The following is a 61,396-nucleotide window of genomic DNA, read 5'->3' as shown; positions in this document are numbered from 1 at the left end:
AGACCGGGCTCTTTGATGGTAGAGTTGTATTTTATATAGTTCTCATTGCCTGGCACATGTTAGGTGCTTAATGTCTGATGAATGAATGAGTGAAAGATGAAGGAGGGAATGTTGCTTCAATGAGAAGAAGGGAAGGGACACTCCTGTGTCTGAGGAGAGCCTGTTGTTTCCACAGTGGCTTCTCAAACTGCCTCTGCTTCAAAGGAAGAGGCCTAATGAAGAATAGGTTGGGTTAGAAAGTCCCACTCTGGAGCTGAAGGAGAGAGAAGAGAGGGATCTCTAGGTGGGGAGAAATATTTAAAATGCTCTTTTAATCACATGGATAAGGAATTAAACGAGCCGGTCCTCAAATCCATCTCCCTTCCGGTGCTGACTGGGGATAAAGAGGGGAGATCTGTCCACATCACATCAGAAAGAGTATGCTCCATCAAGTGCTAGCTTATATGAAGTGCACTGAGGTGTCACCATGGCCTCCTTCTGCCACAACAACTCATCAGTTTGCCACAGAACGGTTGTCCTGGCCTACTGGCCAGACCGGCCACCATTTTTGGAGTTAGGCAACAGAGAGAAAGAGACAGGGTCTTATTTCTAAGGCTGTTGCTTAAGTGCACATGTTCCTTGAGGGCACTGGAAGAACACTGGATGTCTAAAAAAAATCAAATAGACTTGATTTCTACCATTAGAACCTTCTAATTATTGCCTTAGTGGGCATGAGGGCTTATTTCAAAGGGGCTGAGGCATGGGATAAGATTTGGTGGCAGGAGACAATAGCACATAGGGGAAACAAATCTTCAGGGCCTGTGTAAAGGGGAGGTGGGCCACCAGATTGGGAGCACCACCTGGTGCTTTGATATACCTTCTGACTTAATCCTCACGATATACAGGAAGATAGATTATTTCATTTTATTGTATTTTGTAATTTTTTATTGTTATGTTAATCACCATACATTACATCATTAGTTTTTGATGCAGTGTTCCATGATTCATTGTTTGCGCATAACACCCAGTTCTCCACGAAGATCGATTATTTTATGACAAAATATTTTTATAACAATAGTTAACCTTTATTGAGTATCACTTTACTTGAATTATCTCATTGGTCCTCACAACCCTAGTAAGTTTAAAGACAAGAAAGCCAAGACTTAAAGAAATTAAATCTGCGCAAGGTCAAAAGTGGCATAGCTGAGATTTAAACCCGAGTCTGTCTTCATTCTTAACCACTGTACCACACAGCCTCTTACTGTTATCTCAGGCTCAGGGTAGTTATGACTTGCCCAAGGCCACACAGCTAATACATGGCAGACCTGGGGTTTCAATCTAGGCTTAATGCGCTTTCCAAACCTACACGGTTTATACTCTGTAGTCACTTAAGTAGGTGAGGATTGCAGGAAGCTAGAAGACGTCTCCAGTGGGAGAGTCATGGAAAACATTTCGAATATCTTATAACTTTGCCTTCCAGGAACTCAACTGTAGAGGTCTCAGGTGGTCCAAGAATCTCCCGCTCACCATTCCTGAGTGGTCCATATCCTAGGGAACTCAAAGAGAGCCAGAAGTCATTTGACACTGAACTTTATTTGTGCTGACCATCTGATATCCTGTCCACCCTGCTAGGAAACAGAGACAATGTTCTGTGCAAAAGACCAGAGACAAGTCAAGATAAACATTGTGGTCAGGCCTCAAGAACAAGTTCTGTGGCTGCTGGTCAACTGCCCAGTCAGGTCTCCTCTCTTCTCAGCACGAAAGAGGTGCGGATTCTTCAAATGGCCGTCAGAGCCACACCTTGGAGACCAATAACGGACTTTGGTATCCAAAGGCTTGATTACAAAGAAATATAAGTTACCTGGTCATTGGTGAGAAGGTAATTCGCTCTCCTACTGGCGAGGACCACAAAATGGGAGGAGAGGTGGTGAGGTGACCCAGAGATAGAAATTGGAACTTTCCAGTAAATATCAGGCAAGGGCTGGCAAACTGATTCCACCCTACCAGGAATAACTGCAGTTGCCCCAGAAACATTTTGCCAGGAGCTTTTTGTGCCACACAACCAATGCTAAGCAAGTAAGGGCTTGCTCCCCAGGGACCTCCTGCCACCCACTTTGGCTTCTTCGTCAAGGCAGACCTGACTAGTTTAGACCCTACGGAGCTGCTGCTTCCCAAAGCCGGTGAAGGGGTTTCCCACCGTCAAGAAGAAATCATCTCCCTTCTCTCTAGTTTCTATAATAGCCCCAAGGAGGGCTCATGAGTGTGTGAGGCCCGAGAGAGGAGAAAACACCGCCCAGGGTACCCAACTCTCTCCACTGGCCAAGACCGAAACACTGGCACCCTTCTCTGCTATCCCAGCTCTAGCCACCTGGGGGCCCCTGGCTCCGGAGCATCAGGCACCCGGCCCTGGCTTCACTCCCAGGGAAGGCGCTAGGCCTGGGGCAGCTCGGTTTCCCAGGCACCTGAGGGCGGGCTAGCGCACCACGAAGTCTCAGGTTTCAGGGGGATGGCAGTTGCCCGTCTAAAGGCTTCTCTGTTCCTTGGAATTGTACAGAATGTCTCTTGTGGCTTTTCTTCCTCCCTCCTTGTTTCCTGTTGACTCTCCCCAGCCGGCTCTCTGAATCACCGGACTCCACAGGAAAGCAGCAGATGTTGACTTTACTTTTCGAAGCCAACATCAGCTCCCTTCTGTGGAGTGGGGAGCAGGCAGGAAGGTGAGAGGCAGGGAATGGAGGAAGCTCGCCTTCATCCTTTCCAAATTTGAGGGAGGATGTCGGGGGGAATCTAAAAGGAGTCAGGGAACCTAGGCAAAAAATTCTTGATTCCTGGGGATAAGGAAAAAGGGGGCCCCCAACCAAGGCGCCAGTGTTGGCTGTGGCAGCAGGATCATGAGGAGGGAAGCACAGGGGGAGAGTGTTTCCGGTTTGGGCGCCAGCCCTTCTCGTCTGAGGTAAGGCCTCATCTCTTGCCAGCAGCATGCTCATGACGCAAAAGTCAAGTCAGGCTGCCGGTCTGGGGAGACAGTCCAGAGGCTCTGCTTGTCCATCTGAGCCCTCAGACCACGGCTCTTACGCAAGTCTTTTGGAGAAGCTGCCAAGAGGACTTTCTAGGGCTTAATTCTACATTCATTGCTCCTATTTCTCTTCTCTTTTTTCTTCCTCGGGGATTTTCTTTCGGGCAAAGAAGTCAAGCTGTAGAGGAAGAGATAAGAGTCATCGCCAAATGTCCTGCCTGGGGACCTTGCCAACAGCCCTCAGATATGTCTGAAATCTTCACTTTTGTTCTGCTTCCAAAAATGAGATTCTAGTTTATTTTATTTGGCTTAGTTTAACTCAACCAACATTTGTAGAGTAGAGTGAAAGCGGTCCGGGCAGGACACCCACAGCCTACTCAGCTGCCCAGCACAAATCCAGTTCTCCCTGCTATCCTCGAGGAGCCCTCAGCTCATGGGCATCATGCCCCATACTTCCCACCAAAGCAGCGCTTACCTTCCAAAGACAGAAGACAAGGAGAGCGAGTAGGAGCAGCCCTCCCAGGACGCTGCCGGTGAGAATCCACAGGGAGATGAGGACCGGGCGGGTCTGAATCACCTCCAGCAGGCTCTGTATGGGGAGGAGAGCTGTTCGGTACTTGCACCCGTTCTCCCAGCTCGCCTCACCGCACGTTGTCGGGGTGAAATAGAAGCCTCGAAGTAGAAGAATAAAAAGAAAGCAACCGAGGCAGGAATAAAGGCAGTGGGACCGCAGCATCCTGATTTATCGCTTCTGACTCTCCAGCTGCCTGCCTAATGAGGATGCCTCTGCTCTAAAAAAGCCCCCAGGTGCCCTTGCCCTATTCCCACCCTCACTCTTTCTGGGGCTGTCAAACCCAGGCTTCGGTCCCACCTCACTCCAACGAGAGGCTTCTGTCAGCTGTAGGACACTGCCCTCCTTAGCTCCCAGCTCAAAGGTGCTGACCACTGTCAGAGACTTGAATTTGGCCTGTGGAAGACATTGAAAATGAGCCATCATCAGGTGGTGTGGTCTTAGAACCCCAACAGTAAAGATGAGGCTGGTAGGCACAACTTCCAGCATCTTCCAGACCAGAAGAAAAGGTTGGAGATCAGAGGAGAAAGAGCGGAAGGGTAACAGAGGGAAAGCCTCTGGCCCTTCATATGTGCTGTTTGCTCTACCCAGTATTATTTAACTCCCAGTTCTTTGGCTAACCCCTACCCTTCCTTCAGGCTGAAGTTTAGACATCATCCCCTCTGGGAATTAGGGAAGTGTTTCCTCCTAACCCCCATCACCCTGGATTAGGTCATAATATTCTGTTTACTTCTCTTTCACCACTGGACTAGAAGATCCTTGAGGTCAAGAGCTGTGTCTTATAAACATATGTGTCTCTAGGGCCTAGTGCCTAGCACAGTGCCAAGTACACACTGGTTTCTCCATAAGGCTTTACTGAAAAAATAAATGAACGAATTTGAAAAAAGGATACCGAGGAGAGAGAAAGAGAGAACCAGACTTAGAGAAGGATGGTGTCTCAGACTTAAGCTTCCCATAAAATATGCCTACATCCCAGGGAGCTTGTGCTATTCAAAGTAAATTGCCCCTAGTCACTGTTATAGCCGTTATAATTAAGATGTCGTTTCCCTGCTCAGAAACTCACACTGACTCCTGACTGCCCATCACATGGAGTTCAATCTCACCTCCCTAGCTTTGGAGAACTTTCATAACCTAGATCCCTTTCAGCTATACAATCTGGCCTCCCATTACCCTCCAATACCTATCATGCGTGTAATATCGACTATTTATTCATTCATTTAAGAGAAATGTATTGAGTCACTATAATGAGTTCGGCATGGTGCTGAGTGTTGGGGATATTCTCCTCAGTGTCTACCTACTACAGGTCCTTTTTCTATAGTAGGCACTTGATAGATCATTAATTGGCTGAATTTAGGTATCCTATAAATGTTGATTATTGATACAGCACCAAGGGATGATAAACAGAGGAAAATACAAGGAATCCATCTCGTTATTCATTTATTCTTTTTTTTTCTTTAAAGATTTTATTTATTTATTTGAGAGAGAGAATGAGAGATAGAGAGCACGAGAGGGAAGAGGGTCAGAGGGAGAAGCAGACTCCCTGCTGAGCAGGAAGCCCGATGTGGGACTCGATCCCGGGACTCCAGGATCATGACCTGAGCCGAAGGCAGTCGCTTAACCAACTGAGCCACCCAGGCGCCCTTCATTTATTCTTTACAACCCCACGAAGTAGGTATTATCTTCCCCACTTTAGAGATAAAGAGAAAGAATCAGAGAGACATTAAATTACTTGCTCAAGGTCCAACAGCTCGTGGGAGGCAAAGCTGGAACTTGAACCTGAGTCTTTTCCAAAGACTATGCCGAAGTTCCCGGTAGGAGCAGAAGAGGAGAATAGAAGAAAAGATTTACCCTCCGGAAAAATTCATTGTGAAGCAGCCTCAGTAGTCCGACAGAGACCTCGGTCCCCTTTGCCAGTCGCCCAAGATGACACCTCACAACCTGACACCGAGTGTTACTCCCGTTCTGCCAGAAAAGACAGACAGATCAGGATCTTGGGGTGGAAAAATCGCCTACTCCCCACTCCTGCCCCAAGGCTCCAAAATCTACTGCTCCCCGCTGCATTCCCACTCTGGATATCTCCTTCACCTTCTTGCAACTCATACCAGTCTGTTTGTGTGCTGAAACTCCTCTGGGTGCACAGGGCGCCTTGGGGGCTCGGTCAGGTTCTCTACTGCGCAGCTTGCCTAGAGGAAGGTGCACCTTGAGCGACCCTCTTGATGGTGAGAGGCCAGCCACTTCAGGCTGAGCAGGAGCATGCTATCCACGCATGCTCTGTGGTTCTTCCCTGCGCAATCCCTTTCTTTCTCCCCAAAGAAGCCACATGTATAAAAGAAAGGTCTCCCAGAGGGAGGAGCCCTGAGAGCAGTGACCCAGCAGATAGGGGGCTGGGTAAGTTCACCAGATCGAGGTGGCAGGGTTCCCTACGCCCTTAGCCCAGACTCACATTGTCAGTGATAACTTGAGACAATGACAGGAAGTAATTGCCCCCATGGGCTACAGCTGGAAGGAGGGCCGAGATGATGAGGCCATTGACCACATAGCAGCCAAGGTTCTGAACCTAAGAGCAGGATTGGAAATGGGAAGAAGTGGGAGACAGAAGATCCTTCCTTATCTGTTCCCCTTCACCCTAGACGCCCCCGGACATCTAAGAGAGACTCGTCCCCTCCTTTGCCCAGGACTCCTCCCCCTCCCCCTGCTCATGCCAAGGACCCTCCAGCTTCTCACCCTAAGAGTGGTTTTGAATTCGGGACCCACTGGGAGGGTCCCGTATGGGTGGACCTCATAGCGGTTCAGAGTGGACTCACTGCGTGGACACCAAGTCAGGAAGTACATGGTCACAGCCATGACACAGACACAGGGGCACATGATCAGCACACAGACATGGATTCAGGGAAGGCAGAGCCAGCACATGGATAAAGAGATGGGGATACATAAAGAAGATCGAAATGGGACATGACGTAGACTTGGTACAAACTTTACAGTCACATCCCATACCCGCCACCCCAGCTTCAATCCCCAAGGCCTACAGCAAAGCCCTATACCTAGGACGCATAGGTATACTTATACCTAGGAAAGTAAGATGCTTAAAAGGTTCAACTTGAGTGGGATTGAGGGCAAAAAGATGGAGCAGCCCCAAGGGTTTGGGGAAAACACGTGGAAGGAAAGGGAGGAAACACAGAGTATGAGTCTGGGGTCAGAACGGGGTCCTAGCAGGGAGCTGAGCCATACCTGGAGAATAGGAGGTGGGGCTCATATTGAATGTAGGCTGAGGTCTGGGCTGTGTTATCTTGAAGGGTCCCATTTCTCTCCAGGCTATTGCTGTAGGGTCAGGGGGAGAGGCTCACGTCCCAGCCCCTCTCAGACAACCCTTCCCCGATAAGACCCAACGGGAGAGGCCTGGGGGGGAGGCTCCCTTTGTTCTCACCTGGTGGCAGTGAGCCTCACAAGGACCTGGCTCAGGAGGGAAGAGCAGCTAAACTCAAACTCCAGCAGGAAGGTCACCTGGGGTCATATGGGGTCATGGAATCTTCCTCTTCAGGAGCCGTTGTGTGCCTCCTTCCCTAAACTCCCAGGCCCTGCAGTTTCCAGTCCCTGCTCTCTCAGAGCCGCTTTCTCATTCTGGGCCCCCACTCACCTGGGCTCCGGTCCGAAAGACAGGGTGCCCCACACTGCAGAGCCGGCCATGAGGGGAAGGGGCGGTGCATTCCACCTTCACTGGGCTGTCCCTCTGAGAGCAGAGGAACGGGGGTGAGGGCTGGAGCTGAAGCTGCAAGCAACCCAAACCTCCACCCCCACCCCGCCCCCCAGGCACCTGAGCCGTGAAACTGGCCAGGTGGAGGTTTCTAGAGAAGCTGAGACTCAGGCTAGTGTTGTAGGCATTTTCCTTCCTGTTCTCCAGAGTTGCTGACACCAACACTTTCTGCCGACCTCCTCGAACCACGAACGGGTCCTTCCTAGGAGTGGCGGATAAGGGAGAGCTCAGAAGTTGAAAAAGCTCCCAGAAGCATCACTTCTGCTTTCCTGGGCAAGAAACAACCCTCCAGCTCCCTTCAAGTTCCTTCCAGTTGGTCTCAGGTGACCCTGGTTTGGCCAGTTCATGTCTGTCCCACCTGGAGCCTTTGATGTCCATATTAGCTCGAAGCACCAGGTCTGTGACACATTCATTGTCAGGGCCACAATCCTTCGAGAAGGGGACCTAGAGGGGAAAGAAGGGGCTGAGGGCCCAATAGGAAGGCAAGGAGGAAGGAAAGGAATTAGGGGAAAAGTGAAAAGAGAAGAGTGGATGCCCAGGTCAGATTTCGCTGTGATATCAGGTGTCCACCCTCCATGTCTCTCAAATTCACTGAGGACAGTGTTGGAACCCAGGGGCAGGGCAGGGCTTGGCACCGCTGACCAGCTTTTGTATGGAGGTGGGTGAGCCCTCATCCAGCACAGGCCCTGGCTTCGTGGTGTTGTCCAATGCAAAGGTCACAGTCAAGGCCAGGGGCCGGAGGTAATCTGAAGTATCCTGAGGAAAACCAGAGTCAAGGATCATGGGGAGCCTGGGTTAGGGGTACAGCCCAGGCCCCTGGCAGAATGGGACGATTATAGTGATCATGTACTGGGCACCTTCTATGTGCTGGGTACTGTCCAAAGGTTTTCTCAATACCATTACATTGAATTCTAACACAACTCCCACAATGTAGGTATTATTAGTATCTCCTCCTTTTAGGCAAGGAACCTGAGGCGTGCAGGTTGTGTGGCTTGCCAGAGTTGACAAGCGGCAAACGGTGGAGCTAGGCTTCAAACCCAGATCAGCCTGCCCCCAGACGCTGACCTTCCTGGTTTTCCCACCTTCGGCTTTGGCTTTTTTGCCAATCCAGCGGGAATTCGTCCTCCAATCCGCCTTCCCCTTGCTCCCAGGCCCTGATGCAAAGCACTTACTGCCCCTCCTCACCAGCACATGGAAGCGTAGTGCCTCGCAAGTGACGTTCCCGGCGCTGAGCCGGAGCCTCCGAGGGGACAGCCTCTGGCCAGAGCCATCAAATGCAGCACGTGCCCCCGCCGTCCACTCATCCAGGGATGCTGTAAACCGCAAATCTGGACGGGGCAGGCAGGAGCGAGGGTGAAGGGCGGTCCAGAGACCGAGGCCGGCGGGGTTGAGAGTTGCTTAGGCCGCTCCGGTCACTCACAGAATCGGCGATCCCAGCGGCCAGGGGTGCGCGAGGTCACTTGGAAGCAAAGGGCGGCAGATAGGCAGGCTGCCTCCTGGCCTCGCCGGCTGCAGTCCCTCTGAACCACACTGATGGCTGGCGGGGTCACCTCCAGTGAGGGGGCCAGGTGGACAATGGGCCGGGAGCTGGGAGCAGGGTGGGAAAGAAATTCTAGCAGTGAGAGGAAAGCCCTTTGAAGAAGGCAGTCCCCGGTGTTGGCCTCCCAGAGGTCAAGGCAAGAACGAGGAGCTAGATGTACGCGTGTCACCCTCCCCGGAACCTTCCGGCAGAAAGATGATAGCTGACATTGAAGAAGTACTTGCCATGTGCTAGGCACTGCGTCAAGATCTTTACCCGATTGTGGCACTGAATCCTCACAACAAGCCTATGAGGCAGGCACTATGATTATTCCCATTTCTAAAAACTAGGAAATGGAGGAACAGAGCAAGTTGGTCAAGAAATCCAAATCTAGGGGCGCCTGGGCGGTTCAGTCAGTTAAGCATCTGCCTTCAGCTCAGGTCATGATCCCAGCAGGAGCCTGCTCCTCTCTCTCCCTCTGCCCCTCCCCCGGCTAGTGCTCTCTCTTGCTCTCTCAAATAAATAAAATCCTAAAAAAGAAAGAAAGAAAGAAAGAAATCCAAATCTAAGTCTGTGACTCCCAAGCCCTTGCTTTTCACAGCTGCACCACGCTGCCCACCGCCTTCTGAGCTGGTGCGGCTCACCTGAGCAGGACGGCTGCCCCCTGGGCACCCACAGCCACATCTACCAGGTCATCTCCATCCAGATCCAGCCGGCCATCCACACTCCGGCCAAAGTAGCTGAGGGCCTGTGGCATGGAGATGGCAGCAATCCTCTGAGTGGAAGAGAGGGGAGACTGAGCTGGGACTCTCACGCCCGGTGACCCAGGCCGCCCACCTGGCACACTCACAATAAGGAGTAAGAGAATAAGAAGGTGGGCGCCTGGGTGGCTCAGTCGGTTAAGCGTCTGCCTTCGGCTCAGGTCATGATCCCAGGGTCCTGGGATCAAGCCCCACATTGGGCTCCCTGCTCAGGGGGGAGTCTGCTTCTCCCTCTGCCTCTCCCCCTGGCTCGTGCACTCTCTGTCTCAAATAAATAAAATCTTAAAAAAGAGAGAGAGAATAAGTAATAAAAGAAACTAGCCTGTGTCCAGGAGTCCCTAGTACAACAACCTGTATCCTGCCCTACCACCTCACCTTTTTGACTACTGATAAAAGAGCACTTGTCCAGTTTGGGTCTCCAGGTCAGGGAAACAATGACGAAAAAGGAGCACATCCCGCTTCCCCTTCCTCCCACCCGTGCCCCTGCTTTATCCGGACACTCCTGACCTGGGCGGGCCGGGGCCTGAGCCCACTCCGGGTGCCATGATACAGGTACAGCGCTCCGTGGTGCCCATCCTCCAGGGGTGCCCCCACGGCCACATCAGCAAAACCATCTTGGTTCAGATCAGGAAGGGCACCCATGGCAAAGCCAAACCGAGCATCCTGGGGGGGTTCCGGCTGAAGTGTTCCCTGGAGTGTCAGCAAGGACTGCTGGTGGAGGGAGAAGACAGAAGACGCTGAGCCGGCAGTCCCAACCTCTCAGCCAGCCCGTGAATGGGTGAATGGATGCGCCTTCCCTTCCTTCTTCCCTCCACCCCCCACAGACAAGTTCAAGGGGAGCCAGCGAGTCTCACCTGGCCCACCAGATACACATAAACCCGCCCTGTCTCCTTGTTCTGGGGCCCCAGGAACATGGGGGCGGCCACAAGTAAGACATCCGTTATTCCGTCCCCATCCGTATCCAATGGGCAGAGCTCACTGCCAAAGTAGGAGCCAATCTGGGGAGTGGTGGGGAGTGGGACCCCAAAGAAAAGACAAGGTGATCGTGGACAAGTGCGAAGTACCCACCAGCCTGCCGGTCTGGTCCTCACACCCCTGACGGACTCCGCCAGCCAGAATTCAGCAAAGACTTTCCAGGCTCCTCTCTTGGCTCTTCCCTTTCCTCCCCCACAGCCTGGAGGTCCCTCAGGATCCAAGGTCCCACCCTCCCTTGCACACCCTACCTGCTCCCCCTGGAGGCTCTGGGCAACCCTCACAGCCCCATCTTTCTTAAGCTGGAAGGCGATGACCTTTCCTCTATGTCTAAACCGAGGAGCCCCTGAGAGAAAGAGGCGGCGTCCACCCCGCAAAAGCATGGAGGAAACAGAGTAACCTAGAAGTGGGCAGGGAATCAGGGGTGAAAGGGAAAAAAGATGGGGTCAGAGTAGGAGGGTTCCCTAAAGGCACAGGAGCAGGTCCCAAGGAAAGTAGCAGATCAGTGAGAAACTGCTCTCACACCCTCCACTGGTGAAACATTTCCTCCTCACCCCCTCATCCCCTGCAACCCTCTGTTACTCACCCAAGTAGGCTGCGTGGTTCTGCAAAGCAGGGGGGAACTCGTCTTCCAAGGCTGTCCGTGGGGGGAAAAGGTGGTGACCTTCTTCAAGCCATAACACGGAGCCCCCCCAGTCATAGGCCCCCACCATTCCAAAGAGAATCCCATCCTGTTTGGCAGAAACAGATGGGGTCACTTGAGAAGACAACAGGAAATGAGGAGTAAAAACCCCAGGAGTGAGAAGGTCACTAAGAGTATGCTGGGGTCAGTTGGAAAGGCATGGGAAGGTCAGCATGGGCACTGGTTAAAGGAGGAAGCTAGAAGAGCCCTGGGTTGAAGTTGCCTGAGTCTCAGGTTGGGAGGAGTCAGACGTTGAGGGGGGGTCACAGAGGGGTCAGAGTCTGTCCAACCTTTAGTCGATGAGTAGAGAAACCAATCTGAGACATTTCCAGCCCAAAAGAGCTTTCATTTTCTCCATGGGACCCTGAGCACGAGAAAATATCAAAGCAGAATCAGGGAAGACATTTCCTTTGACATACTGAACTCCCCACAGAACCCCACCTACACCCTGAACCCCCCCTTTCCTGTCCTCCATTTCTTCAGGTAGTCATTACCCTCAAGGCCAAAGATCCGGTCTCCTAGGGCATCCACAATGTCAGTCAGCGCAGCTTCATCTGTGACATTGAAGAAGAATCTCTCATCTGGATCACTGGCAATCGTCCTGATTTCCCGCAGGAAAGAGGTGGGGTCTCGCTGCCTCCGGAGGTAGTGGCCAAGGACCTGGGATCAGGAGACCCAGGTGGGGTCAGTTAGCTATGCGGAGTGGGATGTTACAGCAGGCCAACTAAGGTGAAGGAAGGGAGATACGGCCGATCTTTGGGAAGTGGTTAATGCCCATTCTCTTCAAGTTCCCAGTCCTCAATGTCACCATCCCCCCTCCATCCTGCCAGACCCAGAGGAGATTCTCACCGCGATCCCATAGCGGGTCACTCTTCCAGCCTCACAGGCCTTGAGTGCTGCTGGAAGCTCCTCTCCATCGTGCGATTCTCCGTCAGTGACAACCACCAGCAGCCTGGCAGCCTCTGGTCGGCCCCCATGGGACGGACTGAATCCTTCTGTGCTGAGAAGAGAGAGAAAGGAGTGAGGTGTGATCACGTGTATGCAGATACACACACACACACACACACAATGGAGTGAGGTGTGATCACATGTATGCAGATACACACACACACACACACACACACACAACCCACTGTCGCAGTTCACTGAGGTCAGGCACCTCCCCTTTTACTCCATTTCCCTGTCAGTGTCTGGCACGGAGACTGGCACACAGTGAGGGCTAAAATGTTTGAATGACATAGAACATATAAAGCAGCATATACTCCAGGCAAATAAGTATAAAATCCATTCGCTCGTAGATTCATTCAGCAAATATCGCACTGGGGAAAGGACACATACTCAGAGAAGTGTAAAATCAAGGACGGGGGCGGGACAGGGGAGTCTTCCCAGAGACGAGTTCTGAATCACGTCTGGCAAGCGGGCTAGGACTTGAGTGGTGAAGAACCTGAAGGCCAGGATCGAAGTGAGAGTGCAGGGCTAGAGAGAGTTCCGTCTACGGAGATAAATCAGTCGGAAACGTGGAAAGACGCAGACATAGACACTTTGAAGAATGTGGTGAGATGTGCAAAGACAGCCAGCTTAGCCTTCCCCAACCACCAGTGTGCACACAAAGGAAAGCATAACAGACATCTTGGGGTGGACGCTCTGTACTTCAGACCCTCCCAAACCCTTCTAGGCCCTCCTCACTCTGGCCTCCCAGGCTTCCCTTCCCAATGCCTCACCAGGCCACCAGGATTGCTTGGGCAGTCTTTGTTTCTCGTCCCTCGCGCCGACTCAGGTTCCTCGCAGCCCTCACCACTTCTTCCTTTGTTCGGAAATCTCCCAGGGACCACTCATGCACAGGGCTCTCCCCATACTGTACCAGTCCCACCTGAGAACAAAGTGTGCGCTCACATGGAAAGCGTGCACTGAGGGACGTGAGGGCAGGGCTACTACCGAAGACACGACCTACATTTACCTCCTCACCACCCTGCCCCTGCTCTCTCTCCCCCTACAAGCCCCGCCATATTGCCTTCTCTTACCTGTATCTGCTCTGGGTCAATGAACAGTCTCCCTACCAGTCTTCGTAGGAAAGTCTGAACTTCAGACCAGGGGTAGATGCTATTGGAGCCATCCAAGACGATGACAACATCCATGTAGGTGGGACAGCCTAGGAGGAGGGGGATGCTGATGAGGAACAGAGGGGTAGAAGGATATTGGACATGGGGACAACAAGGGAGGAGGTCGGAGGAGGGTCCATTCCATTCAAACACGTTTTAGGCCCTTCTGAACATGCAAGGACGGTAGTATGCCAGGCCCTGGGTCAATGTAGAAATGAGTAAAAGAGGAGATGGGCATGCATATAATTTACAAGAAGAAGAAAGAGAAGAAGGAGAAGAAGAGAGAAGGAGGAGAGGAGGAGGAGGAGGAGGAGGAGGAGGAGGAGTTGGAATCGAGTGCTAGGGAGAAACAAAGCACTGCTCTGTGCTATAGGACAACAGAGGGTCCATTCTGATAGTAGGGAATCAAAGGAGGAGGCAACGGAAGAGGTTTGAGGAGAGGAGAATATAAGAAAAGACACTTGCGTGGAGAACACTTTAAATAAAAGGACAAAGAGGTATAAAAATAGATGACAAAGAGGAGAATGGGGAGGGAAAGGCCATGGCCAAGGCACAGCGCATGGAGGGGTAGAGTGAGAGTTGAGTTTTTGAAGTTGGTTAGATCAGTTCATGGAGTCTTGATGCCCTGGCAAAGAGTCTGAATTCTAATCTGTTAGGAAACATGGAACTTTTGCAGGCACATTCGGTAACAATGAGGAAAGCTATGCAGGCCCCCTGTCCAGCATCATACCCTGTTGCCCCATCTTTTTCCCACCCTGCACCCAGCTCTGGGGACTGAGTCCTCAGGCCCTTCTTGTGGCTCACGTTGTGCAGTGGGTGCCAGGCTTCCCTGGGGCCGGAATGAAGCATCTACATGGGCACATATCCCAGAACTGAAGACAGATGAGCCACAAGCACGAGACCAGAGAGGGGCACAAGCCTAGGGAGGGGCAGGAGAAGGATTACCCCCGGGGCTTGGGAGCGCACTCTCAACACTTGCCCCTAGTCCAAGAGGCACTGAAACCTGGGATTCCCCTCTTTGCTTTCTAGGGTTTTAAGCTTCTTGACCTTGACCCCTTCACATAGACCAGTTTCCCTTACCATACTGCTCTTTTCTCTGCCAAAATCCCTCAGAGACCCCGTCACCACCCTTTCCTTAGCTCACCATGAATCCCCCATCATTATCTGTCTCTAGTAGAGACATTCCCAGGTGCATATTCACAGCAGGATGAGATGAATTTCCCAGTGGATAGTCACCTGGTTGGAAGGGGGTGGGAAAGAATGAGATCATGGGGTCACACATGAGCTTCTTGAATTTAGGGTGATTTTGAAAGAGGATGAGATCAGGATCAAGTCAACAACAAGGGAGTATGTAGGATACGGGGGTGAAGGTGAGGTGGCTACTAGCATATCAGGTTAGGGGGTAGGAGTGGAAGAGTGAGGCATCTTCTTACCCAAGTGGCCTTTGGCACACGGAGCACTGTGGGAACCCCCTACAGGGCAGCGATAAACGTCCCCTCTTCTGTCACCTGAAGGCCCATCCCAGGGGGCACCCACCAGCATCCTGGGAGAAGGACATGAGTATAAGCATTGTGTGCACATGACCTTTGAGATAGGCCAGAGGGAAAATGCATGGGGGTAGCAAGTCCCGAATCCCAGCCACTTCCAAAAAGACCAGATTCATTTAGATTCCCGTCTGCCTTGCCTCCCCTTTAAGAGCTCCACCACAGTCCCAATCCCATGTCCCTCTGGTTTCCGCCTCACCATCGACGTCCACCCCCGACATGTTGTAAGACACTATATCCAAATTCAGCCTCGGGTGGCCCTGGGAATAGGCGTGGGCGATGCACATCCAGATTAAAGGGGGAGCACAGACCTGGGGGGCAGGGTCATAAGAATAGGAGGCAGTGGTCAGAGAGGCTACTGAACGCCCAGAGCGGTACAACCAGGGAGGAAGCATGAAGGGAACATTTTGATCTCAGTCAATCTCCCTGTTTCTTTACCCATGTCCTCAGAGCTCCAAGCGAGGATGGTCTTCTTCCTGTGTTTCAGGCCAGCTGTCCAACCTGTGGCCCTCTGCCGTGCCGGGGCACCGGCTCTATTTCCATACCCACCCCTGCAGTCTCACTCACAGACATGGCTGGAAGGGTCACGTTCTTGGTGTCCACATCATTCCTCCTACACATCCTCCCCCAGAAGCTGCAAGACTCAAAGAGGGAGAGGGCCTTTCCGCAGCTCAGAACAACTGTTCCTTCCAGATTCTCCCCAAATGCAGGACCTCAGGGAGGACAAGAGGCTAGTGAGTACTGCCTGGTCTCTCCTCTTTCTGTCTCTTCACGACTCCCAGTGTCACGGTCACACTCTCAGTCTCCTTCTCCACTGTCTAAGTCCCTGCATGATTCCAACCCTGAAAACCTCAGTGGTAATTAACTGGGTGGGGCCACTCGCCTGCCCACACACATGGTTTGCCAACCATCCTTACCAAGGGTACCATCACCCCAAGGTTTCCCACAACCCACTTCTTTTCTAACTCATCCACCCTCCCAACTGCCCCCCTGCTTACCTGCCTTTCTTCCTTAACTTTCAGCCCACTCTAAAGACACCCCCCTACTCTTGTCCTGGCTGAGTCTCACCCCCACCCCCACCAACCCCAAGCCCTTTATTTTTTTTTTTAAGATTTTATTTATTTATTTGAGAGAGAGAGAGAGAGAATGAGAGATAGAAAGCATGAGAGGGAAGAGGGTCAGAGGGAGAAGCAGACTCCCTGCTGAGCAGGAAGCCCGATGCGGGACTCGATCCCGGGACTCCAGGATCATGACCTGAGCCGAAGGCAGTCGCTTAACCAACTGAGCCACCCAGGCACCCGACCCCAAGCCCTTTAAAATCAGAGCTGATATGGGGTACCTGGCTGGCTCAGTCAGTAGAGCATGCTATTCTTGACCTCAGCGTCATGAGTTCAAGCCTCACGTTGGGCATAGAATTTACTTAAAAATAAAATTAAATTTAAAAAATGTAAAGAAATCAGAGCTGGTATTTTAGGAAACAAAGATTACAGGGCACTGGGGAGGAAAAATTCCAAGCCTCTCGTCCCTCCCATGGTTCTTCCCTGTCTTGCTCTCTCCTTTCAAGCAACCCCCTCTCAGGCCACCCCCACCACCCCCACTACCAATGGCTATAAGCTCTGTCTCAAACCACGTTCCTTCTCAGAAAGGTGTTTTCTATGTGAGCCTTTTTGCATTCAGGAAACTGGCAGGGCTGTATGACCAGCAACTGGAGCTCATCGGTTAGATAAACTGAGCTCTCACCACACAGTTAGTTATGCCTCGGGCTCGAGAGACCCCCCCACCCCAAGGGTAGAAGGAAGTTGGGAGGAGAATAAGAGGAATCAGACTAGCCACGTGGAAGGTCACATCATATTTCTTTTTGATCCACTCACTCCTTCAGGGCTTAGGATAAAAGATTTTAGATAATGGGACACAAATCTGACCCAAAGCCCTGCCCGTCTCCATCCCGAAGCCCTCATATGTGCGGGCATAAGAATGAAAACATACACACATGACTCGCAGAATCAGTGTGAACTTCTCACCCTAACTCCAAAGATTTTAACCCAGAAGGTCTCGATGCCAAACAACCCATACACCTTCCTTCCCCGCCAGGAACCAAGAAATTAACCCCCCTCACCTGTCAGGAACATGATGGGCGAGAGCAGGTGAGGGATGAGGGCGAGCTTCATGCCTGCTTGCTCTCTGTCCGTGTGAGAAGTCCTCTGTGCCTCTGTCCCTCTCCTTTTCTGTTTTCTTTACTTTCCCTCCCATCCTGCCCCCTCCCACTGGCAGCTAAAAATAAAATGGGAGGAGTGATGGTGGGAACTCCGGGGAGCCCCAGACCAAGGAAAGAACTGAGCGATCTTAGCCTATTTCTCTGCCCTGGTGCTGCCCCCTGGAGGCATCATCTCAATATCCAAAGAACCCAAGTCGACTTCGGCAGTTTCTTTCTCTTCCTTTTTTTTCTAGCCTTTGTTGTTGCCAGGCAGTTCATGCTTTCCTCGGGTTTGGAATAGATGGTAGACGTGGGAGACAGAGACTTTTTACCTCTTAACCTTATTTATCTCACCCTGGGATGCGGAAAATGAAGAGCTGGTGACAGTGATATCATTTCCCCTCCCACCCAGGGGAGTCCCAACATGTGAACACAGCCAGCCCACAAACCAAACCTTGCCAGTCGCACGTCACTTAGTTCTGTCTGTGTGACTCAGCCTACGTTGCCCTGTGGCATTAAAGCTTTTGAAGGGACCAGAAACTATGAACTGGTATGGGGTGTGGGTTGTGGAACCAGTATAATTACTGTAATATTAGACCCCATCTTCTTAACTAGGCTATAAACTTCTAAAGTTGGGACCATGGTGCTTCTTAGCTTTTTGAATCTCTACCTCTTAGTATTATGCCCTGCGTAGTGTAGGTGTTCAATAAAAGTCTGTGGGTGATGACACTAGTGGCTAATCCCATGGAAAACCCAAACCACAGTACCAGGAATTAGAGACCTCAGATGACCAGAACACATGGGACCAGACCAAACATTGATGGGCAAACGGACCTTTAATGTGCTGACCTGGAAGGCTTGCTCCCCGTCGTGGGCACGGCCACAGCTATTTACACAGAATCACTGTACAGTATTTACAGCAAGATGCTAGACACAGCATCCTTCTGGATAGGCAAAGAAGGGGTGAGAACAGGCTAGGGAACAAAGCCCTGAAATAAAAGTGTAAGCAGAAATCTGCAGGTGTGAGTAGAGGGAAGGGCCAAGTCATGAGGGAGGCTGGTGAGGCAGACATGAAGGAGGAAGTATCAAACTACCTCTGGTGCATGAGGGGAGAATCCACTGGGACATGAAGTCTCTAAAGTTACGATTTGGTGGCATTTGAAGGGGGTAAAATCTGCCACAAGTCACCTTTGTGAGGAAAAAGAAGGCAGTTAGAACCTTACAACAGACTACACCTTCTACCTCCCCTACCAAAAAAGTGATTCTGCCGATTAAATTCCTAGGACAGCAAATTGAGAAGGTAAAAAACAGATGCAGAGACAGAATCTTAAATAGACTCAAGAAACACAAAGTAAAAGGGGTCAAGAGCAACAGAGACACTGCAATGAAGGAGGAAAAAGCAAAAGCCCCAGAAGATCTGAACATCAGAATCATCCCATCGACTTCACAAGACACCTCTCTTCACCTCACCTTCCCCAAAGCTCCTCCCTCTACCCCGAACTCTTGGGATCTTAACTTTAACCAAGGAGTAGAATTAGAATGAGGCTGGTACATTAGGGATGATCTAAGATTCCATCTTACCAATTCAGATCCCCTCCTTATCCTGTACCAGAATATCAGGGCTTGAGTCGTAGCCAAGGGCAGATCAGAGTAAGAATAGACAGGATGGAGGACACGAGGCCACAAAGGCCCACAATCCCAGGGCCACAGCGCCAGAGGCCCAGTTTGTCCAGTGGAATGAAAAGATCACAGGCATTTCTGACCACATCCAGCAGAAGTGGGGGATGACCTCGGAGGACCCGAGCCAAGAGCAGGACTCGGAGCTGAAGCTTGAGAGCCAGTTGAGGCAAGCCTCTTCCTGGAGTTCCTGGACCCCCAGGTCCTGCAGTTTCAATTCCTCCTGGGGCTCCTCCTCCGGAACCCTTCAGTCGCCGGCTACAAGCTGAAGACTCTTGCTCCATCAGTAGGCGAATCTCATACGCATCACGGCTCAAATTCATGATGAGGGAAAACAGATAGTACCTGGGATAAACAGGCAAGAGTCAGTAAGGGCACGTGTAGCCACTTGGCATATCAAACAGAATACTTAAACATTTTTTCCCTCACAGTGCAAAGTGCAAATCATACGTAAGAACACCAGCGGTAAGTGCTCCTACCCACTATTAGGGATGTCTTCCCAGCTTTCTGTAACTAATCTGTGTTTACATGTACCTGAAGATCCTGGCTTAAAGTCATGAGCATCATCGAACCTTCCAAGAACACCCTCAAATTTCACTTGTCCACTTGGCAAACCGTTAGCACACACACACATTCAACTTGAACTATAATAATGCAAATGTTTTCAGAGAACAAGCTTCAGTTGTTTGAGAGACTCAGAGACATTATAGATCTTTTAAATCCCACCATTTTGTTAAAACAAACAAACAAAAACAAAAAGCGAGGCCCAGAAGTATTAAGCAACTTGCTAAATGTGTTAGATTTATCAATTCCTTAAGAACAGTCTATGTTTGGGGCTCCTGGCTACTCAGTCAGTAAAGCTACTCTTCATCTTGGGGTCGTGAGTTTGAGCCCCATGTTGGGCATAGAAATTACTTAAAAAACAAACAAACAGGGATGCCTGGGTGGCTCAGTTGGTTAAACGTCTGCCTTCGGCTCAGGTCATGATCCCAGCATCTTGGGATGGAGTCCTGCATCGCGTCGCACTCCTTGCTCAGCAGGGAGCTTGCTTCTCCCTCTCCCTCTCCCTGCCACTCCCCCTGCTTCTGTGCTCTGTCTCTGACAAATAAATATATAAATAAATCTGGAAAAAAAAAAACAAAAACAAAAACAAAAAAACAAAAAACCAGGGGCGCCTGGGTGGCTCAGTCAGTTAAGCATCAAACTCTTGGTCTCAGCTTAGGTCTTGATCTCAGGGTCCTGGGTTCAGGCCCACATTGAAGCCTTCTTAAAAAACAAACAAACAGGGGCACCTGGGTGGCTCGGTCATTAAGCGTCTGCCTCGGCTCAGGTCATGATCCCAGGGTCCTGGGATCAAGCCCTCCATTGGGCTCCCTGCTCGGCGGGAAGCCTGCTTCTCTCTCTCCCACTCCCCCTGCTTGTGTTCCCTCTCTCGTTGTGTCTCTCTCTGTCAAATAAATAAATAAAATCTTTAAAAAAACCAACCAACCAATGAACAGTCTATGGTTTGTGGGTTTTTTTTTTTAAGATTTTATTTATTTATTTTAGAGAGAGAGCATGAGTGGGGAGGGGCAGCAGGAGAGGGAGAAAGAACCTGAAGCAGACTCCCACTGAGCACTGAGCACAGAGCCCGAGGCCAGGGGAGAAGGTGGCTCAATCCCACAACCAACCGATCAACCATGAGATGGTGACCTGAGCAGACACCAAGAGCCGGATGCTCAAGTGACTGAGCCACCCAGGCGCCCCAACTGTCTATGTTCACTCCGACAATAGTGGTCTGTACTCAGTGTAATTGTCCTACCTCCAAAACACATCCTGAATCCAATCACATCTCTCTCTCTTACACCCCACCGGCAGCCTCAGCCACCAGCGCCTGTTGCTTGAACTACTACTTTAGTCATTGAACTGGTCTCCCCTTGCCCCCTGCCCCCAACAATCTAATTTCACATAGTAAATCACATCATTACTCCCCTTCTTAAAACTCACCATGGCTTCCTTCCTATCCCATTTAAAATGAACTCTAGGGGCGCCTAGCTGGCGCCTTAGTCTAAGCCAACATCATCTCTTGGCCATATTAGGGCATCTCCTTCTCTTTTGCCCTACTGCAATTCATTTTGCACTGCAGCAAGAGAGATCTTCTTTAAACACAATTCGAATCATGTCACATCCCTGTTCAGAACCCATTGTACTTAGGATAAAATTTAAACAAAACTAAACCAAAAATCCTACCATTGCCGAAGAGGCCTTGCATGTGATCTGGTCCCCTCCACATCTCCAGTTCAAATTATGCCCTTCACTCAATACTCTCCATCATGCTGACTTTCTTTCTATTTCTCTAATTCCACAAAATCTTTCTTGGTTTAAAGCCTTAGAATGGGCTATTTTCTGTTTGAGGAGGTCTTCTCTGCTACTGTTTACTTTGCCTAACTTCTTTTCAGACTTCAAATCTGAACTAAAGCATTACTTCTCAAAGAGTTCTTCCCTGGCCTTTCAGTCGAAATCAGCTCCCTTTGTTATATACCTCATAACACCCTGTACATTTCTACAAATAATTGGTTTGGTGGTTGTCTTAATATGACTCCCCCACTAGACTAGAAGCTTAGTGAGAATGGGAACCCTATCTGACTCTTTGCTTTATTCCCTAGCCCATAGTAAACACCTCAATATTTTTAGAATGAATGAATGAGCAGGCAGTGAGAGGCATAACCTGTGGTACAGACAGAAACAGATTTAAAGCAATATAATATCTTGTCTTGCCCAATCTCAGTCATTCATCATGGAAGAACATCTGTCTTCCATCTGCCTCCATTCACTATTCTCTGATAGTTTAAAATCTAAATGAAGATCGGAAGCCAAGTGATTAAGATGTCTATATTCTGGGAAGACCCTGAAAGATCTTTCGCTCATAAAAGGCAAGCTATGCAGTGTGGGAAATACCAAAGTTCTTGTAGGATAAAAGGATATCAAACCTGAATGAACGCTGGGCCCACTTCTCCTGATCCACACGGGGGGCTAGTCCAGATTTTCCAGCCCACAGGACATTGTCACAGGCGAAGTACAAGGCTCGATTGAGGTGACTAACAGTGATGCAGAATCTCAGGACAACATCTGATAAGTGCACAGCTCGTTTGGCTGACTCAAGGGCATCTGCTGAGTTACCCAGGCGTAGAACTTGTGGAGATTAGCAAGGAGAAGCAAGGATTTGGAAGGAGAGGCAGAGAGTGAGACACAGAGAAAGAGGAAGCAAGAAGGTGAAAGTCGAGCAAGTGACAGAAACAATAATTACAATTCTTTTAAAAAAGAAGAAAAACAGTTCAAAATTTTTTTTCTTCAAATTTTAATTTGTGTCCCAGTTTGGTTTTCTCAAACTTGCCCCATGCTCTCCAATCCTTCATTAGTCTCTTACCCCTGCTCTCTTATTTCAATGAAGAGGCATGCAGAGCCAAATAAGGGGGAAGAACTGGCAGAGAAGGTCAAGAACAGGAAGGAAGGACTAAAAGAGAATAGCTGGGGATGGAGGAAGTGTGGGAGTAATAAAGCAAAAGCGCGGTTACTTACGCTTTCTTCCTAGGCTCAGATGACCCTCCAGCTGTCGAATTTGTTTCTGTAACTCGGGACTGGCCCCATGTTTCTGTAGTGCATGGCCAAGAAGGGAGCAGGCATACTGGGCGGCCCTGGAGAAGAGGCCAGGCAAGGTAAGGCGGAGACGTCCCTAACCTACCCCTCAAAAGTGTCTTCCAAAGTAAAGTATCGACTTCCCTTTTTCCCAGTTTGAGAACATTCCCTTTCCTCCTCTTTATGCCCACTTCTTACCGTTTCTCCTTCAGGCCAGGGGAAGGGAAAGGCGTTAAGGATAAAAAGGAGCCTAGAAAAGGAGTTGGGGGCATTACTTGGAGTTGAGAAAATAAGAGATTTGACAATGATGAAGTCTGAAGGGGACTGTGAAGGCAGCAGGGGGTCCATCACGAGCACATCAGTGTGAGCATGTACATGACATGTAAGGGAGTGGGGAACAGGTGGAGGGATTATTCTTCAGAATAGGTGAACTAGGAGATTTCAAGGCCCTCTAGCTGACTCGAGAACGGAAGACAGGGCGGAGGCAGAGGAGTCCCCGGATGACAGCAGGGTGAGCGGACAAGGGAACTTAAAGCCACTCAGCTCTGGGAGGCAGAGTCCGGGTATCCATCACGGGGCGAACGCTCCTTACGCCACCACCGCCCAGTGAGTAAAGTGCTGGTCTTATGTGGACATGGCCACCCTGAACGGCCTCCCCGCTGGCCCACTCGTGCCTCAGTTTCCCCATCTTTCCGGTGAGCAGAAACGAATCATCTCCTCACGGCCCGCTCAAATCAGCACCTGGCGGTCCGTCCGGGCCCCCGTAGCCCGAGCTGACCCCTTTTGACCCCCCGTAGTATGAACGGACCTCGCCTCACGAGGATCTTCCTCTGTCCCCACCCCCCTTCCTATTGGGGCCGCACCTACACAGCCGCTCCCGGGCCTGGCTCTGAGCACTGAAGCGAACCCAGGCGTCCATGACAGCGGCAGGCCTGGCTCCGCAGCCCCGCGCCCGCCCCACTGCCCGCCCCTTGTCACGCCTCCTGGACGATCAACGGTGTCTCACGAGGGACAAACATCGCCAGAAAAGAGAGCGAGTGAGGCCGGCCTCGGAATTTCAGAACAAGAAGCGTTTGTCTCTGGACCAACACCAGGGTGTTTTTCGGTGGGTCTCTGTCAGAATATACGCTTATCGGATGGCCTCTATTTTCTAAGCACACTTCCGGCGGTACATTCTTCTTTAAATATTCTGGACCAGGGGCGGGGCTTGCAGCAGGGGCGGGGCGAGAAGGCACGGCGGCGTCTTGCCTGCGCAGCTGGGGTAGGGTTGCCCCGGGGGTGCTTCCAGAACACCCGCAACACACACACAAACACACAAGCGCTGCGGCCGAACCCGGGGCTGTAGGGGCTAAAGAAGTCTATGGAAGTAGAAGCCAGCACCAGATCCCTGTTCCCTGCGGGACCCTGACATTTGGGCAGGTGACCTCCAGGATACAGATTGAGTCTCCGGAGACAGAGGCTTTAATGGACGAAATTCGCAATAACCAGCTTCAGATCCTAATAAGGAGGGCGAAGAATCAGTGGACGAAGCTAACTGCTTCATACTAACACTTCGTCCTCCCACCCCTTTCCCTTCCAGGTCACCATGTCTGCAGGCAATGGCACACCACCACCCCCTCCCCCCGACCCCGGGGTTAGCAGCGGGGGAGGAGGTCTGGGCGGGATCGGGAGTAGAGGTGGAGGGCTCTGAGCTGCCCACCTTCTCAGGTGCAGCCAAGGTCCGAGTAGGAGTGACCATTGTGCTGTTCCTTTCTTCAGCTGCAGGGAACCTGACCGTCCTTTGGTCAGTGACTCAGCCACAACCCGGCCAACTCCGCCCCTCCCCTGTACGACGACTCTTTGCCCACTTAGCAGCTGCTGACTTACTAGTCACTTTTGTGGTTATGCCCCTAGATGCCATCTGGAATATCACTGTTCAATGGCTGGCCAGGGACATCGCATGTCGGACACTCATGTTCCTGAAACTGATGGCCGTGTATGCTGCAGCTTTCCTGCCTGTGGTCATTGGACTTGACCGTCAGGCAGCCGTACTGCACCCGCTTGGACCCCGCTCAGCTGGAAGGAAACTTCTGGGGACTGCCTGGGGACTTAGTTTCCTGCTTGCCTTGCCCCAGGTGAGTGACTTATTGGGACTCAAGGGTAGACTGGACAATAATTTGGGTAAACAACAAGAGCGTTTGTTGTCGAGGGGTGTGCTTGACCAGTGGTCACCCATTAATGCTCAGAGGGGAGCCTCTGCTGTCTTGCAAATTAAGATCATTGCATGTTAATCTGTATCTCTATTAAGAGCCTACATCTTCAAAGCAGTACCCTCTATCTATGCCTTTTTTCATCCTCCCAGCTTCTTCAGGAGACTGTTGCAGAAACTCTAGGGATAAAACATATATGGGGGTCTATAAAAAAGACAGTGAAGTCAGGGGCTTTGGTTAAAACTCTGTGGTACAGTCACTCTCCATTCAAAAAATAATGTTAATCACCCCTAGGCACACTCTAATGCTCTATCAAGGATTGAGCAGCAAAGACCTGCCTTCAGGAAACTTACACTAGTGCAGAAGACATATTAGTATGCAATTATAATACAGTACGCAGTAAAGCATTATGCTAAAGGTAAGCATAAGGAACTAAAGAACAATGAGAATGTCTGACCCGCTCTTGGACAGTCAGGGAAAACTTCTCAAAGACATTAAAACTGATTGTTTTTGATTAAAATAAGAGAGGTGTGAGACAAGTTAAAACAGGAGGAATGCTGGGGAGGGTGGAAGGTAGAGGAATTCAAAGTAGTTGTCGCTAGAGTTGAGGTCTAGAAAATGGGTGAGTGGGCGCCTGGGTGGCTCAGTCAGTTAAGTAGCTGCCTTCAGCTCAGGTCATGATCCCGGGGTCCTGGGATCGAGCCCCACGTCGGGCTCCTTGCTCAGTGGGGAGCCTGCTTCTCCCTCTCTCTCTCTGCATCAAATAAATAAATAAAATCTTAAAAAGAAAGAAAGAAAATGGGTGAGTAATGAGCCTGGATGGGAAGGAAGAGCCACGTCATAGATATTAAGGTTGTACTTTATCCTGAGGGCAGTGGAGAGACACTAAGGTAAAAGATGGAGAGTGACATAATGAGATTTATATTTTTTACTCTAGCTTTATTGTGAAAACTGGAAAGAAAACTAGAAAGAAAATGGAGCATCTGAACTTGAGTACCAGTTATCAAATCTCATGTATTGACAATGAACTAGAAATCTAGAAAAAAAAAAAAAGAAATATGAAACAATTCCTTTAAGACCCAAACCAAAACCACCACTACCCTCTGAGGGGAAGGAGTAGAGCAGCATCTTGGGAGACCAGGATTAGGAATCTACCTAGAAGGGGCTCTGGAATGACAATGCATTATAGAATCAGATTTAAAATATGATTTAAATCCTCAAATATTAGAGGGCGCCTGGGTGGCTCAGTTGGTTGGGCGGCTGCCTTCGGCTCAGGTCACGATCCTGGAGTCCCACATCGAGTCCCACATCGGGCTCCCTGCTCAGCGGGGAGCCTGCTTCTCCCTCTGACCCTCTTCCCTCTCGTGCTCTCTCTCATTCTCTCTCTCAAATAAAATAAATAAAATCTTAAAAAAAAAAATAAATCCTCAAATATTAGAAATATAACTACCAAAAGTTAGTCTGACTATAGTTCTAAGACAAATAGTGCTTCTAACAATGCTGCAAGCAGGACCTCTGCTACCCAAAGCTTTAAAAAGCAGCATTGCTGCCTCAGTGCAAAAGGTATTACAGTCGTTTATATGAAGGAAATTTTAGATGTGGACTGGGAGGTAGAAGCCTGTTTTTGTTGCATTGTTTTACTTTGTTTTTTTCTGAGTCTAGGCTCTACTAACTAGCTATATGACTTTGGCTAAATCACTTGAAACCAATGGGCCGCAAGATATTAGATAGGAGTTTCATCATTTGTCACATTCTGACAACTGCAATCTCCATTTGTTTCAATGGCAAACTGATGACAACATTATGATACATGTGCAAAAGATGGTATTTTTGGTTCCAAATTAGCATCCTGTTGTATAAATTCTGCATTGCCCATATGTTCTATTTAAAATATTAATCTTACCGGGCGCCTGGGTGGCTCAGTTGGTTGGGCGACTGCCTTCGGCTCGGGTCATGATCCTGGAGTCCCGGGATCGAGCCCTGCATCGGGCTCCCTGCTCAGCGGAGAGTCGGCTTCTCCCTCTGACCCTCCCCCCTCTCATGTGCTCTCTCTCTCTCATTCTTTCTCTCAAATAAATAAATAAATCTTAAAAAAAATATTAATCTTACCTTCAAGGACTAATATGTCAATAAAAAAACCTTTTTTTAAGTGTGGTGGTAGTGTGGTGAGGGAGTATTGGAATAGTTAGAAATTATCTTTGAAGGCTCAAGTTTCTAAGTATCATAAGTGGTTGAAAGGAAGGTTTCTGTAGTGGGTGATAAACTGCATATAATAGGGAGAAGGAAAGGCAGAGGTAGGGCTACAGACCAAACTCTAAGTCCAGGAGCTTTGCTTATTTTTAAACCCCTTTTCACAAGATGTCAGGTACATCTTAGGCATAGTGCAAAAAGAAACCAAACCAACCAATCAAAAAACCTACAAATATATGGACTCAAGACAGGCAAAGGGGAAAGACGACTCCCCAACTAGCTCAGAGTAGCTGATCATAACTCCAAGCCATTCATAAAACTGTGTCTGTGGCTGATACTATTCACCTTTCCTAAAAGTCCCTCACGCCTGCTGAAATCACTTTCCCAAATGCCTTAGATCTAGGAATCAGAGACCCACTAAGCTTGACTTTTATCAAACTAACAGTGACTCAATCTGCCTTACCTGAATCAAGGTACTAACCCTGAAGCTCTAAACTGAAAAATACTCTTTAGCCAAAATCTCAGCAGTTTACCAAAAAGGGGAAGTTCCGCCAACAGCATTTGGAAAATGTTAAATTTTATTACTTAACATTGTTTCACTGTTATAATTACTGTACATAAGACTATCACTAAAGGTCACTTCACAGAGTGGCTGCAAAATGGCCTGAAATTTTAGCAGCACCCATTTTATACAAAATTTCTTTTTCCACAGAATTAGACACATCAAAAAAATCATTTCAGCTAAAAATGTCGGTGAGGTGGTAGAAACATCCTTTTACAAAGCGCAATGTTAGAACAGTACTGGAGGAGGCAAGATTCTTTTAAGTCCCGTAGCCTAAGGGGAAGACAGGGATTCTCAAGTTTTGAACCTTTTAAATATGGCACTATGGATGAACTCAGCACTACCCAGCTTTGCAGAGAATTAAGGATGAACTGGGATAGTGTGACCGGGGAAAAGGGTGAAGGGGGACCAGTTCTAATAATCCTCAAACTCCACTCCAGCTGTTCCTGTTCCACACCGTCCGCCGAGCTGGCCCAGGCCCGTTCACTTAGCGTGTCACCAAAGGCAGCTTCAAGGCTCGATGGCAAGAGATCACCTATAACCTCTTCACCTTCTGCGGCCTCTTTCTGCTGCCACTGACTGCCACGACCGTCTGCTATAGCCACATTGTCCTCAAGGTGTCTAGTGCCCAGACAAGGAAGGGGAACCATGCTAAGACTCCAATCTCCGGGCCCTAACCCATACCCTAAAAACTATTGCCTCTAGCCTCATTTACTGATCTAATAGTTTTCTATCAAACCAAAAGTGACATCATAACCATCCCTCTAGCACCTGATGCTACAAGTATTTTCTAAATGCCTCCGATTATAACCAGCCTCTAGCCACCCTCCATTGTTGAGTTAGCCAGGCAAGATTAAGGAGAAAGGTGATCAGTGTTCTCCTTTAGTCGTGGACACCATCAAGTCTTCAAGTAGTCTTAGCAGCTTCATAATACCACACCTCAATCAAAACCTTTCTTCCAGCATGTCTGTCACACTCCCTAGGGGAGAGGGGGGAGCATACAGTCCCAGTCTGGGAAGGGAAGAGGATGTGCAACATTAACTCCTATTTGCCACATTCTCTTCCTTGTATCAGGAGAACTCCAGCTCACCATCCCTGCCTGTTCATCCTACACTCAATTCAGAAGCTGAGTGGTTCTGAATTTGAGTGTTTTCTAAATTCCCAGCCCCTGCTGGTGAATTTGCCCTCCGTTGCTCCTTAGACAATCGCTTCCGTGTTCGCCTGCGGGCCCTGCGGCTGGCCTTACTTGTCTTGCTGACCTTCGTCCTCTGCTGGACACCTTATTACCTGCTGGGCCTGCGGTACTGGTTCTCTCCCACCATGCTAACTGAAGTTCCCCCCAGCCTCAGCCACATCCTTTTCCTTTCTGGTCTCCTCGATGCTCCTCTGGATCCTCTCCTCTACGGAGCCTTCACCCTTGACTGCCGAAGAAGGCACCAAGAACTTAGTATAGACTCTTCCAGGGCAAAACGTTCTGAGAGAATGCCCTGACAGGAGATTCAAGCCCTTAGACAGCTGCAAGTACAAACAAACATGGCAGCAGGAAGGACAGGAGAAACAGGAGAGACATTCCTGTAACATCCATTTGCACGGAACAGAGTATACAAAAACAAAATAATTATGCTTTAATATCACAAGAACACCTCACTTCTACCCAGGCTCTCTTAGCTTCCAAGAAAAAGAAGTACTGAGCAGTGTCTCTACTTTGACCCTAGCTGAAACTTGAGACTATATCTAATGTAGAAATTCAAACAGAATTGAGGCCCAAGAAGTATCTTCACAGTGACCCAAACTGCCTTACTGTAAAGAGTGCTTCCGAGCTGGCAATGTTAGAAGAGGAAAGTAATTTTAAATGTACAAAACAAAAATGGGACATTTATTCCTAACTCAAAAACAAAAACAAAAACAAAAACCAACCCACTAAGCAAGTCGGGTGAGAGATTAAATATTAACACAGTGAGTTCTACCCCTGCCCTATTTCTCCAAGGCTGCATGGCCAAGTAGAATCTCTGGAGAGAACATCTGGACAACAGAGGACCTCTCAGCGCCGCCTCCGGTCTGGACTCCTGCTGCGTCTTCGGCCACCTCTAGGGTAAAGGAAGGGCCCATCAGAGGAACATAATACAACATCCTTATTCTGTTTTGCTCATGTTCCCTTCACCAAGATAGTTTGCCCTCTCCACTTTACCTCCTCTTGCCCTTGGGTGGACCCCGAACAAAACACCAGTCCACACTGATCGGCTGTCCCATCAAATCCTGGCCATTGAGTCCCTCCATAGCAGCCTGGGCCTCCTTGTATGTTTCATACTCAACTAGAGTATACCCCTGGGACAAGTGAAAAGACAGAGATCAAAACTCTCATATTCCACCAAACACCACCTAAGTATCCTCTTCCTCAAATCTAAACTCATACTCAAATACAAAAATCTATAAACTTTAAACAAATGTACATCATATATCCTTATTGTACATACAAAATGTGTCTGTTTCCGTCTCTTTGCTATGTCTGACAAAATCAATTTCCAATCTCATTTTATTTTAACTTTGCTCTTGGCCAATCACAAGAAACATGGGAGAACTATCAAAGCTGTCTAAAGGTTATGAGGGAAGAGAGGCAATAGGGTGTCGCTTAGGATACCTTCAGGTATCCTGTACGCCTGTCCAGGTTGAGGTGGATGTTTTTTATTTCCCCGTACTCTGCAAATTTGTCATGGATGTCTTCTTCAGTGGCTTCCTCATGGACTCCAGTGACAAAGAGAATCCAGCCTTCAACAGCTGTTTGGGAGGGAGGGAGGTTTGAGCACAAGAGAAAAACTTCAAGCAAGATCACAAGAGTGGAGTAAGTGGGGATTCCAGAGACTGGTTAAGGTATCTCCGACCCCATTCCTACTGGGTTTTATTTCATTGGTCCATAATTCCCTACAAACAGATCCCTACAGGCTACATTTTACTTACAGCGTTGCGGTCCAGGTTCATCACCATCCTGTTCCACGCTGTCATAATCTTCACGCATCCGTGCTCGAGACCCTTCTTCTATATGGAACATACAAGAGATCACCAGAAATCCATTCTCCCACTGTTCCCCATGAGTCTGAATGGGGACTCCAAAACTCGTAGAATGTCGCCATTCTAGACCCATTTTCCCCACAAACACTCACCGGAGCCAAAGCCGCGGCCCTTCCGTTTTTTCGCCTTTTCTTTCAGTTTGTGGATGCTCTCTGGAGCCCCAGAAGTGAAAGAATGAGTAACAAAAATAACAAGTATTTGTAACAATAGTCTCTTTACGGACACATTATCTGAAAGCTGCCCCACCACCTCCAGTCCCATTCCCTTCCCGGTCCCACCCGCATTCCTCCCGAAGGGGGCGCTGTCTCTAATCCAACTGAAACCCGATTCCCCGAATCCCATCCTCCCTGCCGGGAAAGGAAATTATCTTCCTATTAGTCCCTTCTCTCGCACCTTCCCCGCTTCCCGCAGCCGCCTGCACTGTCCTCACCGTCCCCATCCTCATCCATGGCGAAATCCTCGCCCCCAGCCTCGTGAAGATCCAGCACGTCCGCCATCTTGCCTTCCTTCTTACTCTCGTCCGTGCCGCTCAGGCACTAGGCACCTCGGGAAACTGTCGCGGAGGGGAAAAGTCGCTAGTTAAATTGACCAATCAAAAGCTAAGTCTAAGTCCCGCCCCCGGCGCGGTGAAAATACGCAAATGAAGGCGGGCCTAGTTCGGGAAGATGCCGGAAGTGTTCCTGTAGCCATCTTGAGCAGTTGGTGAGCTGAGAGGAGTAGATCTCTAAGGGGCCGCCAGCGGGTAGGTGCAGACAATGGCTTCCTATTAATTAGGGCAGCCGAGGAAAAATACTACTGCCGGAGAATCACTGCCTGATTTCTTTATTAGAGGATTGTTTTCCGTCTCCTTGGACTCCATACTAGGAAATGGAACTTGATGAATGTTTTTTTTCCCTCAAAACTTCTAGACCCGTACTCTGTTCGAAGGAGTAGCTGGATCCGTAATGGAAACATTTTTAAAATAGTTCAGTCAGCAGTGCTGGCTCAGAAAGCTGCTTCCGGTTCGTACTGCAGCACCGAATTTGTCTCTCAAGAAAACTATCAGACCTGGCTGTCAGTGAACTAGGATTGGTGAGACGGGTATCAGCTGCTTATTTTTTTAAGATAAACTCTCAAACTCTTGCCACCACCTCCGAGAATTAAAAAAAAAAAAAATCATGGCTTTAAACAAAATAGGGACTTTAGCTCTTTGAGAATGGTGCAGGTATTTCATGTTTTAAAAACCTAGGAGTTTTTTGCCTAGGACGCAAAACCCATATTGCCCCCAAATTCTGGAATCCTGATGTAGGCCTTCAACAGTAGTGGACTGCACATCCACTTATTAATTTTTTTAATCAAACAGTTATAATATGTGTATCTAATACTAGAGAAGGTGCTGGCAATGAAAGGAAAAATAATTACGTTATCAGCAATTACTTTATATAATTATGAGAGTGATGATTGCTATCACAAAGTTGTTATGGCAGTACAAAGGAAGTTTATAATAGGACTGGGAATAAGAAGGCTTCCATTTGAACTAGGCCTTTAAGACTGGATAGTTTTCCAGGCAAAGCAGTTGTACTGAGACTAGGAGACACTAATCCATTCTCCACAGTAGGTAGTGTGATCTTTGAAAAAATCAGCTGGCCTTATCCCTACCAAAAACCCTTCCTTATTCTTGCACTTGGAATAAAATTCAAACCACCTGCTCTGCCGGTTTCCAACGACTTCCATCACCAAAGTCTCATTAAGCTCTCCCTACACTTTCCCTTAACTATGGTTGTCTCTTTCCTCTCAGGACTTTTGGAACTTCCTGTTCCTGATGTTCTTACTCCAGCTCTTCACATGGCTCATTCAACCTCATCCTTTAGGTCTCCCAAAAATGCTGCCGGAATCGAAGGATTCGTCTCTACTTTACTGTCCCTCACTCTGTTTATTTCCTTCACAGAGTTTAAATGCCAGCCCAGTTACCTTGTTTACTTTCTATCTTGTTTATTGTCGATTTCCCATTAGAGTGTAATCCTTATGGCAGAGACTTTTATTTACAACGATAGCCTTACAGTTTATTTTGTTTTATTTTTTTTAAAGATTTTATTTATTTGACAGAGACACAGCGAGAGAGGGAACACAAGCAGAGGGAGTGGGAGAGGAAGAAGCAGGCTCCCACCAGGGAGCCCGATGCAGGGCTCAAACCCAGGACCCTGGGATCATGACCTGAGCCGAAGGTAGACACTTAACGACTGAGCCACCCAGGCGCCCCAGCCTTACAGTTTAGATCAGTGTCTGGCTCACAGTAGACATTTGATACATACTTACTGAAGGAACAAATAACCAGAATGGCAAGAAATTCTGTTTGCCTGATGCTGTGCGGCTAGGAAATAAAGGTGAGAGTACAGGTTGGGGCCAAAATGCATGCCATGCTAAAGATTTTGGAATTTTATCCTGTAGGCAATAATTTCTCGACTTCAAGTATTTGGGTATTCATGATTTTTCACAATCACAGATAGCCCCCATGATGTTCCTTGATTAGTATTTTTCCTTAAGTAGACTGACTTGTTAATTAAACAAATTTATACTGAATTTAAATATCACTGGCATAAATGTAAAATCTGTATTTTTTTTCTGACAGTTTCAGATTAGACTATAAGTAAAAATGAAAAATGTGAGTGTCTGGGTGGCTCAGTCAGTTAAGCATCTGCCTTTGGCCCAGGTCCTGATCCCAGGGTCCTGGGATCGAGTCCTGCATCAGTGCAGGGAGTCTGCTTCTCCCTCTCCCTCTGCCCTTTCCTCCTACTAAAGCTCTCTCTGTCTCTCTCAAATAAATAAAATCTTTAAAAAATTTTTTAAAAATTAAAAATGTTTGCCCATCTACCACCTAAAATTGTCTCAGGTAATACCAAGGGTTCACATATAAAACTTTGGGGAATGCTACTAAAGACGAAATAGCTAAGTGATGGTTTAAGCAAGATAGTGGTACAGTACTAAGTATTTTAGAAAGAAATCTGACAATAGTGTGGAGGATGTTAAGAATGAAGACAGAGTCTAGGTAGGAAGCTGTTGCAGTGCTCCAGCCCAGAAATGATAAATGACTGAACTAAGGCAGTGTATATGGACAAGACAGATTAAGAAGTTTATCTAGGAGGGGCGCCTGGATGGTTCAGCTGGTTCAGTGTCTGGTTCAGGTCATGATCTCAGGGTCCTGGGATTGAGCCCTGGGTCAGGCTCTGCACTTGGCAAGGAGTCTGCTTGAGGATTCTCTCTCCCTTTGCCCCTCTCCTTGCTTGCATTCTCTCTCTTTCAAATAAATAAATCTTTTTTTTTTTTTAAGTTTACATAGGAGGTAACCTCAACAGTGACTGATTAGATCATGGTAAGGAAAAGTCAAGGATGGACCTAAGATTCTAGCTTAGATAGATGGGTAGATAATAATCCTAATAACAGATTTGGGGAGTCAAAGAGGAGCATGTATGGAAATAGCTTTTATTTTGAATATGTGAATTCAAAGAGCTTGTGCCATAAATTCAGGTAGTGATGTCCAATATGTGGAAATATAGATGCAAAAGCTCAAAAGGGTGAAAGAAATAGATTTGAGAATGGTGTGTATGATAGAGTTGAAGTCACCATGGTGGGTGAGATTGCCAGTGGAAATGGGTAGAGCTTGAGAAGATAGGATCAGTGACAAAATCCAGACTCCTCAAATGTCTGGAGAAGGGGAGGCAGAATACTTTCTCCCAGCAGTACAATCTTATTTCTACCACCCAAAAAATAATCAAAATTCTTTTAGTGTACTTGTAAAAGAAGGGGTTGTTTTAGAGCTCCTCTGATACATAGGTCTCAAGAAAGAGTCAATGTGGCTCACTAGACAAAAATCTATTTTTAATTGTATAAAATTATACATATAAAATACATAGAAAGTACTAAAAAGATAAGTAAATTCTTTAACAATGAAAATGGACAGATCAGGGAACAATTTTTCTCAAGTTCTTTGGGATCTTACTGGTTGTTATTTGAGAAAAACAGTCATTCCAGGAGGGGCAAGAAGAAATTCGTCCCATAACTCACACCCCTTCACACTTCCGAGAGAAAGGAGCATAAGACAAATGAGGGTTTATGATTTCTGGATTATAAATATGAATAAAAGCTGAACAGACACACCCATTATTTAATGTAGGAGCCTCTACTCCAACCCTATATGTGCTTCATGGTATACGGAGATGGGGCTTGGAGAATTCAAGGAGGTCCCTTTCAAGCACTAAAACAGTTGCTAGACTCCTTACCGCTGATCCCATTTGTACTGACTACCAAGATGATTTCAAAGGCAAAGAAGCTGACTATCATCTTAACTCTATCTGGTCCAAAAGAGCAAATTGTGGCCTATTTCCTAACCTATTTCTAAAAACAAAGTGTATCATCATTAAATGGAAAGTCCAATTGCAGAAGCATGAAACTTCCCAAGCACATTTTAGAAAGCGCCCTGAACACTATATACTATATACAGTATAGGAGATTACAAAAACGAAGGGGGAAGATATATCCTCGAGAGACCTACAAAACATTCTCCCAAAGAGGAATGCTTTCGCTGTACTCCAGATCATTTCTCTCTTTCACCCAGGAGAGGCAGGGTGGGGTGGGGAGAGGGAGTCTTAAAAACACAAATAGTTAATCATCGAGCCTCTTTGCCCTCCTGCAGTCTCCCAAGGTTCCAATTAGGAAGTGCCATAATGCCAGGCTCATTTTCCTGATCGACTCATGCTCTAATAATGAACATGGAGGAAGAAGAAAGAAAAGAGAGAAAACAACCGAATCTATGGACATCTAAGGTAGCAAACAGCAGCAACTTCGAGGCAGAGAGAGGAACATGGCCCTCGCCAAACAGGACAGCTGTTTCCAAAGAGCAAAATGTTGGGAGGAGAGGGAACAGGGAAATGTTTTCCCTTCTACAAATCTCTGCGGGCAGGAAGGTCTAAATACTGGACTCAACTAAGCTGGATGAGCAGGGGAGGAAGAGAGAAAAGGGAGTATTTGAAGATAAGCAGCTTCAACCCTGACCCCTTCTGGAGCATAGAATACCTTGGGAAAGCTAGATTATCAGCTTAGTATGGTTTCTGTGCCCCAGAGGCAATTTAGGTGATAAACACCTATGGGTTGTGTCTATAATTCCTCTCCTCTCTCTGGGAAGTTTCTCAGGAATGATTTTAACAATAAGATACCAGATCTCCACTTCATTCCAAATAATAAAGGAAGCCTCAAAATGAAGTACCACTTGAAGGCAGAAGAGGAGTAAGATAGTGGGGCGGGGGGAGTCTAGGCTAGGAAATATATAGTTACTGGAGGAACAACTCTACGAAGTAGGCTCAGCTCAAGATAAGCCAAAGCCAAAGGCTTCATACTTACACCCTGTTTGGAATCCAAGGGAAAGCAGGAATGAGGGTGAGGGTGGGGCACATAGTCCTCATTCAAGCTCCCCGTTACGTTAAAGAACACTTTGTCATCTTGTGCTATTGAAATGAGTACACAGAGTTACTGGGAGTGTAAGCTCTGAAGACAGCCTCTTACAAAGTGGAGTGGCGATGTTTCAAATGAAACGACATCCAAAAACCAGAAGAAAAGGGATCTCTCAGCAAATAGGAATCTGAGTGTAGAATTTATACATACACACATATATATATCTATATTTTAAAGTATAAAATTGAGAAAGTATGTACAGAAATCAACTAAGTCTTAGAAAAGACATAAAAAAGGGTCTAGAGAAGACGGAGTATGTGAGTGGATGCCTAGCAGTTGGAAGAATGCATATTGCCCAACTGCCCAGCGGCCAGCAGGAGAATATCTTTCTTCTCCTTGTGGAAGCGCAGCTCCTTGCCTGCCAGCCGGGCTTCGTCCAGCTCCCGTTCAGTAGAGGCCAGCTCTCTAGACAGTGCCCCTGGCACACTCTGCTCCCGGCTCACCCAGTCCAATGCCATTTGGTGGCGAATATCATCATCCAGAGCCCGGTGTGAATAATGAGCCAACACTTCCTGGAAGGGGAAAGAAATATGAAGATCACTGACAAGGTCAGGGCTCATACCACATTGACCCAGCAGGGCTAGGAACTCCGCCTTGGAGTCCTGACTGAAGTTAGCACTTAAGTCCTCTAAGGAAGTGTCTCAAGGGAAACTTCCTGGTGGGGGAAGCAAGGCAGGTGAAAGAATGACAGCTAAGATCTAAATAAGAAAGATGATAGGAATGAAAAGGGCACTTAAAGTGAGGCTTTCAGTATTCACAACCTGATAACTATAGGCCTGCTCATTTCTAACAGAACAGCCACCTCAAAGTAGTCCTTCTGCCAGATTCCTCTCATCTACCTATAGGACCTCTTACCTGCCGAGAGCACTGTCTTTCCCTCATGGCCTTAAGGCTGCCATTCCAGTGCAGCAGTTGAAAAACTGTCATTAGTTCCTGGGGAAAGGAAAGGAAGTATCAGGATAGTATTTTTATATTTAGGAGGTTGCATCAGAATTACATGGGGAACCTCTTACAAAATACATTTATGGAAGCATCTCCTACCATCTCTGATATGCCCTTTGGGAAAGGAAGGTATTTATATTTTGAAAAATATTCTAACCTTCTCTCCCTTCCCTTCCAACTGAGTATCAGTGACTTAGGGATTAGTAGGAGATATATATAAATCTATACATATCCCCACAGGTTGATCCAAGCTATCAGAGCCAGAGAAGTAGGTGGAACAGCACCTGGAACTCCAACATTGACTTGCCCTTGTTGGATTCCAACATGAATCGGAAGGCACCAATCCCTGTATTTGGGTTGTCAGCTTCCTCCCTGTTGCCCTGTAACAGAGGAAAGAAAAGACAAATAGATTTTCAATCAGGATCATCACCTCAAGCAGCACTGTCCAGTAGAAATATAATGCGAGCCCCCAACCTAATTTAAAATTTCCTAGGGGCGCCTAGGTGGCGCAGTCGGTTGAACGTCTGACTCTCGGTTTAGGCTCGGTGGTGATCTCAGGGTTGTGGGATCCATCCGCAGAGGACTCTGCACTCAGCACAGAGTGTGCCTGGGTTTCTCTCTCCTTCTCCCTCTGCCCCCCTACCACCCCCCCCACCCCAGCAAGCACTTGTGAGCTCTCTCTTTAAATAAATAAATCTTAAAAAAAAGATAAAAAAATACAATTTCCTAGTTGCCACATTAAACAGGTAAAACTAATTTTAATAGCATGTTTTATTTAAGCTAATATATTCAAAATATTATCTTAACTGTACTTAGCATAATTTTAAAGATTTTATTTATTTATTTGACAGAGAGAGACACAGCGAGAGAGGGAACACGAGCAGGGGGAGTGGGAGAGGGAGAAGCGGGCTTCCTGTGAAGCAGGGAGCCCAATGTGGGGCTTGATCCCAGGACCCTGGGATCATGACCTGAGCCAAAGGCAGATGCTTAACGACTGAGCCACCCAGGCGCTCTGAGCATAAAAATTTTTAATGAAATATTTTACATTATTTTTCTTATACTAAGGTTTCAAAATCTGATGTCTCTTTCATGCTTACAGGACATCTTAATTCATACTAGCCACATATCAGGTGCTAAATAGCTACATGTGGCTGATGGCTATTCTGCTGGTCAGCACAGACCTAGAGGACTCCAGAGTCATCACACATATTAACTCAGGTGACAGAGGTCAATCTGGTTTTTCCTATCTTACAAAGAGGGAACACTGGACATAAAGAAGATCCCTGATTCAGCCCAAAAAACAGAGTGATCTCAGCATACAGGATTGGACTAGCCTAAAGGATAACTGGGCAAATGCACTTTAAAGGGAAACAGTAGGAGCCATCAGCATGGTAAATTCTGGATAGCAGTTTGGCCTCTTGGACATTTGCCTTGTTGTGTCTTACTGGTGACATGACCTTGTAAGGGTAGAACTAAGATACATTGTCCTGTGAAAAAGGCAATACAGTATCGAAGTTAAAAGCAGGGACTGGATCTCCTACTAGTCTTGACGCCTTAGTGAAGTCATTTAATTTCTCTGTGCCTCTGTTTCCTTATCTGTAAAATGGGAATAATCACAGATGTAGCCTCTAAGATTGTTTTGAGAATTAAATGAAAAGATTATTGAGGTGCCTGGGTGGCTCAGTTGGTTAAGGGTCTGCCTTCAGCTCAGGTCATGGTCTCAGGGTCCTGGGATTGAGCCCCACGTCGGGCTCCCTGCCCAGTGGGGAGTCTGCTTCTCCCTCTCCCTCTGCCCCTCTCCCTTGTTTGTGCTGTCTCTCAAGTAAATAAAATCTTTTAAAAAATAAAAAAATTATTTAAAAAGGGATAAGTGTGGTCTAAAAACTCCAATTATACAAAATGTGGTACATTATTACATTAGACTAGGTATCCAGTTACACAATCCAAATCCATTCTGGTACTGGCTCTGGTTTAGTGCTATTTGGTGGTGGTTTAACATTATTAGAGATAATTCCAAACCCTGGAGCTGGCTGGGACTTCCAAAATAAGGGCATCTCCTGGTTTATTGGTGACCTTTTTGTCAACCTGATCTAAGAAAACAAAGCCAGGAGACTACTGGGAACACAGGTACCCAACTTTCTCCTCCTGCTTCCTGAGAAGTTGCCTGCTCTTTGTAGCTTGTTCTACATGACCATTCCTGCCCTACACCTAAGATTCTGCTCTTTTTAAGAAAGGGGACTGGGTAGAGGTCAGGAGCCAATCAAGTTATATCCAAATCCAAATTCAGTTCATTATGGGGCACTTTTCATGGGGCTTTACTGTATATGTATTACACCTAAAATAATTCAATGCACTCAGTAAGTATATCATAAGTGCTAGCTTATTATTTGTTTTTGCTGTGCTAGAATTGACAAGAAGTCAGAACTACACAAGATCAACCCATGCTATTTTGTGGCTCATGAGAAACAACATGCGAACATGTAGTTAATCTTCATGGCGAAGCAAAGATCACAAAATTTGGATTTAAAAATGAAAAGCTAGATAGAGGAAGGACAAACGTAATCTTCACTATTAGCATTTAGGGCCCGGAAGCAAGTAACCTTTTCATTTTTGCCTATAATCATTCAGTATGATACCTTCTTCAGTACCTCCAGAGTTTTCCATGATACAGTACATAGAAAGTAATGATCATCTCTGTACAACCAACTGGGGTATACAGAAGAGGCTGCTGGCAGAGGAGTCCATCTGCCCTGGGCCTTGCTCAGTCCCTTGAAAGCTGAGGGGAATCAATATTATGGCACAACTGAAACCTGTTTGGAGTACACCAAAGTGGCATGACCCACAAGTTGGGAAGATCTACCTCCTATTACACTTCTACATCTAACATGGCTATAAACGAACTCCATTTATTCAATAAACATTTAACCACAGAATACTTGATAAGTGGTAGGAACATTAGAATGTAATTGCAAAGAAATTAGAGTTAATTTAATTCAACCTATTCATTTTACAAATGAAGAAATTCAGAGCTACAGAGGCTGGGTGATTGATCAAAAGACATAGTACAATACAGTCTCCCAAGTCAGGACAATTAATTTTTTTAAATTTTTTTTAAGATTTTTATTTATTAATTTGACAGAGCACAAGTAGGCAGAGCAGCAGTCAGAGAGAGAGGGAGAAGCAGTCTCCCCACTGAGCCAGGAGCCCGATGTGGGGCTCGATCCCAGGACTCTGGGATCATGACATGAGCTGAAGGCAGTGGCTTAACCAACTGAGCCACCCAGGCGCCCCAGGACAATTAATTTTTTTAAAGATTTTTTATTTATTTGACAGACACAGCGAGAGAGGGAACACAAGCAGGGGGAGTGGGAGAGGGAGAAGCAGGCTCCCCGCGGATCAGGGAGCCCGATGTGGGGCTTGATCCCAGGACCCGAAGGCAGACGTTTAATGACTGAGCCACCCAGGTGCCCCTCAGGTCGGGACTATTAAAGAATAAAAGCTGAAGGCAGAAATGTAAACATTACCCATAGCTAATACCAAATTGATGTTATTTGGAGTATGACAATTCCATTGGGAAATTAATGAGAAATCTATTAAATTCTCAATTTTGAGGGACTAATCAAATAGAAATAATGGCAGGAATAATACTAATTTGTATTTCCTAAACGCTTTGTAGTAGACCTTGCTGGTGACCTACCCAACATCTATTTCCTTTTTTGTTACTATAGAATCTTAATCTTGTTCCAGTACCTACCCATCTTCCATGTGTCTCCCCCCACCCCGGGAAGAGTGATTTTATCCTCTAATTCCACTGGGTAAATCCTAATTCCTTTTGCTTGTAATTGGTTTTAAGGTGAGAATTCTGGCCATTGGGAGGTAGGAGGGAGGTCTGCTGGAGGGTTTCTGGAAAAAGATTCCTTACTACTAAAGAGATACTAAAAGACAGTCTCAGGGCACCTGGCTGGCTCAGTCGTAGAGCATGTGACTCTTGATTTCAGGGTCCTGAGTTTAAGCCCCACACTGGGTTGGGTGTGGAGCCTACTTAAAGAAAGAAAGAAAAGAAAAGAAAAGAAAAGAAGAAAGAGAAAGAAAGAAAGGAAGGGAGGGAGGGAGGGAGGGAAAGAAAGAAAGAGAAAGAAAAAGAAAGAAAATAAAGAAAGAAAGGAAAGAGAGAAAGAGGGAGAGAGAGAAAGGAAGGAAGAAAGAGAGGAGAGAAAGAAAAATGGTCTCTTTCTGTCTCTAACTGTAGTTATATCTGTATTTAATGTCTGAAATTCTGTAGCTGTCTTACACCCTAAGGGGAGCCAGCCCAAGGACAAAGCCAATATCTAGAGGACGGCTGAGTGGAGAGATGGAAAGAATTTGAGGAAATTGAGACTTAGATTAGGTAACTTGCTCAAAGTCACGTAGCTAGTAGAAACATAATTTCAAAACGATGAACCATTGCTTTCTATAATCCAAACTAATGTTCATTTTATAATACATTAGATGACTTAAGAGTGATAAATGTACTTTCTTCATTTTAATTGACTTTGATTAATATAAAAATTGTCTTTATTCCCTGTAGATACTGCTGACTGGGGCAAAGGGAAATGGGAGAAAATCAGATGGGTCCTGGGTAACAGAGGGAAGCCAACTTATGATTTAAAGTGCTCAACACTGATAAATACACAAACAGATAACCAAAGTGGTTTAGTATATGTAATTACATCTTAAATTCAAAGAGAACAGAAACAGAATTTGTCTGACTTTATCAGCCTATCAGTGAACTTGTGGGAAGGAAGAAAGGCAGCATTCATTTCTAAGATGTGCTCCTGAGATAGAAAATTCTAAGTTCATTTGGGTTCCAGTCTTGGCTCTATCACTTCCTAGCTACATCCCTTCAGGCAAAATTGCACTTCCATGTTTTTAGTTTCCTCATCTGTAAAATAGGGGTAAAAAATAGTTCTTATACCTCAGAGCGTTACTGTGATGATCAAATGAGATAAAATACATAAAAATCCCCTGGAATCGTCCCTGGCACGAAGTAAATACTCAGTTAGGATTAGCTATGGTTATCATCATCATCATCATTTAAAAGAACAGCCATTCTTTTTAAGGAGAGTAAATAAAGTATCTACCCCTTTCCTAGGAGGGGAAAAAGGAAATAAGACACTGTATTATAAAGTGTTCTTTATTAATAGATGAAGTAGGGAGACAAGTGACAATAAGAACAGTCATATATAATAAAAAAGAATAACAACAAAAAAGGGGTGGCTGGGTGGCTCAGTCAGTTGTGTCCGACTCTGGACCTCAGCTCAAGTCTTGATCTCAGGGTCATGAGTTCAAGCCCACACTGGGCTCCATGCTTGGCGTGGAGGTTTTTATAAACAAACAAACATTGAAGGAAGAAGGGAGTAAGTTCTTAAACCAAAACTGGGAAAAGTAGAATTCAAGCTCAGTTTTAATTTTGGAATATCTCTAAAATTCCATAAATCTTGAATTAAAGGTTTCTAGATACCAAAGAGACACAATGAAAGAAGCAAAACATCAACAAAAACATAAACATACACATAGAATCAGTGACTGAGACTAGGGAGCATGTAATACACAAGAATGATAGAGAATAAACAGAAAGAGGTACAGACAGGAAAGAAAACAAGAATTCCTGCTCTGTTTCCCAGTGATTTACAAGACTTCCCAACCAGCCAGTTCTACCAACTCCCACTCTCCTTTCTTTCAACTCCCAGTAACTTACATTGAAAGATGCCAGAGCCTCAGAGACACTCTTCTCAATGAACTCATCAGTGATTCTTCGGGAAGGATGTTCATTAAACACAGAGTTCATGAGTGCAATCTTTGCAGCGCTCCGCCGGGCCTCAGCTTTTGTGGGGCAAAACTAGGCAGGGCAGAGAGAGAGAAAACATGGACATATGTGTGTCTGAGGGAGAGGAAGAAACGGGATAGAGGAAACGCTGGGATAGAAGACACTTGGACAGTCTTCGGATAAATCAGTTCGTTCAGCAAACCCTCCAAAGTTTGTATTGTAAAATGGTTGAGGCATTTGGAAACATAATTTTGATTCAACATCCTGAAGTCATTAAGGAACTGGAGACGGCGATAGCTCATACCAAATTGAATGCAGAATGAGGAAGGCTGCTGAAGTCAGCATATAATCACTGGATATAAAAAAATACCCCTGTTTAAACTGTCGACAGAATTAATTACTCAAAAGCCAGATTCTGCCGAGCCTGTTCGAAATCTGTATCTTGTTCTCCTGTTCTGTGCATAGGCAAGATTTGTTTTCATCCCTCTAGATAACCTAAGAGTAGAACAAATCTGTGTCTAGGTTGCTTCTGCAGAGGAGACCTCTAGTCTCTACCAGAAGCACCCATCTGGGATTCTTGGACTTCACTTTTAGCTTCGAGCAGGCATTTCCCCCCAATAATGCAGTGAGTCAATGAGCTCTCCCTGAACAGAGTCCAAGATCTGAAGGAGGAATTTATAGTCTTTTTTTTTTCCCCAGTGGAAGTAAGGAGAGGGGTGGCAAGGGGAAGGAAAGCTGACCTGGAGAAAGCAAGAAAAATTTAAAAGTTAATTCATGTTTTTTACATTGTATCCACTGTGGGTATCATATTGGACTTCTGATTTTCAGAAGTGTAAATCACTCAACCTTAAATCTCCAGGCACCAGAGCATTCCTTTATAATTCATCATCACTGGCGGCCTCAAAGGCCTCTGTGCCCTCTGTCATTTATGATTAGGATTAGAGGAAAGGAAGAAAGTAATGTTACAGTTTTTAAAAGTAGACTGGGATATGTTTGCTAATTAACCACCCTTAGTATCAATAACTCCTGATTTCCTTTAACTGACAGGTCTGTCAGAATATGGTGCTTGGTGCATTAACCCTAAGTCATCTTCTTCAATTTCTCTGTTCACTAGCCTGTCTCTACTCACTAGTCTGCTGCTCACTCTACAGTATAGTAGTATTCCTGAAAAGTCATCCATGAGAAAAACCACCAGGAGAAATTTCACCTGCCAAAATGGATATAAAAGATATAAGCTAAAAGAAGCCAAGATAGATAATTCTATTCTTTGGGGGGAAGACAAATCAAATTACTATGATGGCTCAGTTCTGGACATCACCATAAAATTATCAAATCTTCATTCAACAATAAGATGAGATGAGAGAAGGGAGGAGAGACCTTATTCTCTAGAAGAGAAAGTATAAAGATTAGTCATCCTGGGCATATATTTATTTCTCTGAAATGGCTGGGTTTCCGAGGGGAAAAAAACTTAAGTCACCATATTTGAAATGAAGTCTCCTTAGGACTTTTCTGTTTGAGGCAGGAACTGAATGAATGGTCCTCATTCATGCCACAGATTTATTAAGTGCCTCCTCTTTGCTGGGTGCTGAGTTGGTAATAAGGATTTAAAACTGAATGAGAAAGAAGACAGATACTATCTCTGCCTCCATGAAGCATAATCCACTAGGTGAGATAATCAATCATGATATGTTGTGATAAGTGGTATGATAAGGGAAGTTCAAGGGGGTATGGAAGCACATAGCAGGGGTTATAACTTTGTCTAAGGGTTTTACAAACCATAAAAACACAACAAAATGTCTATTATCTCCTCTAAATTCCTATTCAGACTCGAAGTTGACATTTCAGAAGGCTACCTTCCTATGGGTGACGTAAAAAAATCCATCTTTGATGACAATATTCACACTAGTCAAACTTTTCTTTTTTTTATGTTCAGTTAGCCAGCATATAGTACATTATTAGTTTTTGAGGTAGTGTTCAATGATTCAAAAATACGGAATGTGGGGCGCCTGGGTGGCTCAGTCGTTAAGCATCTGCCTTCGGCTCAGGTCATGATCCCAGGGTCCTGGGATGGAGCCCCGCATTGGGCTCCCTGCTCTGCAGGAAGCCTGCTTCTCCCTCTCCCACTCCCTCTGCTGTGTTCCCTCTCTTGCTGTGTCTCTCTCTGTCAAATAAATAAAATCTTTAAAAAACAAAACAAAAATACGGAGTGCTTCACAAATTTGCATGTCATCCTTGCGCAGGGGCCATGCCAATCTTCTCTGTATCGTTCCAATTGTAATACATGTGCTGCCGAAGCGAGCACTCTTTTTTTTTTTTTTAAATAAAAACAATCCCACAGCATTTATTGTCCTCTGGTAATAACTTAAAGGTAATCAAAATAATACAACCAAATGTTTTAGAACTACACTCCCAACAAAGGACCTCTAAAAAAAAGCAAACTACATGGCCTTCTCTAGAATTTCTCACTTCATTGATCATTTGTAGTTTGGAGACAACTGACCCAGTTGTTTTCTTGACTTTGTTTTAGAATGAATCTTTTTGGCATCATCTAATACGAGGTTCATGTACTCATCAAAACCAATGATACAGCCCTCTATACGCATGTTCGCTTGCTTATGAAGCCACACCTGAATCCGAGATCTATTTTGCAAGCATCTGGAGATGAGGATGATGGGCTGCACCATCACCCTCTGCACTTTTTGACCCTGGCCACGGTATGTCATGGTGGAAGCCAACAAAGACTGCTAAGTCAAATTTCTTATTACCCTAAAATAGCAACCCCTGTTCATCATCATATATCACAGTTCTTTCATATAATTATAGAAAGCTAGCACTAGGAAGATTTTAGAAATAATCTAACCTATCTCCTTCATGTTATAGATGGGGAAACTGAGGCCCAGAGAATTTACCTGACTTGCCCTGCTGGCAGTGAGGGGAATAAGAATTTGGGTCTTCTAAACTCTTAGATGAGTACTATTTCCACCATACCTAGGGCCTCCCCTTTGACCTCTTAAAGAACTCAAACATTGCTTTTTTTAATAATTGCCTACGAAAAAGTACTGTGGGTAAGGAATTACTATTCAGTGTTCTCAAAAAGAGATGGCAGGAAGTTGGACAGCCAGATTAGAACATGGGCTAGGTGCTGGTAGTCTGATATACTGAGAAAGGGCCCATTCATAACCGCTCCAATTCAAAGCGGATGTCGGTTTTTGCAGGCTGAAAGAGAAGCTACTGAGGTTCTTTTGTGGTTAAATGAACCTCAGATGCTTACCAGAATGATGTGCCCAGAATTGGTTCAGGTCCTCAAGTATGTGATTTCAGAGAGTGATTTAATGGCCAAAATGATGGAGAAAACCACTACTAGCGGCTAAGCATTTATCTCCGCTACTGCCCCGTTGCACCTCTTACCTGGAAACTCCCAAAGCAGCTTCCCCCAGGCAGAGTGACATAGCAGACGTAAGGAGGGCTGTTGGAGGAAACCATCTCATAAACCACCAGAGCCCCGTTCTTCAAGTCCGCCCCACGGGACTGCTTCATCTGCCAGAATTCCTGAAGTGCCTCCACCACATTCACTACAAAAAGGGAAGCAGTTAAGTTCAGCAATGAGTGGCCCTGTGCTTCAAGACGGTATCTGCGACCTGAACCTACATCAAGAGTCTAACCCACCTTAGCTCCTTATCACCACTTAAAAACATTTAAATTAATAAACCTAGACTGTGATTACGGCATTTGCATGGCAAGACCAGTGTATGCCTGGCCTCCTCCCCCACCTCTCTGGTTCACATTTTGATTAGTCCTAAACACCAAAGCAGAATAACTTAAATATTGGAGGCAGAGCTTCCAGGTCAGCAGACCATTATCCCTACCTGATGAAGTGCAAGTAGGTCATTCCACAGTTGGTCAGGTGGCCGAGAATAATAATCCCCAGCACAATAAGAAGTGCATCTACTGAACACTTCTGTGCCCCCATTTTACAGATGAGTGAAATGAGACATAGGGAAGTTAAATAACTTGCCCAAGGATGTAACAGCTAGAAAGTAGCAGAGTAAGAATTCAAACCCAGGCTATCTTGGTTCCAGAGTCAATGTTCCTAAGCTTTGTGTAATACTGCCACTCAAGGAAATGTGGCCCTTTTAGCCATTCTCAAGTCTATGCTTCTGGTGAGCAAACCCATAGCCAGATTCCTTTTCCATCCTGGAATATTATACATTATGTGTGTATATATATACTCCTGTGTGTGTGTGTGAGAGAGAGAGAGAGAGAGAGAGCATGAATTTCTCTTCTGATGATTTCCCTAGGTAAAAGTAATTTTTGGAGGAACTGTATATTGGGAGACACTCCTTCACAGGTCTCTTGTGCGCCTTTCCATCTTGCGGGGTATGCCAAGATTTGAAGGAGATGGCTGCTCTTTCCTTGGGCCATTTCTCGGAATTGTGTGTGCAGCAAGAAACCTGAGGGATGAGGTACTGTCTCCCTCGGGGACAAAGAACAAGCCTGCTTACTGCTTGCTAAGAAATGGCAGGTTCCCCAAGCTCAGTGTTCGTTCCTCTTCTGTAATGCAACCCGTGTCCGATGCAAGCATGCACCTGAGCCCTTCACATCAGATGTGGGAGGCAAGGAGAACTGATGCAAACAAATCTGATGCTTATGCTACCTGCTGTACTGTGAGTAATAAAGTCCTTTGTCTCTGACCCAGGAGTCTCTAGACTTCTGCCACCATCTGTCAAACAGTAACCAGCTAATGTATTAGGGTAAAATCAAACTCAGAACTCAAAACCAGACTCAAAACACTGTATTCCAGAACAGTCCCCTCTTCCCCCAAAACTTGGGCTCAATCATTGCACAAATATGTATTGGGTACCTACTCTGTGCTAGACTATGTGCTGGATGCTAGGCTACAATAGTGAGCAAAACCATACCCTGTTCCATTTCCTTATGCAGTTTACAGTCTAAAGAGGAAGAGAGAGATTAACCAGAGAACCTCAAGCAAATGAAAAACTGCAACTGTGATAAGCACTATAAAGGAGTTTGGTAGATGATGGGAAATGTCATGGGGGCATCTGACCTAATTAAGAAGGCCAAAGAAAGCTACACTGACAAAGTGATATTTAAGTACAGATATGAGTATGAATTCACTAGCAAAAAGGTGAGAGAACAAAGCTCTGAACCTAAGGAACAACATACACAAAGGCTCTGTAAGCAGCAGAGAAGATGGCAAATAAAGGGACCAGTGTGGCTCGAAGAAAAGAGAGAGGGAAAGTGTATGCAAGTGAGATTGCAAAAGTTAGTAGGGACCAGACCAAAGTGGATCTTGCAGGCCACAGCAGAGTACTGGCTTTATCTTAGCCACTGAAGGGTTTAGGATGAAATCAGTTTTCCTTTGGAAAGGATCACTTTGACTGCAGGGTTCCAAACATTTCAAGTGGCTTTAACAAAAGCCTCATAATAATACATGATCACATGCATTCTCCAATATCCTCCAACATGGCCACTCTCTACTTTTGGTTACAAGGACTCATTCATTCTTTTATAGTGTGTTAGTTTAGGTCTGCCAAAGAGAAGACCCCAAGACAGAATAGACAAGCAAGAGATTTATTGGGGAGGATGTATGAGAAGGAAGAGGCTTCGGACCATGTTGAAGGTCTGACACCTGTAGAAGTGGCATGGGAAGGAAGGAGGTCTGGATACGAGAATCTCAGTCAGCAGTGCAGTTCCAAGAAAGGTTCAGCCAGGCCAGTGGGAAGTCCACAAGCCAAAGGAAATCCACACCTCACCAGGATGTGTGTGAGTTAGTGCCCCTGCCGGACCCCGTCACTGATGGGGGGGGCGGGGAGCCTGCTGGACGTGTGGCCTCAGTGCACATGTGGTGATGGACACAGAGGGGACAGCAGCTTCAGGCTGTCAGTCAGTTATGCCCCTGCAGCAGGAGATATGAATAGCACATTTTCATGGCTGCCACACACACATTAAGCAGAAACGTGAGCCCGTAATATGTACATAGCTCTATTCTGAGCATTAGAAATTCGAAGATGAATAATACACAATGCCGGTCAGCAAGGCATTCAAAATCTAGTGGCCAGCAACAACTGTTATCTCTTCCGCTCTGCAGCTGAAGCAAGCACTCCATGTACCAGCCAGAGTGTGAAAGCCGCACATGCTCTTTCCTAACACCCTGGATCTAACTGACTTTTTACAATGTTCATTCTTCTATTAAAAGGCAGCATGAAAAGGAAACTCTGTCCTTCCCACTCTTAGTTTTGGCAGGGGCCCTTCAAAGGTCACTGCTGCCCAGAGAGCTTAGCCATCTTTGTTCTTTCCACTGAGATCTTTTCAGCCCCAGTTCCCTCTTTGAGACAATTTAGCACAATGAGCTGGGTGACAGCTTTCTTGACATGCAAACAACAGGGAGAATATTGAAATAAAGAGAAAGGGGAGGAAACCATTGTAACCAGGAAGGTCCTATTAAAAAGCATATGTCCAGTCTATATCCAGTTAAATCCCTCTTGGCACACAGTACAGGACTATTTTTTAATGATTACTCAAAGCCAAAGGAAATAGGGAGTCTTGTGTCAGAAATGGATGAAATGGGAAATCAAGCAGAATGATCAGGATAAAAGCGATTAATTGTGATCCGAATTTGAAACTGCTCACAGACTCATTGATCTTTAGAGCTGACAGGGATTTTGGAGATCATCTAGTCCAACTCAGGCTACAAAAGGAGAAATGACCTGCTCGAGGTCAATGCTGGGGCAGAGCTAGGGACTGAATGTAGACATCCTGATGCCAATGTTCTTTCCAGTTTGGGAATCTTAACCCAGGGTCCAAGATCAGACCCATGATTGAGCTTCGTGAGAATTCACAAGCCGCCTAAAACCCACAATGAAATCGTGTGTGTGTGTGTGTGTGTGTGTGTGTGTGTGTGTGTGTGTGTGTGTGTGTAGAGTTTATGGGAGGGGTGCCCATAGGTTTTAACAGATTTTCAGTGAGGAACCATGCACCTAATGGTATAAATGAGGATGGTTAGAGAACTGTGAGGTGGGAGGGTTAGCAATGACCAAGACATACACATCTAACAGCTACAATTGCTTTTTAGGAGTAACTGGAGGATGCTGGGCTAAAAGAGACAAGAAAGACCAAGATAGTGAGGAATATTTAAGTGCTTGTACCATGATGTTGAACAATAACAAAAGAGAAAAATTCTGATTTTGGTCCTTAGGAGATAAAATATGAATGTCTAAGTGGGATGAGAGATACAGATTATATATCTACCGTACAGTAAAATCATTAAGGGCATGAGGGGCACCTGGGTGGCTCAGTCTGTTAGGCAGCCAGCTCTTGGGGTTTCAGCTCAGGTCATGATCTCAGGGTCCTGGGATCCAGCCCCGCATCCCTACGTAGGGCCCTGCACTCAGCAGGGAGTCTGCTTGAGATTCTCTCTCCCTCTGCCCCGCTCCCCCTACATGCACAAGCTCTCCCTCTCTCAAATAAATAAATAAGTTTAAAAAAAAACACACATGAAATTACAGTAAAAAATTTATGTCATAAAGGGGCACCTGGGTGGCTCAGATGGTTAAGCGTCTGCCTTCGGCTCAGGTCATGATCCCAGGGTCCTGGGATCGAGTCCCGCATCGGGCTCCCTGCTAGGCGGGGAGCCTGCTTCTCCCTCTGCCTCTCTCTCTCTCTCTCTCTCTCTGACTCTCATGAATAAATAAATAAAACATTAAAAAAAATTTATGTCATAAAAATAAATACAATTTTGTGGTGAGGGAACAGGGATAATAGCTAATGCAATTGAGAGGTGAATGAGAAGGTTCTCCCTGATCACACAAGATGGCGAGAATAGGCTGGCCCAGCTTAATGCACACTATTATGAAGACAGGGAAGCTGGTTAACAACTTTCCATCTGACATTTCCTATTTCAACTTGGAGAATGTACCCCTGAATGACCCAGTGCATAGACTCATTGGCAGGGAGGGGCCACAAGACGACAGTGACTTTGGGCGAGGACTATGGAAGGCTGAAAAATGCCCCCTGCTAAGATGTCCATGCCCTAATCCTTAAAACCTGTGAATGTTTCCTTAGGTGGCAAAAACTTTGCAGATGTGATTAAGGATCTTGAGGTGGGGTGATTATCCTGGATTATCCGGGCAGGGCCCTAAAGGCAATCATAGGGTCCTTAGGGAAGGAGAATTATGAAGCGCAGAAGAGGAGAGGACAGTGTGAACACGGAGGCAGAGATCAGAGTGATGCAGTCACAAGCCAAGGAATGCTGGCAGCCCCCAGAAGATGGAAGAGGCAAGAACACAGATTCTCCCCTGGAGCTTCTGGAGGGAGCACAGACCTGCTGACCCCTTGATTTTGGCCCCCCAGTGATACTGATTTTGGACTTCTGGCCTCCAGAACTGTGAAAGAATAAATTTCTGTTGTGGTGAGCCCCCAAATTTCCAATAATTTGTTAGAGCAGCTACAGGAAACCAATACAGAGTCTAATCCAACATCCCCAAAACTGGAAATATTCAGACTATCAATTTAACTCCACAGTCACTTGTAGACAAAGAAGCTGTCTGTGATTCCAAACAACTAAACAGAAAATACTACCCAAGATTCCTTTGTTCAACCTAGGGGAGTAGATGGGCAGAACTTCCAATCATGTAACCATACTGTGATATAAAGGGAGAACAATAATTCCGAAACTATACGTTTGAAGAGGGCAATGCAGAAGTTACAGGGCAAGGTCACTCAGTCAGTCATGCCAGTTTTAGAGATTGCCAGCTATCAAACATTAGAAGGGGACTACATGCCATGTTTAAAAAGGGGCAAAGGAAATGGAAATGCTACCAATACCTATCATCTGCAGTTTTCAAAAGGTTTCCAAATGCATAATAGCAACCATTCATTGAGTCCTAACTATGTGCTATATGGCTTACACTCATTATCTCATTCAATCCACACAAAACTATCAAGGTAAGTATTATAATACCCATTTTTCTAAAAAGTGAACAAGTTAGGGCACCTGGCCGGCTCAGTCAGCAGGGCATGTAACTCTTGATCTCGGGATTGTGAGTTTGAGCCCGATGTTGGGTGTAGAGATTACTTAACAATAAAATCTTAAAAAAAAAAATGTGAACAAGTTAAGAAACAGGCCATGGTGGCAGAACCAATGTTTGTTTGCCTCAAAGCTGACCCTCTTTCTATTGCCCTATCCTGCCTTATTGCACCATTAATCCTCACACATACTTGTGGACTGTGAGCTCCATGAAGATAGGGACTGAGTATCTGTCTTGTTCACCACTGCATCTGGTGATCAATAAGTATTTGTCAAATGAATGAAGTAGATGAGGTCTAGAGAGATTAAGCAATTTATCCAAGATCACACAGCCATTGTTTGACAGGGTGAGGTTCTCCGATTCCAAACCCTATGTACTACAAGCTGACTAAGATCCTACAGCATACTGAGCTATGTGTGTATCTTGGGCGGGGGTTGGGGTGGGGGTGGGGGTGGGGGAGATATAGGACAAACAGGTGAGATAACAGAAAAAATTTATTTTAGTGTTTTTTAAATAAATGCTGAGGTCCTACACGGGTACAGGTAAATCTAAAGGTGGAAAAGGTGAATTTGGAGCAGTCAGAAGGTGAAGGATGTGAACTGAAGATGATACAGTAAAGCATTGCTGGATCGGATAAAGGTCTGGGCAAAGATCAAAGTAAATTATATTCACGGGAATAGAGCCAGCCCCCAAATACCATGCCATCAGTCACAAGGGTACGTGGGTACATGCCAGTGGCAGTTTTGCCTATTAATCGAAGCAGAATAAGCGATTCCATGTGGTGAAGGACTTCTGAGCCAAATCGGCAGAGATTCTGCTTGCCTGAAGCTGAACTACCTGCCAAACTCTCCCAAAGTACTGGCTGGACACCCAGACTGGAAATGAGAAACTCAGGAATAATGAGGAGTGTGGTGGGAGGTTGGGAAGTTGGAGGAAGGAATGGCTACAGAGTCTGAAGCCTGACTGATTGCTCTTTGTCAGTAAAATCCCCTTGCTCCTTCATCCTGTCTAAGGAAATGAAAAAGTTTTTACAGGACACTCAGTTTAGAGGCCAAGCCCTAGGTAACACAGACAAGAAAAATGGTACACGCCTCTACAATTCTAATAAACGCCTGTAAGTTTCTAAGAGGAACAGTTCAGATTGAGGGTGACGACTCCTATGCCCAGAGACCTTCCCTTGGTCTCAACTTAAAAAGACTGGAAGCGGCAGGACAATAGCTGATAACAGTTACATCACGAAGCCCTGTTAAATCTAGGAATTAGACTAGACAAAGAACTATATTCCCTCATGGTGAATTTCAGAATCACGTGCATTTGCATTCCAAGAACCTAGCAGAGTGCCAGCCCCATGGTAGGAGTTCAAAATGTTGAAGAACAAAAGGAAACTAATGGTACACGTATCACTGGGCACATCTAACAAATGGAGCTAAAAAATCTGTTTTCATGGGAATATTTGGGTTTATACTGTCTGGATCTAAGAACAGGAGAAAATGAGACATGGTCTTTCCAAGGAAATATGAACCAATAAATTTGAGATAATTCCCATCATTTTTAAGTCATCCGTTACGTGTCAGGTGTAATATCTCATTTAATCCCCCTCATAACCCTCGAGGAAACTGAAGTGTAGTGAAGTTAAGTCACTTCCCCAAAAACATAGCTGGCAAGTGACAGAGATTTAATCTGGGATTTAATCCACGCTTGTCTGACTCCAAAACCCACATATGCTCTTTTCAATACACTTTCACAGGGAGGGAAAAAAGTCACTACTGTCCAGAGAGAAAGCCCTACAACCTTTCTCTTTATTATTGTCCAACTAGAAGGTTAGAGATATAATCACTTCCAGCTCAGGCAGGACTTAACGAAGCAGAAAGAAGTGATGTCTCAGAAATTCCAGACCTACATTCTGTATCCCACACCCCTCACTATATTGTGTTCCTTGTTACACTATAAATCTGGAGCTCAGACTCAGGAAATTCTGCACTGATTAAACAAAAACAACAAAGAAGATCCTCACATTCCCCTTCTCAGAAACCCTAGAAATTAGGCATCTGTAAGATAAAGATTTCTAATGGAAATAGGGTTTCTGCCTGGCTCATTTCCACAGAATTTAACATTGAGAGAGCCAAGGCCTGGGATTTATCCTCAGTTCCTGGGCAAGGGCCAGGAAAACAGAGCCAGACAGACAGAGAGGCCAGAGTTGTGAGGCTCCATACTAAAAAAGACACCAAAGTGAGGTCCTAAGTCACAGGAAGGTGGTGTGGACTCAGTGGTACGGTTCCAGATTTAAAAACACAATTATAAGTGACTTGTGAAGGCACTATACCTAATTCCCCAGCAAATCTGAGGTCGCACTGGAAATTTCAGGGTGAGGATAAGTAAGAAAAGAATTCAAAAGTCAAGATTAAGGAGGTGGAGGGGCACCTGACTGGCTCAGTTGGTGGAGCATGCGAGTCTTGATCCCTGGGTTGTAAATTCGAGCCCCACATCAGGGGTAGAGATTACTTAAAAAAATAAAAATCTTAAAAAAAAAAAAAGATTAAGGAGGTGGAGTAAGTTAAGAGGGGAGCCCAGGAATTGCCGAGATCACAGAAGAAAGATTTGAGAGGGTATGAAATGAGAAATGTCTTGGATCTGACATAAAGGATGGGATCCCACACAATGGGGACTGGTCCTCAGAGGCAAAAGGATGTTAAGCTACAGGAAGAATTCCATTTCTGAAGGAGAATCGGCTGGGAAGAAAAGATGGTTGTATTCGTAAAAAGGGGTCCCTGGAGAATATAGTAGTAACTCAATAAAGGGGAAGGGGTGAGACGTGTGTAAGAGCGTGTGCCGCTGTGTGTGTGCGTGCCTGTGTGTGTGCGTGTGCGTGTGCGTGTGTGTGTGTGTGTGTGTGTGTAGCCCAGAAGGAAACTCCCCGAAAGGAAATGCATGTGAGGGCTCTGCGCCAGGAAAAGCGATCCAGAGGACTATGGGAGCAAGGCTCCTTTACAGCGGGTGCCCCGCAGGGGGCCAGACCCGCAGACTCACCTCGGCCATAGCCCTGCGTGTGCTTGGCGAAGCTCCTCACCACGGCCTCCACGGCCTCCCGCAGCACCGCGGGGCTGCCGGCGGCGCCCGGGGGCAGCGGCAGCCCAGGGGCCCCCGACAGGAGCAGGGGCGGCGGGGGCGGTGCGGGGGGCGGCGGTGCGGGCGGGGGGCCTGCTGGGGGTGTGGCGGTGGCAGCGGCGGCCCCAGTCACTCCCGGCCGAAGCGCTCGCAGCGTACCCCTCCCGCTGGTGCCCACTCCAGGCTGCAGCCGCTGTGCTCGCATCGTCTCCATCCCGGCCGCCAGTGGAGCAGCGGCCCGGAGCCTGCCAGCCTGGCGAGCTAACGGTCCCAGCCACCCCCGCCAGCGAGCGCCCAGGGACTGAGGCGGTGCTGGAGCGCAGCCGTCAGTCAAGCGGGGGCGGGGACGAGCCAGGTCCTATGCCAATCACCAGAGACTGGGCGGGAGCTGGAGGGGTCCAGCTCCGCCATAGGCAAAATACTGAGGAGGGCGGAGGTTCTGGACAACCAATTGCAAAGAGAAAAAGCGATATTCTTTATAAGGGAGAAGCTTAGCTTGGGCGCTTTTTTGGGAGTCCTGTGGGGAGTATTGGAAAGCAAGGCAGACTCCTGGAACGAAGCTTGTATGTGTGTGGAGGGGGGAGGAACGGCGGGCGGAAGGCCTGGATGCCAGGCTGAGGAGAATTGTGGACAGTTGTAAGAGGATACTTAGGGATCATTTGTCCGACGCCTTCGTTTTATAGATGTAGATGAGGAAACAGATAAGTTATGTGACTTGTCCAAGATCACATGCAATGCGCGGTGGAGCTAAAACCAGGAAAGAATACATTTCATGAGCATACACTTACTAGATGTCAGACACTGCGCAATGTACTTTAGTGCATTGTCTTATTTAATAATCACAATGACTAACTAGATTTTATTATTTTACAGATAAGGAAATGGCCACTCAGAGAGGCTGGATAAATTGCCCAAAATTAAAGCTAGGAGATGGCAAAGAGGGGTTCAGACATAGGCCTTCTGATTCCCAATATTGTGATCTTTTCGTTATACCATGCATCGTTAGGTAATTTTCTGATTTTACCTATTCTAAGTTGGGGGAAACCGTGAGAAAGAGTGGAATGGGCTGCTCCCTTACCTCCCGTTAGAGTGAGAAAGTACTAGAATATATGCAGAAACCAGAAAACTGAGAAGTCTAGGGGGCAGATTAAGACAGTTATCCTGTTCATAACCTGTCAGGCTGGGTTCCTCCGATTACTCTTACACACACATATGCACACAGATACGCACGACACGTCCTTTGTCAGTTGACCATCATGCCATTCTTACCTAGGTGAAGTTATACTACTTCTCTCTCTCTCTCTCTCTCTCTCTCTCTCTCTCTCCCCACTGTGCCGTGGCTCAGGATGGGGAAATAAAAGTCAGAAGTAGAAAAAAATGGGGGCAGCTGGCTGGCTCAGTCAGAAAAGCATGTTACTCGTGATCTCGGGGTTGTGAGTTCGGGCCTCACTTTGTGTGTAGAGATTACATAAATAAAAACTTTTTTAAAAAGTAGAAAGTAGAAAAGTAGAAAGTAGAAAAAAAGTAGAAAAAAATGGATGAAATGCACCTGGTGAGATGAAAATTAGAACCCCAAGGAATAACCGGGAATGGTCACAAAATAAGAAGCTTGAAAGAGGGGCAGTCAATCTACTGAGATCTATTTGTTGATAGTGGACCGAGGTAATTTTTGTAGGAGGTACTTTCGTAGAAATCTTAAGTTAAAGAATTTGAGGATGGACATAGGGGAGACTGAGCGAATGAAAGCCTGTCAAATGCCTTAAGACCTTCAGGACACAGGACACTTGTCTTTTCTTCTGCAACCACAGCTGGTCAGTTGGTCTCCTGCAAAGAAGGTGACTGGAACCTCTAAGCATCCCCTAGATCATTAGAGCTCTAGTGAGCATCGTCCTCCCTCCCCATTCCGCATTCCCCGTACCCCACACCCTCAGGCAGAAGTGACAAAACAGAGGCTTCTGAACACATTTATTTGATTTGCCAAGTGGAGAGAGGAGTGATTTAGGGTTACTCCCCACTTCTACCTGTGGGGGGTGTTCATAAGCTCAGACAGACAGAAGAGCAGCATAGAGCCCATGACCCACTCCCTGGGAAAATGAGACAACCTCCTGTATTGGTTGGGGGAACAAGGTGGGAATAAAAAGCAGGAAGTTGAGAAGTAAAGCTGAGAGCAGGAAGGGCAGCAGCAGAACTGAAGCTGAGGGTTGCTGCAGGAAAACCCCAAGGAGGGTGAAGAAGATATCCTGAAAAGTGGTTAGGGCTGGAAGCACGGTGTGAACAAGGAGCCAGGCCTGGAGAGAGAAGCAAGACCTACACAACGGGTTGGGATATCCAGGAAGAGGGCAGAGTGTGCAAAGTCGTGAACGGGCTGTGTTGCAGGGCATACATGGAAAGCAGGGGATTGCTTCTGCAAAAGGGCAAAGAGATTGGAGACTATCCATAAGTAGGGGTTCCCTACGGCTTCTGAACAAATGCAAGTGACTTTGGGACCCACTTGGGGCCCTAGCACAAGTGGCCCTGTGTGTGCCATTCCTATGGATGGGTACACAAGTATTCCCATATGCATGTGAAGTGACCAGGACATGAATGCACGTGTCTATATGCCCAGTAGAGAGAGTACTTACCCTTCCCTGCGAATAAGAGTACTGTGCTTGTGGACACTTTTTTACCCATGTGTGCGTGCACGGTGCCCAAGAGCACAGGCAAAAGACCCCGATGTCCGTGGTGTGTGTGTGAGCTGGTTCTCCCACCTGTCCCATCAAGGTCCTGATCCCCACCCTCCTTGGTTCCTCTCACTCCTCTCAGCGCCCTGGCTCCCCTGGCCCGCCTAGACTCTGGAAGCCCCCTAGCAGGCGGATCTGCTCAGTCTGCATGGAGTGGCGCCTCACCAACTTGCGCTTGGTCCTGGGAGAGCCTGGCGCGCCCGCCTGCGGAGGGGCGGGCAGCGAAGGCGCCCGACCTCCGGGTTGGGGGCGAATGTCGGGGATGGGAGGGTGGGGGCTGACGTTGAGTGGAGGCAGGAAACCCGGCCGCGTTTGCGCGATGTGGTCCAGGAGCAACGTCCCCGAGCCCCTCCGCTCCAGCAGCCCGGGACTCCGCCTCCGTCCGCTCAGCGGAGATACAGCCCCTGGCAGACTCTCCTGGGACTGGCGCGGGGAGGGAGCCGAGCCGGCTGGAGGGAGGGTCAGCGGGGAGGCGCTGTATCGCCGGCGCTCCAGGGACAAGCGGCTGCACTCCGGCGAGTCGGGGCAAATATTTCCGGGGGTATCGAGCTCCACCGACTCCATGCGGCTCAGTTTCTGCCTCAGACCTGAAGGGGCACCAGACTCCTGAGCTTCTGGCGCAGTGTTTCGGCGAGAGAGAGAACCCCCACCCGTCACTTTCTCCGCCCACGGGGGCGGATCCTCCGGACCTTCCGTGCTGTGACGTCTGGAAAGACGGGGTCGACCGGTCAGAGTCAGGCCGTTGAATTCCGCGGTCAGGCGCTCGATCCCCGGCCTCCCTTCCGCGGGTGGGACCGGTTGAGGAGGAGCCACGAGGCCCCAGGGCTCGGAGTTGAGCCTTTTGAGTGGTTTTGGAGGGTGACGGGGTGGTTTGGGGAGCGGCTCAGAAGGGGAGGGGTCATCAGGGGGCTTAGGAAGAGGAAATTCGAATACGTCCCGCTTCTCCTCTTCTTCCTGAGCGCGAGGGGATAGGGATCCCCGTCCTGCTCCTCCTCCTGCAGCCTGCAGTTGGATTTCGGAAGGCGACGTGCAGACCCCGGGGCTGGGAGGAGCGGGAGCAGGGTCCTCCACCCCCGGGGACGGTGGGGAATTGAGATACTGCCGAGTCTTCTTGGTTCCCGAGGGCGAGGTGTCGGTGGTGATGATGATGACCTCCGTGCCCTTGGCCTTACAGGCGTCCAGCAGCGTGGCAAGGGTCTCGCGGTCCCCACGGTCCAGGGCGTGGACAAGCGCCGAGGCGCCCGCGTGATCGCGCACTGAGGGGTCTGCACCGTGAGCAAGTAGCAGCGAGGCCACGGCGGCGCCCCCACCCCCGGCGCAGGCGTGCATCAGCGCGGTGCGCCCCAGGCGGTCTGCGATGTTAGGGTCCGCGCCTTGCTCCAGGAGGTAGCGTACCATGCGCGCCTTGTTCTGGGGGTCGTCGTAACGGGCCCGACAGGCCGCCATTAGCGCAGTCTCCCCCTGGGCATCACCCTCATTCACGTAGGCGCCTCCCTCCAGAAGCAAACGGGCCAAGCGTAGCTTACCCTGACCCACGGCCCGAAGAAGAGCGTGGCCCTCGGTGTGCAGCATAGCTGCGGCAGGGGCGAGAGCACCAATGGAGCCGGGACTGGGGCCCGCCGAGGATGTCTAGGGGCGTGGGGGTGGTGGCTGGCGGAGGCCTGAGGGCTCAGTGGCGAAGCCAATCCCTGCGAGAAAGAGAGAGATCTTATTGACGGATTCAGGCAGGGAAACTGAGGCACCGGTGGAGGGAGACGGCGTGGGGAGATCTCCACGGCATGGCACGGCACGGCACACAGTCCTTCCTCTAACTCATGCCTTTGAGCCGCCCCCTCCCCCCAGCGCATGCCTGAGGAGGTGGGAAGGGTGCACCCGCATTGAAGGACGAGCGCGCGTGCAAATGCGTACGTGCACGCGCAGGAATACCGCACCCCCACCCTCACCCCACGGCTTATCAGACCTTTCCAGCATCCCCCTTTTCTTATCCACACTTGGAATACCCCTTTCTAGGATGCTGAACGCCACCCACCCACACACATGCACCCATACATTCACACACATAATTCCCATTCCTAACCTCTTTTAGGTTGCCACAGCCCCAAATATTGAGTGGGGGGAGGGAAGCAGCTTGCATTTGGGACCTAAAACGGGTGGGGGGAGAATTGGGGGTTTCTTTTGCCCCTGCTATGTTCCCCATCACTCCTTGCTCTTTCCCTCCCAGGCTGTGCGCCTAAATAGATACCTGAATGTCCGCAGGATCTCCGCCGGGCCAGAACTGAGGCCAGGGCCATGGGGCAGCCTAGGTGGCGGAGCTGGGTTCCCGGGGGCCCACATGGCGTGGGGAGGGGCACCCGGATTCCCTTGGTGTCAGTATCTGCGCCCGGGCACCGGATCCTGGTCCCTCCTCCCGGTGCGCCCCGGGCAAGGCGCCGGCTCCGGAGGAGAGAAGCTGGGGGGGGGGGGGCGGGGGGCGGAGCTCTGCCTTGCTATTTATAGCCTAGTCTCTGCGGGTGGGGGCGTCGGGCACCAAACTGTTCCCCCACCCATGCACACATAAAGCCTCAAAACCTAGAGGCTCCAATCCTGACTTCTCTTGCTTAGCCGACCTCCCCTCAGCCCCAACAAACCTAAATGTTTCTTAGGAGACTCCTCCGCGACCCAGACTGGGACCATCCCAATTCTTCGTTGAGCAGAACCCCGTTCTCCGCGCTAGATGTGTTTATGCGCCTCTGGGCGCCAGATCTGACCTGCCACACACAGCACATGGCACACTGTGCAGAGGGGTGGAGAGAGGAGATTGGGATCCACAGCCGGAGTCCATACTGCGCAGAGAGAGCAAGAGATCTGGCTGCCTCCTTGTAGTCTACATGTCAGGGAGAGCTGGAGCCAGACGCAGCGGTACATCCTCACTCCATCTCCGCCCAAACGGAACACACAGCACAGATAAACTTGAACCTCAGATCCCTTGTACAGACCTCAGATAAGTATGAGGAGAGTGGATATACTGGGTCATTTTTAGCTACACCAGGTGGCATTCCCAGATGCCTTCCTCCCCATATTCTTGGAGGGGGAGAGGGAGAGAGAAAAGGGGCAGAGAGAAGAGCGAACCTTGTAACACATCCCTTTCTCATTGCATCTCTTGACACTCAGTCTTGCTTAGACTCATTATTTTTCCACGTTGTTGAAGGTCTCTGTCCAATCGCTCCCTAAGTATTCTCTCTGCCTATCTGTCGCAATCATAATGGGTCTCTCTGCTGCCTGTCTCTGCCTCTCCTTGCCACCTGCCCTGTCTCCATGGTTACCATAGCTTCCATCTGCATATTTTAGGAAGGAGTTTGTGTCCAGCTGGAAGGCATGAGGGGAAGTGGAAGATGAGGGGAAAAAATCCCAAGGATTTGGAAAACTCACCTGAGATAATTCAGACTGGAAGCCACCAGACACAAGATACCAAAAATAACGTTTCTGGAGAAGGAGGGGGAGAAATATTGCAGAGAACCTACCCATTTTTACTAGCTACCATTTGTTGGACACCAACTATATGCTAAGTACTTCACATACGTTATTTCAAATCCTCAGAACAATGCTGTAAGGTAGGAATCTCCTTGATATAGATGAAGAAACTGAGACTTAATAAAGTTAAGCAAGTTCTCCAAAGCCTCACAGCTCTGTTTCTATCCTATTCCAAAGACTGCGGGTCTTGCCACTACACCTGCAGCCTTCCACGTCCAGAGGCTTCACTCCCAGGGCCATTTTCTCTGACATGTGGGATAGTCTTCCTGACTAACTCCTAGGTTTTGTCACCACTCTGAATTATTCTTTCCCTCTATTTCTGGGGTTGTTTTTGTGGGGTGTGTGTGTATGAAAGTAGGATTCCTCTCCACCACTGCCCCCCATTCACCCTCGCCACC

At 47.5% G+C, this 61,396-nt stretch overlaps 6 protein-coding genes and 1 non-coding gene across 8 annotated transcripts; 1 reads left to right on the top strand and 6 right to left on the bottom strand.

Moving 5' to 3' along the window:
• Positions 1 to 3,104: 3,104 nt before the first annotated feature.
• Positions 3,105 to 17,059, bottom strand: ITGA10 (integrin subunit alpha 10). The gene is given in 30 exon segments (XM_028088312.2): positions 3,105 to 3,170; positions 3,468 to 3,581; positions 3,864 to 3,959; positions 5,412 to 5,525; positions 5,666 to 5,746; positions 6,007 to 6,120; positions 6,288 to 6,366; positions 6,792 to 6,881; positions 6,988 to 7,064; positions 7,198 to 7,290; positions 7,375 to 7,516; positions 7,673 to 7,758; positions 7,957 to 8,070; positions 8,500 to 8,642; positions 8,735 to 8,901; positions 9,478 to 9,608; positions 10,102 to 10,305; positions 10,449 to 10,592; positions 10,818 to 10,966; positions 11,153 to 11,297; positions 11,539 to 11,612; positions 11,743 to 11,908; positions 12,098 to 12,248; positions 12,970 to 13,118; positions 13,270 to 13,397; positions 14,152 to 14,266; positions 14,492 to 14,583; positions 14,781 to 14,890; positions 15,091 to 15,202; positions 17,008 to 17,059. Coding segments are annotated over 30 exon segments (3,498 nt in total).
• Positions 17,060 to 17,902: 843 nt separating this feature from the next.
• PEX11B (peroxisomal biogenesis factor 11 beta) lies at positions 17,903 to 23,332 on the bottom strand. The gene is made up of 4 exons (XM_028088285.2): positions 23,241 to 23,332; positions 22,321 to 22,436; positions 21,732 to 21,933; positions 17,903 to 19,107 (listed from the first exon to the last, which is right to left on the bottom strand). Exons 1-4 carry the CDS (start codon positions 23,294 to 23,296, stop codon positions 18,702 to 18,704), a joined length of 780 nt encoding a protein of 259 aa, XP_027944086.1. The 5' UTR covers positions 23,297 to 23,332; the 3' UTR covers positions 17,903 to 18,701.
• Positions 23,333 to 23,641: 309 nt separating this feature from the next.
• On the top strand, positions 23,642 to 29,234 carry LOC114197306 (gonadotropin-releasing hormone II receptor-like). Its single transcript, XM_028088288.2, is given in 4 exon segments — positions 23,642 to 24,004; positions 24,006 to 24,491; positions 27,759 to 27,967; positions 28,482 to 29,234. Coding segments are annotated over 4 exon segments (1,152 nt in total). The 5' UTR covers positions 23,642 to 23,962; the 3' UTR covers positions 28,897 to 29,234.
• RBM8A (RNA binding motif protein 8A) lies at positions 27,317 to 30,932 on the bottom strand. Of its 2 annotated transcripts, none has more exons than XM_028088286.1 (6): positions 30,815 to 30,932; positions 30,477 to 30,536; positions 30,274 to 30,351; positions 29,957 to 30,093; positions 29,507 to 29,643; positions 27,317 to 29,405 (listed from the first exon to the last, which is right to left on the bottom strand). In XM_028088286.1, exons 1-6 carry the CDS (start codon positions 30,879 to 30,881, stop codon positions 29,360 to 29,362), a joined length of 525 nt encoding a protein of 174 aa, XP_027944087.1. In that variant the 5' UTR covers positions 30,882 to 30,932; the 3' UTR covers positions 27,317 to 29,359. The 2 variants fall into 2 exon arrangements, with proteins under 2 accessions (XP_027944087.1, XP_027944088.1); XM_028088287.1 differs by having other exon boundaries at positions 30,274 to 30,348.
• Positions 30,933 to 34,218: 3,286 nt separating this feature from the next.
• On the bottom strand, positions 34,219 to 55,056 carry LIX1L (limb and CNS expressed 1 like). The gene is made up of 6 exons (XM_028088352.1): positions 54,691 to 55,056; positions 46,025 to 46,188; positions 42,548 to 42,688; positions 37,095 to 37,190; positions 36,724 to 36,801; positions 34,219 to 36,380 (listed from the first exon to the last, which is right to left on the bottom strand). Exons 1-6 carry the CDS (start codon positions 54,980 to 54,982, stop codon positions 36,138 to 36,140), a joined length of 1,014 nt encoding a protein of 337 aa, XP_027944153.1. The 5' UTR covers positions 54,983 to 55,056; the 3' UTR covers positions 34,219 to 36,137.
• On the bottom strand, positions 44,812 to 44,918 carry LOC114197378 (U6 spliceosomal RNA). Its single transcript, XR_003606890.2, has one exon. It is a non-coding gene; the product is annotated as a U6 spliceosomal RNA (small nuclear RNA).
• Positions 55,057 to 57,566: 2,510 nt separating the features above from the next.
• Positions 57,567 to 59,060, bottom strand: ANKRD34A (ankyrin repeat domain 34A). The gene has a single exon (XM_028088350.1). The coding sequence runs from the start codon at positions 59,058 to 59,060 to the stop codon at positions 57,567 to 57,569; it is 1,494 nt and encodes a 497-aa protein (XP_027944151.1).
• Between the last annotated feature and the right edge of the window lie 2,336 nt (positions 59,061 to 61,396).

This window comes from Eumetopias jubatus, unplaced genomic scaffold, assembly GCF_037043125.1.
Source record: "Eumetopias jubatus isolate StellerSeaLion01/CBP00866 unplaced genomic scaffold, mEumJub1_p1.0 scaffold_4, whole genome shotgun sequence".
NCBI classification, from domain to species: Eukaryota; Metazoa; Chordata; class Mammalia; order Carnivora; family Otariidae; genus Eumetopias; species Eumetopias jubatus.
The sequence above is the reverse complement of the archived record's forward strand: the minus strand, read 5'-3'. Positions and strand labels throughout refer to the sequence as shown.

Excerpts from the sequence above, each read along its gene's own strand:
- PEX11B (XM_028088285.2), bottom strand. The coding sequence starts at position 23,296 with ATGGACGCCTGGGTTCGCTTCAGTGCTCAGAGCCAGGCCCGGGAGCGG. Across the intron at positions 22,437-23,240 it reads GCCCGGGAGCGGCTGTGTAG|GGCCGCCCAGTATGCCTGCT; the intron begins GTGCGGCCCCAA and ends CCTCTTCTCCAG. Across the intron at positions 19,108-21,731 it reads TGGGCCCAGCGTTCATTCAG|GTACTATCTGTTTTCCCTCA; the intron begins GTTTGATATCCT and ends TGTTTATCCCAG.
- RBM8A (XM_028088286.1), bottom strand. The coding sequence starts at position 30,881 with ATGGCGGACGTGCTGGATCTTCACGAGGCTGGGGGCGAGGATTTCGCC. Across the intron at positions 30,352-30,476 it reads GGGCCGCGGCTTTGGCTCCG|AAGAAGGGTCTCGAGCACGG; the intron begins GTGAGTGTTTGT and ends TGTTCCATATAG. Across the intron at positions 29,644-29,956 it reads GGCGTACAGGATACCTGAAG|GGGTATACTCTAGTTGAGTA; the intron begins GTATCCTAAGCG and ends CACTTGTCCCAG.
- ANKRD34A (XM_028088350.1), bottom strand. The coding sequence starts at position 59,060 with ATGCTGCACACCGAGGGCCACGCTCTTCTTCGGGCCGTGGGTCAGGGT.
- LIX1L (XM_028088352.1), bottom strand. The coding sequence starts at position 54,982 with ATGGAGACGATGCGAGCACAGCGGCTGCAGCCTGGAGTGGGCACCAGC. Across the intron at positions 36,802-37,094 it reads AGTCAATGTTGGAGTTCCAG|GAACTAATGACAGTTTTTCA; the intron begins GTGCTGTTCCAC and ends TCCTTTCCCCAG. Across the intron at positions 36,381-36,723 it reads AAAGACAGTGCTCTCGGCAG|GAAGTGTTGGCTCATTATTC; the intron begins GTAAGAGGTCCT and ends TTCCCCTTCCAG.